Consider the following 50,567-nt stretch of genomic DNA (forward strand, 5'->3'; position numbering starts at 1 on the left):
AGATTCCTATAGTTTGGGGTCAGCCCAAGTTGTATCTCTTAACACTTTTTGATTATGTTGTCCGGTCTTTTTCATCTTTTTCATGACAATCTGTATTCACTAGCTCTAATGAAGCTTTATGAATGAAAGACATATTGGGTGAAGTACCATGGAGGATGGTGGAACAGACGCCTAAGAAAGTAGTCCCATGAGTAACTACTGTATGAAATCACCACTCACCAGAAAACTTTAAATGGTACACAAAAGGTGGCCACACATTTGCCTAGAAAGTAAAAAGGGATGTAACTATTGTACTGGTTGGTCCATTTTGATATTCCCTCCAAAAGAAGATGTAAGGTTTCATTTGCTGATGTAGAACAACAATCTATCAGAATCAAACGTTGCATCTCAACTTCAGTGCTGAGCTTTCAACCACCTGCGAGATGAACTGTCAAGACCGAAAGGCAGTAGGTACTGCACATCATTCAAGTCTCGGCCCAAACTTTGGGACCAATATTCTATTATAATGGAAAGTTTTCTAACATATTTTTTTCCAATGACCTTTTAAATAATGAGGCATGGGTATTCTCACATTTTTGTAGGAGAATGTTGCATAGATGGGATTAGCTACAATAGAAATTTGTGTGTTTTTGTGCTTATGAAGCCATTCTCATACAAGAATGGGATATTTGATACTTGGCTTCTCCCGTTAAGTGTTTTAGGTGGTACTTTCATTGAAGCACTTCTTAATAGCAGATTTTTTTTTTTTCAGATATATTTGATTTTGAAAAAAAAGTTTACCCAAAAAAAAAACCCCTTTTATTAGAATTTTAATAATTGAAAAAAAAAATGGGACCCATACGAGCCGGCTAATGGACCACCGGTCCAGCAGGTCCATCCTCTTCACCTTCTCTTCTCCCAAGCGGGAAATTTTTCCTTCCCTTCCCGTTCACGTTCACACTGTCACCCACGAAGTAGCAGAACTGTATGGAATGGAATGCTAGGTGGGCCCACTTCCCAACCCTTACAGTCTACTGCTCTGTGTTTTCTCCTGATTTCTCTCCCATACGTGATTTTCGAAAACTGCGTTTCTTTCTTTGCTCTTCTATCTATCGCGAAGTTCATTTCGCAGCGGCTTCACTGCTTCTACTATCTCTTCGTTTGTTTGTTTGATTCCATCTTTGTCTGTTTTCAGATATTCAAAGTCGAGGTTTTGAGAATACTAGATTTCACAGGCTTTGATGACGAGTAGCTAGCTGTTCAAGGGGGGTTTAAATTCATGGCTTCTGGGAGTTATAGAAACGGAACTGCAAAGGGGACAGTGAGGGTTGAGAAACCTCTCTCCCTTGAATTCCAACATTAAGTCTTCTTCGTTCAAGTCTAAGCCCGCTTCCGCGCCTTATTCCCATGCATCTGGAATTCGACGGAGCAACGGTTTCCATGGAGCAGTCAAGGATAATGCAGGAGGTTTGTTTTTCTAATGTGTTGTCTTGTTTAAATTGGATTAGACTCTCTTCTTCTTTGTAAGTTTCTTTTATTTTGGTTCTGGGTATTGCATTTGATCTAAATTTCAGTATAAGGGAAGTTATCCTGTACTTCTAGGATTGAGATCAAGTCGTGTATTTTCTGCTTAGATTTTCAAGGAATGTCGGTTTGTACAGCAGTTTTTTAAATGGGCAGGGGTTACGATTGACAGGAGTGGGGATGGAGAAGCCGGATTTATTTTCATTTCATACTAGGTTTTACTCGACAATTTAGGAATCAGTCTGTTGTCAAGAGTTAGCACCAAATGTTTTCCTCAAGTGGGATAATCTCCTGAGCATCAAGGCAAAACATGTTAGTTGGATGGTGGGTTTTCTGAAGAAGAGAAAATCTCCAACGTGGTGGATTTTTGCCTTTTTTTTTTTTTTTTTGGCGGGGGGGGGGTGTGGGGGTTCGATATGCTGTTGGCAGTGATTCACCTTCAGTTATAGATTCATGCCTTAGGTCTGACAAAGGAGTTAAAAAAAAATCCACTTACGGTTCTTAGACCAATAGGGAACCAACCTTCTTGTCATACAGAGGGATCTTCTACTTTGCTGGAAGAAACTAGGGGTGTGCAGTGTCCAATAGGAAAAACAAATTCATGGTTGTGTTTCCACCGTTTTGAAAAGATGTGTCAGACTGACTTCTTGATAAATATGTATTAGAGAAGCTGGTCAGACATGCTTTTGCTTTTGGGTATCAGGAAATTGCCAAGGCCAAGCACATCTGTACCATGCATACTTTTCCTTGATTTATATCGGTTGTTTGTAATCTTCCTAGAGAAATGGCTTGGGGCCAAGGAAATCTAGTCCTTCATACTGATTCTTATGTCTTGAATCTTGCGGCCATTAAGACTAACAAATGAATTATCCAAGAAAGAAACATAATTGAATGCAGGGTTTTAAAGACTACAGAAGAAAACTCAATATAAGCATTTATCTTTCCAGATTCTGATATAATGCCGTTTATGTGTAGTTTGATATAAATACTTTACCTATCGAATTACTCTGATCATTCTGGATTGCAGTTCATGGAAGGGTTCGAGTTGTTGTGAGAATGCGGCCCAGGAATGCGGAGGAGCAGGTGGCTGATGCAGATTTTGCTGATTGCGTAGAGTTGCAGCCGGAGGTTTGTCCTTTCTGCATGGCAGTATAAAAGTTTACCCACCCAAAATAAAAAAGATTCACTGTGATGCTTCATGGAAAGTTGCTTCTATCTTGCTAATATCTGTTTTGGATGTCCCAATTCAGCTCAAAAGGTTGAAACTTCGGAAAAACAACTGGGATTCTGACACCTATGAATTTGATGAAGTGCTCACTGAATTTGCGTCTCAAAAGCGTGTTTATGAAGTTGTGGCAAAACCAGTTGTTGAGGTGTGTGAGATTCAAAGTTGCTTCAAAGTTTGTACTATACATTGTTATAGATATTAATATATTGTGATTTTCATGTTGTACAAAAATTATAATGGGGATTCTTTATCTTCTGAAGTAAGTTGGAAAATATCTGCTTTTCTCCACAACTTTTGTGTGCTCTACATTGATTGTATGCTACTGTCATAATTCGTAGCTACAAAGGCATGTCCACTTTTGCTTTGGGCTGCCAATTGATAATTCATACCTTATCTAGGACTTCAACGATGGTTAACTTAGGATCGACTGTTTTGTTTTGGGAGGAAGGAGGGAGGAAGGAGGGAGAGGGATTGTTCTAGTGTCTGCATTCAAAATATGGGCCTTAAGGGTTACTATCCTCTTTGTAATGGCTATCGCCCCCTTGTTCTGTTCTACTATATAAGAAACTGTTGTTCTGCGTAATTACTTATTATTATGAATCTGTTTTATTCGCTTTTAATCTATGCAGCTGTGCTGACGTATTGTTTTTTTTCTATAGAGTGTTCTGGAAGGTTATAATGGGACAGTGATGGCTTATGGGCAAACTGGTACCGGGAAGACTTTCACCCTTGGACTGCTGGGAGACGAAGATACTGCTGCTCGTGGAATTATGGTGCGCTCTATGGAGGATATTCTGGCTGATATTTCTCCAGAGACCGACTCTGTATCAGTCTCCTACTTGCAGGTTATTATTCCTGTAGACTGGTGTATAACTGCACCGCCATCATTAGTTTAGGCCACTAGTGCATGCTTATTAGTTTTCAGCCTCTGTATTACAATGCTATTCTAACTTTATTGCTTTCACTAATTTGCAGCTTTACATGGAGACCATCCAAGATCTCCTTGATCCTGCAAATGACAACATTTCCATCATGGAAGACCCAAGAACTGGAGATGTTTCATTGCCAGGTGCAACTGTTGTGGAAATTAGAGACCAGAAGAGTTTTATACATCTGCTTCGACTGGGGGAAGCTCATCGGTTTGCTGCAAACACAAAGCTGAATACCGAATCTTCTCGCAGTCACGCTATTCTAATGGTAAATGTTGCACTTCATTAGCATTATTCACCCACTTAGTTGCTTCAGGGTTCTTTTCTGCTCATGTGGTCTTGTTGGTTGTTTCCATATCCTTTTAAAATTCGCTGAAGTAAAAATTGAATTTTCTTTCACATACAGGTACAGCTTAAGAGGTTGGTCAAGGAAAGAGATGCAGATCTTCCAAGTGATAATGACAGTGCCTCTGACTTGTGCAAGAGAGTGAAGCCACCCATTGTTCGTAAAGGCAAGCTAGTTCTGGTAGATCTTGCTGGTTCAGAGCGTATTGATAAATCAGGTATGTGATCACAGCTTCTGAGCTTCTGACTACTGACTTGTTTTCTCCAATCTACTGCGCATGCAAGATATTTACAGCTAAAAGGATCTACACTCCATGAAAGTGGGGAAAAGAACAAGGAAGTTGAAAAGTGCTAATGATATTAATGATCTCTTTTTGCAACTCAATTTTGCTGAATATAATTCCATCTATGTGTTCCCAAAACTATAAGTTATTACTTCAATCTGAACCTGCTTGAGGTGTGTAAGTTTCTACACAAGTTTGGTGAATATAATCTCATAACAGAATCATATAACATCTATACCCCCCCCCCCCCAAAAAAAAAAAGAAAAAAAAAAGAAGAGAAAGAAGGAAAGAAGAACAAAATAGAGGCATGATAATGGCTTCTTGAGTCATGTGTGAATCTAGTAGTAATTGAAGTTGCATCATCTGGTCTGGTTTCATGGATTGATCAATTAATGCATCATATTGGTAGCCTAGTACAGCTTGGATATTTTTCCCTATCGCCTTCGGTGAATGTTATATTAACTTGTGGGTCTTGTGGCAGCGCTTTTCAGTGTTCTTCAGTATGTTTACATTAACAACAACAAGAATAAGCCTTGTCCCACCAACTAAATGAGGCCAGCTACATGGATTTTGTTCAAGGTCATGCTAGATACAAGGACTAAGCTATGCATATCATTTCTTATAACTTCTCTTAAGGTTATTTTAGGTCTATCCCTAGCTCTTCTAATTCGTTCAATCTGCATTATATCACTTCTCCATACAAGGGGATTTATAGGCCTCCGCTGAACGTGGCCGTGCCACCTCAAATGACTTTCTCGTAGCTTATCATTTATTGGAGCCTACTCCCGTACCGACTCTAATATGATCAATTCTTCAATATGGTGTTTGATCCCTGTAATTTGTGCTAGATTCTTACATTGCTTAGGGAGACTCTTAGGCTCTATATGGTAATGATCTTTTTCCCACGTTTCTAGGTTGGGCACAAATTTTCTGTCTCTTGTATGGTAACACCGGATAAAAATGTTTCCGTAATAACAAGAATCACAATCCCTTTTTGGGTGTATGTTAAGTGACCTTTTTGCCCATATGACTTAAGTATACATTTTATACCACCACACTAAAAACTGTTTTTCCATTGTAGAGATACCAATTTCTGCAATGAGGTTCAAAAGTGTGCAATGTCTGGTTTGTTTGGGAAAAACCAAAAAACAAACCGGAAGACCCATACTCAATTTGACTTGTTTCTGTTCCAAAAGCTCTAAAAAACCCCAGAAACTTTTTTGTGAACATTACCATGCAGATCCTTATTGTACTCTTTTGTTGACAGGAAGCGAGGGGCATACTTTAGAGGAAGCTAAATCTATCAATCTCTCATTAACTGCATTAGGGAAGTGCATAAATGCGTTGGCAGAAAATAGTGCACATGTGCCAGTTCGAGACTCAAAGCTTACAAGACTGCTTCGAGATTCATTTGGGGGTGAGACATTTAGTATTTTATTTAATGATTTGATAAAGGAACACTTATTATAATATTATGTTACCAATATTTAAGCATGTGGATGTGGGTTGCATTCAAGTGAAACTGAGTGTTGATGTGCACTACTTTATGTGTTACTTGACATTCATTACCTTTACAGGTACAGCAAGAACTTCGTTGATTGTAACAATTGGGCCATCTCCACGCCATCGAGGAGAAACTACAAGTACCATAACATTTGGACAAAGGGTGGGGTTTGTATTCTGTTTGTTCTGTTTTCTTAATGGCAGCTAACCTCTAGTCTCCCTAATTGTCACTAGAGTTTATTAAGTTTAAACTAGAACTATCAGGATAGTCTCCGCAAGTTTTATTCTCGATGCATTATGAATTGCAAAGAAAAATTGTAGTCCTATTGTCTTCTAATCCAAACCACTTCTTGTGACAGCCATTGACAATCAGAGAATCTATGTTGCAAGAATGTCCTTTCGTTGAAAAAAATTGATCCAATTACCGATTTACTTTTATTCTCTATTTTCATATTTATTGAAGTTGGTCAGTATTTTTGTGCATGTAAGTACCATATTCACAACTTAAAAAAAATAAAAATCTTTGTAATACTTGTTAGCGTTGTTTTATGGGGAATTATTTTTTCAAGGAAGGAATTCTGGGAACATTGGGAACACTTGATATTACATGATTGGATGGTTTGTGATCATTTATGATTTGCTGAAAAAAATTCTCCTCCCTTATAGGCTATGAAAGTGGAGAATATGGTGAAAATAAAGGAAGAGTATGATTATAAAAGTTTGTCAAGACGATTGGAGATTCAGTTAGATAAACTCATTGCTGAACATGAAAGACAGCAAAAAGCTTTTGAGGATGAAGTTGAAAGGATAACTATGGAAGCTCAAAATCATATCACTGAGGTGGAAAGAAACTATGCTGATGCTTTGGAGGTTAGTTTTCCAAAAATCTATTGATCATGCAGAAAAATTAAATTTTTGTTATTGTTCAACCATTTTTATTACTTGCACATGCAATAAAAATTTGCCAGAGCAAACTTAGATTCATGGGTTTGGCATTTTGTGCTGAAGAAAATATTTTGATTTCACATGCTTTTTCTTTATGCTTTTATTCTTCTTCTTTTCATCTCCTTTGGCTTGTTTTAAGTGGACGTCCTCTTCTGTTTTTCAGAGCTTGAACAAATGTCATGCAAAAGGTTTTATGGACCCCTATTACAGAATATGAATGGCATATTTTTTTCTTTAATGCAGAAGGCTTACATGACAATTCCTGCAGTTGGATGACTAGGGATGGTTTGGAATGACCACTTGACAAACTTCAGATGATCTGATCCATAACCCTATCATGAATTGGCATACTTATCCATTTATTTTAGTTCTTCTCTTTGTAGTGCATACACCCTCTTTGTTTCCCTGCAGTCTTCAGTGCTTTGTTTTGCCATGTTGCCAACTCTGGTCAGGCTGAAACTTTACAGGTAGGCAGATGACTTTGTGTCAGCCTGTCTATAATATTTTAAAACTCACCCATGATCTAACGTACCACATCAGAACTTGATGCATTTCCATAAATTCCTTATGGGTGTGGGAGCCTATAGATCTTGTTCCTGAAATTAAGCAAGCTCCGTTCCCCACCCCAATCCCAACACCCGCCCCCCAGACAACAACAAAAATAAAATGAAGTAAAGAAACAAAAGCAAAAATGAAATAGTACCTGGTGGTCTGTTTTTCATTCTTGCAAGATGTCTGTGGTGTAGATTTCCTGTAATTAGTGTGTATTGTTTGCAACTGTACTGACATAAGGATTATCACAGATTTCAGATAGTGCACTAATTAACCGAGCAGTGCAACAGCAAAATATGAAATCTATCTTTCCAAAGCTACCCTCTTATATTGCTACTTTTCTAGTATAGATACTATTGACTGTTGTACATTTTGCTGGAAATAGTTTGTTTTGGTGTCCCGCTAATTTATTATTGTGACAATATTCAGCTCTGGTTTTAAATATCATTTGATGATGGATATGTCCTCTATTACTGTGGAATATTTGCATTAGCAGCAGATCATGCTTAGTAAGGCTGGTTCAACACTTAGCTACGGATGTAAATTTTGGTTTTGCATTTTCATTTTCTAGAAGGAGAGATTGAAGTATGAGGAGGACTATATGGAATCCATAAAGAAACTTGAGGAACGGTTGGTAATTGATCATGAAATACATGATAGTGAGAAGAGTAGAGTGGAACCTAAAGATGAATGCATTGACAAAACATGCAGCATTGAGGTTCGTATCTGCTTTCATTTAGTCTTTTGAAGATATCTTCTGGTTGTTCGATTTTGGTGTCATTAGTCCTGGAAACTGCCTCCCTCAGAACAGGGTTAAGGCTGTGAACATTTGACTCCCCCTCCCTCTTCTCTTCCACCCTGCTAAACGTGGGAGCCTTGTGCACTGGGTATTGCCTTTTTGGCTATTTCATTCGTGATGCTCTCTCACTCTCTCTCTCTTCCCTGTGCCATTCTTCATACAAATAGTGTGGCATAAGGATTCACTGCTTCTCAAATGTGCTTGTCAATCTTAATATTAGGAATTAAGAATGAATTCTTGTTCATCTGGTTAACCAATGCCAATTTTTGTTAGAAATTAATCTTGTAATCACTTTTCTGTATTCTTGTAAGTTTGTTTATGAATTGATGACAGATGCCTCATGGTGTTGGCATCTATGAAATATATCTTAAGTATATGTCTCATGGCGCCATGTCATGGCATCTAGGAGCCCGTAGTCATTGGAGGGGGAAAAAAATTAAGGTCAGACCAACAATGTGCATTAGCAACCAAGGTGCACCCTTTCAGCAAGGGCGCCTGGATGGTTAAGCTGCCTTGATAACTTTGAGAGAGAAACTTCCATCTCACAACAATATATATATATATATATATATATTTTCTTGTGAGAATTACCCTTGTTGGCTTGACTATTTTCTTCTACTATCACCGTGTAGAATTATTAATGTGGGATGACCCTCATTTTCCATTCTGGTTGGCAGGGTCCATTGGTGCCTGTTTCTGAGGAAGTCACTGAACTCAAACAGTTGCTGGAGAATCAAACTTATTTAAGAAAGGCTGCTGAAGAAGAAGTGGAACTTCTTAAAAGTCAACTAGCACAATGGAAGAGTTCTGAGGTATAATGAATCCATCTATGAATGAGTGATGTTCTTTTGATCATCTCAGTTTCTTTCAAGAGGTTTTTATTTGTGGGATTTATTGTATTTATGGTATCATAGGCATCTCAAAATGTTGAGATACTAAAGCTCCATAAGATGCTGGAAGATGAGGCAAGTCAGAGAGAGAAACTTGAAGAAGAAATCACAATGCTAAGAAGTCAGTTGTTACAATTGAGTTATGAAGCTGAGGAGGTATGCTACATGATCATTAGGTTTAATTCCTATTTACATGGAATTATGGAATATTTCAAGTATTGGCGCTTTGTACCTAAATGTTAGTGTCCTCTTCTAGGCAAGACAAAATCTTGATAGAGGTGGTCCTGGAAAAATCGTCATTGATTTGGATTCCCTCATGACTCATGTTCGGCATTCTCAATTCAAGGACTCAGGAAATGGACAAAAAGCCTCTATTGCAAAGATCTTTGAACAAGGTAATATAATGGACTACTAAAAGGATTACATAGTTCCTACCATCTACCTAGCATCCTTTATTTTCTGTCTCTAAGAAGTCATTTTGTCTTGCAGTTGGATTGCAAAAGATATTGTCTCTGCTTGAATCAGAAGATGCTGATGTGCGGATTCATGCGGTAAAAGTTGTGGCCAATCTGGCAGCTGAAGGTAGTGTTTTCTGTTACTTTATCCAGATTATGCTTTTTGTGTGTACGGAATTGGCAACTGTCTACTTTTGCGTTTAAATAAAATTTGATAGCTTGACATGCAACATAGGGGCTTTGAAAGGCTTTCAGACTTTCAATTTAGAAATTGGAGAACAAACTCTTTTCTCTTTCTTTGTTCGTCCTCTTGTGATAATCATTAGTGCTTTGAGACTAAACCCATAATTTAGTTAGAGGATTTGGTGAGAAGCAGTTTGCTTTAAATTCAGGAGGCTGAAACTAGGAATAATAGGATGAACCAAGTCAAGATCAATGCATCTGAGCATTTTTAGTTTTCTAAGTTGGTAATGAGGGACGGAATAGAGAAGAAAGAAGGTTAAAGAAGACAGGGGGACAAGGGGAAATCTGTGAAGAACTAGACTTGAAGAAGGGGAAGAGGGAGAAGAGCACTCATAAGAAGAAGAAGTGAAGAGGAGAGGGAGAGAAGGGGGGCTGCAAACGTACAAATCTAAAGCTTCAATTCATCTTTTCTTTTTTCTTTTATTTTTTTCCTATTATTTTTCTTCAATAGGCTGATTACAAGCATTTAAATAGTGAAAGAGGCATACTCCAATAAGAAAACAACTATACTAGGACTCTTAGCAATTTAAAACTATCTAAAAACTATTCCTAAGTATCCTACCCGAGTTTTATACTATATATATATAAAATTCCTGCGTAATTATCCCATAAAATAACCAAGAAGAAAGCCCTTACTGTAAACAACTTCAGTCTTGATTCCAAATAGCTGGCTGTGGGCCCACATGATCAACAAATAATTAGCTGGTAATTCTGGGAAATATTTTCCCCTCAAAATCAGTTATCTTCTTGGCAATTCTGTTTAAGGCCATGCTAGATACAAGGCCTAAGCTATGCAAATCTTTTCTCACCACTTCTTTTAAGGTTATCTTAGGTCTACCCCTAGCTCTTCTAGTTCCTTTAATCTGGATTATCTCACTTCTCCGTACAGGGGCATATTTATAGGTCTCCGTTGAACATGGTCGTGCCACCTCAAACGACTTTCCCGAAGCTTATCACTTATGGGAGCAACTCCCAAACCAACTCTAATATGATCATTCCTTATCTTATCCTTCTTATTTTTGCCACTCATCCATCTTAGCATCCTTATTTCTGCTACATTGAGTTTATTTATATGATTCTTTTTGACAGCCCAACACTCTGCACCGTACATCATGGCTGGTCGAATGATGGTCCTATAAAATTTTCCTTTAAGCTTTAATGGAATACGTCGATCACACTATACCCCAGATGCACTTCTCCTCTTCATCCACCTATTTTAATTCTTTGGGAAACATCATCCTGTATATCACCTCTTTTATTTATGATTGAAACTAGGTACCTAAAAGAATCACTCTGAGGAATCTTCTTATCGTCAAGTTTCAACCTCCATAATTGTGGTTAAGTGTCTCAAACGGGTTTCAATTGCTCTCTCTCATAATTTCATTGTATGGCTTATCAATTTAATGCCCCTATAGTTATTACAGTATTGAATATCTCCTTTATTTTTATAAATTGGAACCACAATGCTTCTCCTCCATTCACTTGGCATTTTTCCTGTGCTCATAATCTTATTAAACAATTTAGTCAACCAAACTAGCTTGTGGGTTCTTAAGCTTTTTCATACTTTTATTGGGATTTCATCAAGACCTTCTATCTTGCCTAGTTTCATCCTCCTTAGTGCTTCTTTTACTTCGGACATTGAAATTTTTTGCAAATATGTTTGAAAATTGGTGCCTTGGTGAATGGTGTAATCTTCCGAATCAGAGGTGCTCGAAACATGCTGGTTTAATAGACTAGAGAAATAGATTTATCATATTTTCTGAATGTCCTCATCACATACTAGTACTTTATCATATCCATTTTTAATGCATCTAACATGGTCAAGATCTCTACTCTTCCTATTTCTTATTTTAGCTATCTTATAAATAGATTTTCCCCCTTCCTTCCTGTGCAACTTATTGGCAATTAAATTCCTCAAAAATAGACAAAAAGATTCATGCGATTGGAACTCCATCTTAAGCTGTGCTGCATCAGTTGGATTATACAGTTTTAAGTTCAAATGGAGCTGTAGAATGATTATAAAAGATGAGATATAGATGGCAACTTTATTATGTGCCGACATGAGGAATGAACAGACTTTCTAGGTTTCTGAGAAGGAAAATTGATGTAAGTGCAGGAATGTAATGGCTATATCCCTAGACAGGGCATGGTTTTGAGAATCAATTGGTATTGTTGTAGTGTTGCTGGATCATCAAGACAGCTATCATTCCATTTGGCCTTTTTCTTGATGGATCTACTGACCTAAACCAATCCAGTTGGGTAACTAATGAAACAGGGTTTGATATCAATCCCTGACCCTCATCCAAACCTCTAATCAAGAGATGTTATTTCCTTTAATCAAGTGATGAGTAAGACCTCATATCTGTACTCCACTTGGAAAAACTTCTGTGCTAAATAGTAGTTGTGCATAGGTATTAGCATTAGTTGATGGTCTCTTGAATATAGTGAAACAATACTGTCAATAACTTGGTCACCTCAAACTTATGTGATTTGGAAAACTAAATAAATCTTGCTTAGTTGTTTGAGTTTTCGAAAAATGTTTAGGGCATTCTTTCAGATGTAATACATTTGGTTTACATATTTGGAACTTGGAAGTAGGATAAGTTCCATTTTTGTACATTGTTGTTTAGAATGAAACATCAGATCCTGAAAGCTCTGAAAGAATATACTTTAGGCCAGTTCAGAGTCATCTGTTAAAACTGATTTTTGACTGCATACGTTCTTTTTAGGTTCATCTTGTTGTTCTTGACTTCTGAACTGAACAGGTTGGATTTTTGAGTTCTGAGACAGTATATGGCTCCTTTTGCCCGGCTGTAGGTTCTTCCTTCATAAATTGATCTCTTTCCGGCTAACTTAGTAAAATCCAACAGTATATATTGAATATCTTTTTTCTTTTTTTCTTTTAAGTCATGATGATTGCTTATGATGGCATAAACATGACATGTACAGAAGCAAATCAGGAAAAGATTGTTGAAGCTGGTGGTCTAAAATCCTTGCTAATGCTTCTTAGAAGCCCGGAGGATGAGGTGATACGAAGAGTAGCTGCTGGTGCAATTGCCAACCTTGCAATGAGTGGTACATTTTAAATGTCCTTTTGCCGATGTTTTGCTTTATTAATCACTATAGTTTAGGATTCAGATTCACTAATACTTCCCTACTATTTACATTCATTGTTGTTCCAGAAACCAACCAAGAACTTATAATGGTTCAAGGTGGCATTAGCTTTTTGTCAATGACTGCAGCAAATGCTGAGGATCCACAAACTCTTCGAATGGTTGCTGGAGCCATTGCAAATCTCTGTGGAAATGGTAAACCGTCCAATATCTTCTTTTCTTTCATGACGATATTAGACCATTAATGGCCAAGTACATGTTAGAGAAGGGAGAAGAGATCAATGCTAAGAGCTTTTGGTGGTGTATTTAGAAGACATGCTAAACTCGTGTTATTACACAGAAATTTGGTAGACCATAAGAAAGCAATATAATAGACAATATGAAAGAATAGAAAAGGAACTTAATAGCAACTTCCAAGTTTTCTTTTTGTTGTTGGTCACTTGACTGTTAGCCCATGAAACTTACCATAGATTCCATGGATCCTAATAAATGAGCCAGGAATGTGTAGAAATTACGTTGAGGGGGAATAGAAAAATAAGCAACATATTGTAGTTGAAATATATGGAAGGAAAAAAAAACTGTTGATTGTAATATTTAATGTTTTTTATGGTGTTGACAAGGAAAGTTTTCTTTTTCTTGGATATGAATATAATAGAGAAAGACTGTCTTCATGACAAACATGGGATCTTTTTGGTTTTCCTGCATTCATAATTGGGAGCCTTTAACATTGAAGCATCTCTACTGACTGATGGTTTATTAGGTTAGCAAATGCATCTGAGATACCAAATGCTTTTTCCAAAGTGAGATTGAATCCCACATTAAAAGTTGCTTATAATCTATGGGAAAGTTATTTTGCCTACTCTTTTGCTACTTGTCTTATTTCTAAAAGTTAAATTTATCATGGGTAAAAGGAGGTTTTATAATAAGTTGAAAGTGACTTATCAAAAAGGGGTTTTATAATAAGTTGAAAGTGACTTGTCATTTTCAAAGTTCACATTTTTGGTGACAATGGCAACAAGATGCACCCTAGAGTCTCTTGCACCATAGTCTCTCTCTCCGAACGTTTGTCATTAAGTTCTTCTTCCACTTCTCTAGATAAGCTACAAGCAAAACTTAGAGGTGAAGGAGGTATTAAAGCGTTGCTTGGGATGGTGAGATGTCGGCATCCTGATGTTCTTGCCCAAGTTGCACGTGGAATTGCAAACTTTGCAAAATGTGAATCCAGAGCATCTACTCATGGTAAGCACCTCACAAAAAGATTGCCTGAAGCATGTGCTTTTTAGTTTCTTGATTTATCATTCTATCTGGGAAGCTGAACTATTAAATTATTTATAGCCTCTTTAATTTCTCTTTTTCATGCTTCAGTTCACATTTTATTAGTATTCAACGGGTGTGCGCTCCATATTGGAGAAACATGACTCTTGATTATGCAAGATGTTGTTGTACCTTTGAAATTGGATTGAAAAGGTGTTGAGGTTTATGGACTTACAATAACAATCTTATTCTTCACACAACAGGAACAAAAACTGGAAAATCTTTCCTGATTGATGATGGTGCACTTCCATGGATTATACAGAATGCAAATAACGAAGCTTCACCAATCAGGCGCCATCTTGAACTTGCACTTTGTCACTTGGCACAACATGGTTAGTAAGCTTAACTCTTCAGATGCAAAAACATGGAATTCTCCTCATATTGTTGGTTGAGAACTTTTGATTTTCACACTGCAGAAGTGAATGCAAAGGACTTGGTTAGTGGAGGTGCTCTGTGGGAGCTTGTCCGTATTTCAAGAGATTGTTCTCGAGAGGAGATAAGAAGTCTTGCACTCCGGACGCTAACTTCCAGTTCTACTTTCCAATCTGAGCTAAGGCGGTTACGGATAGACTGTTGAATTTTATTCTGGGAATAAGCAGGCCTACAAAGTCTTGTTAGAAGGGTGTGCTGGATTTGGCCGGAGAATCATAATACCTTGTTGAGTATGTTTGTCAATATGTTTTTACTTCTCTTTTATCCTCCTTCTGTAGGGGGTGGTGGGTGGTTTTCCACTCCAGTGATATCCTTCATTCAAGTGAGTCACCCAAGTGTAACCTTTTATTATAAACGTTGTAGAAAGTTCTCTGTACATGCAATGAAAAAGAAATAGTTTATTCATTTTGTCAGGATTTTATCTTGAATGGATTCCAGCCCTGAATCTTCCTGTAACCTTACTTGAGAACTTAATCTAATTAAAATGTAGGAAAAAGAATGTAAAAGGAAACTGATGTGAACCCTAGTGATCATGTATGTCAATCATTAGGCATTTCTTCTCAAAAGAGCCTTTTAGCTTTGCATGAGTTAGGATCTTCTACCCGTGAGGGTAAAGGTTGTACTACCCTCACACATAGGGGGATTCGGAGTTACTTTGCGTGGGAGATGCCAATACATGTAGCAATCATCAAGATTTAAAAGGAAAAAGTTACATATCAGAATGGGTGTTTGTGTTAAAACAGTGTCATAATGTAAGTTGTCGGAGTTAATTTGGATCCTTTACTGGTAGAAGCCTATGCTACCTCACATTTCTCCACCACAAATAGTGGTGGGCCTACCTACAAATGCTAATAAAATGAATTAGATGTGGGACCCTTAGTGTGTCTCATGTGGGGCCCACCACTATTATGTCGTGAAGAAGTGTATGGGGGAGCATAGACCTCTACCCTAACGGTTAGAGGATCCGGACTTTATCGAATCTGGCAGCTTATATCCTTACACTGTTTTAACACCATGTTTATTTTGATATGTAACTTTTTCCTTCAAGTCTGAACAATTTGCCACATGTATTGGCATCTCCCATGCGAAGTGACTCCGGATCACCTACACGTGAGGGTGTTACAATCCTCTACCCTCATGGTTGGACCAATAGTACATAACTTTTCAAATTTTCTTTTCATGATCCACATATTGCATTTACCATTTAAGATATGTGTTAAGACTGAATTTGGATGAATATTGGCGTATGTATTATTGAGAATTGGTGCATATAAATACATGAATGGCAGATTAACTTTTTACACAAGAAAAAATAAACTTACTAGAAGAGAGAATTACAATAAGTAATGAAGTCTACCTAGAATAGAAGATTACAATAAAATATTACAACGAGTAATCTACCTAAAATACAAAATATATACATATTTACTTATATTATAATAATTGACTTTTTCATATTGAAGATAGGCAGAATAATATCAGATAACACTCCCCTCAAGGTGGAGCATGAAGATTATGAATGCCCAGCTTTAAATGTAGATGTTAGAATGATGCATGACCAAACGACTTAGTAAATAAGACTACAAGTTACTTAGATGAGGCAATTTTAATTGGACATACTAATCTCTGTTTCAATTTTTCACGAACGACATGGTAATAAATCTCAATGTTTAGTGCGCTCATGAAGAATTGGGTTGGCAACAATGTGAAGTGCAGCCTGATTATCACAATTTTGAGGAATCTGCGATCATGAAAGAGAAACGTATGCCATGTCAGTTCAAAAGTAGTAATGGCCATAGCATGATACTCAGCTTCTGCAGAAGATTAGGAAATAGTGAATTGCTTCTTTTCTTCTCAGAGATAGAAATAGTATCTAGAAGGATGCAATAGCCAGTAGTGGATCGACAAGTCATAAGGCAACTAGTTCAATCAATAATCAAAAAATGCAGTCAATTAATTTGAGTGTATTCTAAGTAGGGATATGAATGCCTCGATAAGGGGAGCCCTTTAGATATTGAAGAAAGCGACGAGTAGCATCAAGGTGGGGGTTTTCAAGTTTAATGCATGAATTGATTTAAATTGTTGATTGAGTCCACAATGTTAGGCCTAGTCACAGTAAGGTAAATCAATCGACTAACAAGTCCAAATGGTTTAACCTTTAAAGAAGCTTAGCATCAAGTGGAGATCAGCTTCTCCAAGAAAATTTGAACTCACTTGAATTTTTTGACGCTGAATTAGCCAGCCTAGCTCTTCTATGCATTAATTAATTTATGTAGAAGTTCTGGGAATCATCCCTCTGCATACCTACTGCTAAGCCAAGATTATTTTGTACAGGAACTCTTTTTTTATTATTTATTTTTATTTTAGTTTATTTCAATGCTGAAGATTACATGGTGATAATTAGCCTCTTTTATGCATCACTACTGTCTTCTGCGTGAAACCCTAGGAGTATAGACAGTTCCATTTCGTAAGGAATAGACGCATAATTCTGCAATCTTTCTAGCAATTTAACTTAATTTTGAAACTGCAAGACTTTTGCAACCAATCTCTTGCTACAGTAATACCCATTTAGTTGTTTTATATGCATTATCTCATCACTGATTCACTCAGTTGAGTTTAAGTAGTTTATAGGAAGTTTGAATGTCTGGTTGATGATCTAAACAGTTTTAAAAGCTCGAAATTGCTTTGATACATTGGCTATGGCAGGCTACATCAAATGACTTTGAGCAAGAACAACTTCAGAGTGAATGTAATTCTTGTAATAATCTAGTTTAAAACTGTTCACAGTTCGAGTAAACTTAAGAGATTTATATTGTTTTCTGTTGAGTGGACCATAAATCTAATTGAAATAGCTGTTAGTATGTTTTGTCAGAATAATATTCTTTTTTTGAAAGGTTGGTGATGCCCGTCAACCAAAAAAACAAAGAAAAGTACAAATATATATTCCCTCCCACATCGAACATCTGGAATGGAATGGTTTTTGTTGTGCATCAGCTTCGGTTGGTGAATTTAGGATCTGGTTCCCCTCTTAATTGTTATTCCTAAAATGGTTTATATAGAAGTTGAAGGGATCAAAAGACAATGGAATTTGAGAATTAAATAAAGACACAATATCAATCATGGCATCCATAATCATGTTACAGAAACCTCACAATGGAGGAGAACTGCAGAGGTTGTATCATAAGGAACAAGAAGAAACATGGAATCAATAGAAGCATATATTCATCTAAAGAAAGAGAATAGAATAGGAGCATATATTAATAAATTAAAATTAATTAACTATTGTTTAAAATGATAAACCCTAATAAATTAAGCATGATCTAACTAGACAAGTGCCAACTACCACTTTTTTAGTACTCAAATATTTCTTTTCAATGATTCCATTCTATATAGGCCCAGATGCCAACTGTTTGGGAGAACATATCCGGCATCGTCAACTGATTCTAAGGAACACTGCAACATAAAAAGAGGGGGGAGCTTCTCGCTAATAGAAATATATGGCTTAACAGATAGGTTTTTTTTTTTTTTTTTCGCTTTCTAGTATTCATTGCTCTCATGTTGGATTGTTAGGGTTCTGAGTTTTGGAGCTTCTGTTCGTCCAAATTGGAAAGATGATAGAGAATAGGTAGTCTCATCAAAGTTATTCTAGCTATGTGGGATGGAGGAGGGATGGCTGGGGTTGATTAGAAGGAATCAATGCAGAGGAGACTTGTTTCAAGGAAGAAAGACTATAAAGTGGAAGGGCACTTTGACAGCATTCCTATCTAATATACTAAGTTGGGTCAGTGTTAACATTAATCATGATGGAGTCTAAAAGACTAACAGAGTTGTCGAGAACACAGTCATAATATGGCTACTTAATAATCAATTGAGTTAATTTTATGTTCTGTGTTTCAATATATGCACTTCCATACATATGTTATAACGAGGGATGGAAAGTACATTGGCACAATGATTTGTCCTGTTGGATAAGAAAAAAATTACAACTCGTATGTGTTTCAAGAAAGACCAAGACAATGATGATGAAAAGCTGTGCAACCAGTTAGGTTACATCCTTGTTGTAACTAATAGTTAGATTTTACCTTAAGAACTTCAGAACTAATATAGATCTAGAAAGTCCAGCATTTAGGTAACACAATTTATTTCTTTAGTTGGAGAGATTGTTTCAGGACAATGAGATAATCACCAAAACAAGATCAGATGCACTCATATACAGAAGTACTAGCAATTGTGAGTCAGTATTCTGTTAATTAAGGGAAGAAATAGAATTTCGTTCTCATCTTAATTAAGCTGGAATATAGTAATTTTGTTAAATTTATTGAGGATTCAAAGCAAAACTTGATTTCTTTCTTTGTCAATATCAGATAAAACGAGAGTTGAACTAGGGAGGAAAAGAGAAGGAGCTAAGACCAGTCCATGTGAGTAACAAAGATTACAACATCAAGGGCAGCAATCCAGGGCTAGTGAAAGGAGACCCTAAAATTATGCAGAAAAGAGTGAAAATAAAATAAAAAACAACAACTATACAAATTTACAATGCCCTTTGGAATTTAGCTTACCGTTGCAAGCAATGGTATAATACCCAACATAAACTTGAATGACATACATGTGTTTTCTATCATGTCTAGGAGTGAAAGAAGGCAAGAAGAGAAAGAGAATACTTAAGGATTATCCAAGAAAGAGAGAAGGGGGAAGAAGGAAGAGAGGATGTAATAAACTTTACGTAAAAACTATTCAGGAAAACAGGGATAGAGAAGTGAAAAAGAAGAAAAGGGACGGTTGCAGCATTGCAGCCTTCCACAGTTGCTTTAAGTTCAGTTCAAAGGACCTGAACTCGTTGGTTTCTGCAGTTTTTCCCATTCTGAGTCTGCCAGACAGTATATCATATACCTCGCTGGTTGATCTTCTTCTGCTCCACTGGCTTAGCTTTATTTTCACTTCTAAGCCAACGAGGGAAAGAGGGAAACTTTTAAAGCTCAACCTCTATCTGTCCTCGTTCTTGCCCATTTTTAATTCTAGGGTTTTCAACCTCGAAAAGGAACTTGTTCAGAACACTGCACGTGTAACCCAGAACCCAATGTTCATGTCTCCTCTCCCTCTCTCCTTCCATAAAGAACCCTAATAACTATCAAAAGCATAAGAAAGTAAGAAACCCTAAGCCCATACCCTGCATGTAAAGCTCCATGCCAAGTTCCCCACACTACTTAAATCTTCACTGAGAAGAACTCATCGTTCTCTCCAATAAATTTAATATAATACAACATAAACATAAATATTATCTTCTTCATGAATGGTTTGGATTTCAAAAACAAAGAATTAAGTATTTGGAGATGTATGGAAGTCATTGAGGGATTTCCAGATTGAAAAGGGTTTGAATTTCTGGAATGTGTAGCTTTGTAGAGACTGGTGGAGTCCTTGCCTTGATTTCCTACCAGTGCAAGTACAGTTTGGGTTCCTTTTTTTCCCTTTCTTTCTTGGGGGTTGGGGGAGAGAGTAGTTGAATCATGCAATGGAAGTGGAAGCACATAAATAAAAACTAATCTATGACAGAGAAAAAGCTAAAACATGCATGGAAAGACCTCCAAAACCATCGATTTCCTTCTGAAGAGCAAGAAGAATTATCAGACAAGTTACCAGAGCTGGAACAGGAGAAAGAGAAAACCCATCATTCGTTTTCCTTCGTTTGCTCCTCTCTTGTTATACCCTTTTGCTGCCGCTCTTCTTCTATGCTGTCTATCAGTTGGGAAAAATTAAAAACTAAAACTCACCAAGAATTCCTTCATTTGTACAGAGCTTCTTCAATTCAAAGGCAGATGAATCATCTGATCACTAAACCCCAAAAAAAAAACCAAAGATAAAAGGAAGGAAATGAAAATTCTAATCTCCAACAACCCAACTTCTCCTCAATCAGCTCCAATGCCTGAATGGGTTTGATCAATTCTTTTCTTGGTGAGAAGAAGAGGTAGAAGGAAAGATGAAACAAGTAGCTGGTGCTTCTCCTTCTCCTTCTTGTGTGTGTGTCAATAAGGAGGACGACCAGTAGCCCAGAAGGCCTCAGTTGGTAATTGACCAGAATTGAGAAGATTAGGTGGCAAGCCATGAAAAAGAGGTGTATTCTGGTCTTGCATCAACTGTTGCTGTTGTTGTTGATCTATCAGTCCTGATTCAAGGCCGCCGCTGGCCATAGGAAGCGGCGCCACCTCGTCATCTTCTAGCGGCAACCGCTCATAGGCGGCGTTGCAGAAGGATGCAGCCATAATTATGACTGGCCCAGATGCCAAAAGAGCTCCAACAACACTACCGCCAACCACCTGACCTTGCCCACCCGCCAGATATATAGTTAATCCGGTTGCCGCCGGTGGAGCTGGAGGTGGCAAGAATGACCCAGAAAGAGATAAGATTTCAAACCGTCCATGTAAGGTTACAACTGCACCGGGTGCCGCCGGTTGCCGGATTGTAACATTAGTTACAGTACCACTGCCACTTAAAATACAAACTCCTCTTTGCCGGCGCCGGGCAAATGTGGCGACGCTTTCACCAATATCACAACCATTTGCAATCTCCATCACATGTGCTCTTAGGGCATTTGCGCTATCTCTTGTTATGATGATTGGAGGCTTAGGTTTGTTCTTGGAACCAGCAGGTCTACCTCGAGGTCTTCTAGTGAATTCACCATCTCCACTTCCGGTACCAGATCCAAGACCCATTTCCTTTCCGTCGTTGCTGTCGTGTTCTTCATCGTTGTTTCCGTTGTTGTCTTCATGATTTTTCTTACCTTTCTTGAAGGCGCTGGTGCCGGTATGTTCGTCTTCGGAATTCAGATTTTGTTGGTGGTGTTGGAGTTGTTGCTGGAGGTGGAGATGTGGATGGTGTAGATGAAGACCTCTAGTATTGAAAGGAGGGGGAAGAGTAAGCCCATGTGCTGATGCAGTTACTGGATCCATTTTTCCTTCTTTCCTTCTCTATCTTCTTCTTCTTCTTCTTCTTAGATTGACACCCAGATGAGTAAAGAAGAAGACAAGTTCTGGGTTTCCTTCCTCTGTCTTGAATTTGGTCAATCAATTGCAGCAATCCTTCAGGAAAGAAAGGGAAAGTAAAAGAATTTGGTTAAAAGGAAGTGAATTTGTAGCTGAATCATCCATATTTGTTGTCTCTTTGAGCTAAGCTCTTGGTGGGTATGGTAGTTTTGGACATCTTTGTTGGTGTTGTTGAAGGTTTGGGAGATGGAGAGGGAGGAGATCAGTGTTTGATCTTCTTTTTTTTAGGTCATCGTTGGGTTAAGCTTAGGTCAATGGAAATGGATCCATTGATTGTTGGATTTGGGTAAAGACAGCGTGCATATAGGCGGTGGATGGGCCCACACCTTCTCTTCTCTCTCTCTCTCTCTCTTGTCTCCCCAGCTGACCATGTTCTCTTTCAATGTCTAACCCTATTATGAGTCCATCAAGTTGTTTTCTTCCTCCCTACTTCTCCTGGATATCCCTTCTGTTAGATAACAGATCGAAGAAACTCTTTTTCTTTCTCCCTGCGATTATTTTAAAGAAAAATTGGAAGCTACCCATTTCTCTTCTGTAGATTCTCTTTAAAGGGTCGTTTTAGATTTTACTTTTCATGATCATGAATAAGCAAATGTTACTTCAGTTTGGTAGATCACAGACGAAACAGTTGAAATTCTCTGATCTTGAACAACATTTCAACTCCTAACCAGCCCAGTTCCAGGAAACCTGCTTGGAAGAGGAACTACTAGAGCAGCTCTTCCAGTCTTTCTTTGTTTTTCGTTTCTGTTCCTATCTGTTATGTATCCCTCCCTCTGATTGTCTGAAGCTCGCTCACTCCTGCTTTTTAGGAGGAGGAAAGGAAACAGCAGCCGCATTCAATGACTAGAAAACACCACTGAAAAAACTTTTCTTTGCCATTTTCGTCACTTTCTCACCTTCTCAGATTAAGGGAAAATTTTGAAAGATACCGAAAAACCAAACGAGAGAGAGAGAGAGAGAGAGAGAGAGAGAGAGCGCCCGAGAATCGTGCCGGTCCCAAAGACAAGTTCTGAGTGTATGCAGCCTCATTGTAAGGGTCCGCTCCAAGTTCCAATGAGCTCCATCACGGCTGTCCTGCAAATTCTCTTTCATCCTCACGCGCAGATTTTTTTTTTTTTTTTTTTTTTTTTTGAAAAAAGTTTTCAAGTCTTATCTCCTATGACTTGGGGTGGAAGTTTTTTTTGTTCGATTTAGAAGATGTATTATAAAATCTTATCATTTTCAATCTTGAATTAAACACTTTGTTATGAAAATTCACTTAGACTTTGATACGTTTTGCTTAAACAAGACCCAATTGTCCAACTTTGAATATAGAATTCTTTAATAAATAAAAGGTCTTATGGGTAAGTTCTTATGATCAAAACTGATAGACAATAATCAATTTTATGTAGTTTTGATAAGATTGAATTAGTCTTCATATTGTATTTAGTTATATCCAATTTGACCAGATAAAAAAAATAGAGTTTTAAGAAGGTTTCAATGTTTCTTAAGGAACTCTTATTTGTCTGCTATATAGTTTGGATTGCTTTTATTTAGATTTTTCATGCATATATAAAAAAAAATACATAAAAAATACACATTCTATAATATTACCATTAGTTTTCAATTGTGACTCCAATTTTCATTTTCCTTTTTTGGGAACAAAATGGGGTTAAAGACCAGCCTCCATACTCACTTGAAGACTTTCTTCAAATATGGGAGAATATCCTGATAGAACATCCAAGAGCAGCTGAAGTCAATGGTGAACTTTGATATCCAATCAGTGGCTTTATTGACATCTCGTTCCACATGAATCAGACGAACGCATCCCACACCTTCTAGAATAGACGTAATTTAATCCACAAGGTGCATGTAATGTCCCTTATCAATGCAATCAGTGCTAAAAGTTCCGACGCTTTTAGAGAATCTGTCTTGAGATGCAGAGATAGTAAGCTTAAGTCGGTGGTTGTGTGCAAGATCTCTAGAATAACCACTAGCTTCGCTTCAAGCACTTGTCTTGACATAAAAATGAAAAGAATTCAATTGCAACGTAAAAACGTGAGTAAATTGGTCCTAAATACTCTTTGGAACCGAGTGGAAGAAGAGAGGAGATTGATTTTCGAAAGGGAATTTGATTGGATTTCAGGTTTGGTTTATCCGTGTGGTTGGTTGGTTGGACCGGATTGGTTTAATTAGGATTTCAAGTGAAATGATTCTGTTTGGTTGGATCTCCCCGTATGGACAACTGAAAAAAGATTTTAATCAAAATGATCGGAAAAGTAAGAATGCTCACGTGGATGATGCCAGTTGTGCTTGTCTGGACCCCACCTCGTTTGATTCAGACAAATAAGCTTTGGTTGTGAATTTCAGAAAAGCTGGTGCAGTGCATTGAGAAATTTGAGATCGAAAGGGGTTGTGCCGTATGCGCATTGCGCACTAACAAGTAACAAGTAACAATGTGAAAGTCAGAATGGTGGAGAAATCGAGGAAGAAAGCGCCGTCGCTTTCACATGAAGCGTACAGATTTCGTTACGGATTGCGACTTGCCAAGGCACATGACATGGACGATTCTGTTTACCGAAAACGACGGGGTTATAGTTATAATCTCAGGACCGTCCATGCTTAAACGCTAATATTCCACATTTGCCATCATTAACTTAATCTAACGGTTCAGATCCATCTCTCTTGTCTAATTCTAATAAGAGAGATATACTCTTGCAAGGTTAGTTGAGTAGTAAAGATCCATACTTCTCAGTGCAGAGGTCTTGGGTTTGATCATTATAGACGGTATTACAATTCCAGTATTAACAAAGCACCAGTAAAAAAAAAAAAAAAAAAAAAAAAAAAAGGAGATATACTTTTCAATCCAAGTCTCTCGTCAATACAAGTTTTGTAGAGTGATGAGGTACATATTTTTGAGTAAAGAGGTCATGGGTTTGACCCTTGCGACGACAAAGCTCCCTCTGAAGATGTAATCGAAGTACCCGGATGAACCTCTGAGACAAGATGACCCTTGCGGACTACAAAGCTCCCTTTAAAGATGTAATCGAGGTACCCGGATGAACCTCTGAGACAAGAGATATATACTCCTGCTAATGGTGGGTTAGTTGAGTGGTTAATTAAAAGTCTGAATTCCCATGAGGAGGTCTTGGGTTTGCATAACCTGATTTTTTTAGTGGAGAGGTTGTGCTTAGTAAAGAGGTTAATTATAGGTTTGATCTTTGCAAACGGATCGAGGTGCATATAAGCTGGTCCAGATGAACCTCAGGTCCTAAAATTAAAATTATAATTCGCAAAAGAGTGTTAATTTGGTATGGAGTTGATATTTAGTCTAGTATATATCAAAATTAATCTCATGTGATTATTTTTTCCTTTTTTTTTTTTTTTGGTAATCAATCTCATAGATTGCCATGTTGGTATCAAATGGCACAAATTAATATTTCATTTCATTATAATATCATATCTATTTAGTTTAGGATGGTTTTGATATTTCAATATGATATCAGTCCAAGATATATGCTTCATCATTTGTATCATTTTACTTGTATTGCAATATAATTTATTAAATAGTATAATTATGTGATATCAATATCGTCTTTAACATACTTATTCAGTATGGTATTCACGATTTCAAACTTGATGTACAATACACTATATATATGAATTGACACCCATAAGTAACACATGGGGATAAGATTTTTCAGTACTTCTCTTTACATGAATGATGAATGAGATACACGTTTTAGTTTCTTTTATTGTTAAATTAAAATATAAGAATTAATACGTGGACATCTTTCTAACAAGTAATTGCTGTCATTAAATTAATTCATATCTTCTATCTATCTCATGTCACCCAGCTGCTCCATTTACCACCTTTCATCACTACCACCCTTGCATCCATGCATGGTGGTTGCACCTTCTTCTTCTTTTATTACCACAACAATTGGGTATTCGAGAGAGAGAGAGAGAGAGAGAGAGAGAGAGAGAGAAGAGTGCTGCAACAGTGCAACAGAAGAGATATATAGGTGGTGGACGGTGACATGACTCCTCCACTCGTGTTAGCTGCTAATGAATCTGGTACAGGAGATGAAGCAGACTTGTGCAGATGGATTGAAGGCGAAATGTGAATGACGAGAGCCATGGAAAGCCAAGGCCAGACTCGATCATAGCACTCACCACACCATGGCGTGTACAGTAATGCGTGCTTTGTTAGAGGATATCTTGTTCCTCTGCTCTGTTTTCAATTAACATGTTTGTTTACAAGAAGAAATCCTCCAATTGGTCAAATCATTTCCAGGTCTTCAATCTAATCTAATCTAATCTAATTAATTAAAAACCAACCTCTTTAAACGCCTAGCTTTTTCAATGGTTAAGTATTGCATGGCAACAGAAAACCCATGACAATTCGTGGTCCACCAAAAAAAACAGTTGTGTTCACCGTTTGTTGGGTTCCACTCAAAATTAGAATGATAGAAATAAATCATAATCTCTTCAATAAGAATATCTCAACACAGAAATTCAGACACCCTAATTAATCTTATATGTGTTTCTCAAGTCATTGATATTCAAACTCTTGAATGAATTCATCATCCACGGATGTTGCTGTCTGCTCTCATCACACATGCTTAGAATCTCCTAGCTAGCCTGCCTGCTTCAGTACTGTTATATTATCAAAGAGAACTACTGTCATCTTCTTCCTAAATATTCATTTAAATATGCACGACTTAATTTGCAGGCCAGGTTCCTGATCAGCCATTTGACATAGAAATTGGAGCAGATAGGTTCTTGCCTTGAAGCATCAAAACCCAGAAAATTAAAAGCTTTAATTAGGTCATGGGTTAACGTTCCAACCTCTATCTTAGAATCCAAAATTTGTCCATCTAAATTAAACAACAGTTAATGAAAATTGACTCGTTTCTGGTGCTACTGTTGACATGGGAAGTTGCGTACCTCTTCAAGTAAAGGAACTGTATTCCTTTCAGAGAGAAAAGCTAGGGAGATCGATCCAATAGATGAAGGCTTCATAAATAATATCTTAATCCCCCCCCCCATTAACTTACTTAATCAATATCTCATTAAACAAATCAACCCATTACCATCTCCTTATAAACAATTATTTACTCTTGAATGATGAATCCAATTCTTGGACCACTTGAAAATTAAACAATTTATTAACAAGTACTAATCCATGTGACTGGCACTCATATGTGACCTCGAATCTGGAATAATTTTTCTTCATGTTTCCACTTTCTAAGAGGCCCTGGCTTTCCGCCCTAATGTTACTGTTCATCTGCTTTGGACCTCATCACCTAGCTTATCCTCCTGCAGGTTTGATCAGATTAAATTAAGTTAATTCAGAATTTTAACTTAAATTAATCCTGCTGCACCAGACATTTTCTATATTTTAGAACCTAAACAACCGACCGAGATGAGCTTTCCACGTGATTGATGGTGATCGATTTGGACTCTTATTCCTCATGCAAGCTTTCAAGCTTTCACATGTTTGCAGTAAAGTGATGAATTATGGAGGATGTGAACCCTTCATATATAAGATTCATTTTTAGTCAAACTAATTAAGATGCCGGGTTCCTTAATTCATGTTAGAACCACCCTTAATCCTCTCCAAGTCACACTAATTATACATTCAAATCATTCTCCCAGTAAGTTCATTAAATTGTTTCATATAATTCTAGATTTTTATATGAAAATTAAAAACTCAAATTTCTAGCTTAAAGTTTCATAGAGTAGAGAATTAAAAGAAAGAAAAGAAAATCATTTCCCACTTATTTGGAAGTTGCAGATTCGTATGCACCACTACTAGATTTCTGGATGAGAGAATTTTCATATTTTAGACTAGTTTAATTGACCATTCAGTAAATTTTCTTACTTTAAAAAAAAAATTAGAGATTTAATATTTTAAATTCTTTAAATTATGTACAAGTTCAATAGTACAGAACCCACCTGGAGATCCTTTTTAAAAAAAAATACAAATGCAACTGGTTTTCTTTAAGCTTGAAAAATTATTAATTTATCTACTTAATATGACTGAGAACTTAAATTAATTGTTTTTTTTATCTCAAAGAGCATAAATATTTTAACCAAACACAATCAACAAGAAGGAGAGGGCAATCAAGTATTACATGAAAGAATATGATTGCAACCAATATGTTTTAATGGTAAAGTAATGGTGAAAAGACATAAACTCAAGTTCCGAAAAAGAAAGCCTAGTTTGAACTGGATTTGGATAAGCTTACATAGGGATACAAAAACTATTAAATTCTCAAAAAGTCATGAAAAATTATCTAATAATACTTTAAAAATAAATATATTTGCACTTCGAGGTTTGAAGAAGAAAAATTGTTTTCCTAGATTCCTACTCTTTTTGTGTCATATTATTATCTAAATAATTTTTATTCATGTCTAAATCCAAATGGTGAAGCAAAAATGTTTGTTGTGATTAGGATTTTTATATCCTACTTTAAAGATAGATCTACACCAATTTATTTTGGTAGATAATCTAAATTATTTGATTTGGAAGATCTATGAGAGATCTTGGAGTTCATTATTGATCAATATGGGTGTACAAGTTCTCATTTTGACCTGATGAAACAACCCATTTATCCGATTAAAATCTATAAGTATGTATCCCGTATGTCCTCCTATAAGAGCATGTTAGATTTGAGATTTCTGCCTTGATGTTTTGATATAGAGTTTCAGCTGTGATGTCATTCTAGTAGAAATTCATTTTTATTTTTTGTTTTTTTTTTTTTTGTTTTTTTTTAATATAGTAGAAAGTTCTTGTGAATTTAGTTTACCAAATTGGTATATGAACCATATTAAATTTTTACGTTCTTTTATTTTATTTTTATTTTAATTCATAATTTTTTAGTAGGAACAAGGTTTTTCGTTCCTTCTTTTTCTCTTGTAAAATTAATGCGTAAACTTGAATCTCTTTCCTGTTTTTGGTTGATCGTCTCCTCCACCATTTACTGTTTTCGCACGCAACTCAGACATCCCTATCCAAAATTATTAATCAGAAAAAAGAAAAAAAGTATTAGAGTTGATGTGGAAGCAAGCTGAGAACTTACCATAGAGATGAGCTAGTGAAGTAAAGTCATGACAACATTAATCGGGATATTAGTCAAATTCTAAATCATAATAGTTAAAAATCAATGGCATCTTTTGTTAGTTCAGTTTAATTACTTTAATGAGTTACTTGACTGATCCTCTAGTTTATGATCAAACCTGAAAATTTCAAAAGAATCTCTAGCAAATGTAAGGTTACTTGTCAGAGACTAGTCAAATTATACGTAAGCTATCCTAAAATTTCAAATAAAAATTGCTCTGCTTCTACAAAATCACCGAATGACAATTGTATATTATCGGATTTGGACATATAATTTGTCACCTAGATTGATGATTAGACGATGACTATTTTACATTAGACTAACTACCAACCCCATTGGCAACTTAAGATACCATTTGGCATCATGGAGAGTTGAGTCTCTTCTACAAATAATTAGAAATTTGATTAAAGAAAACATAGATGTTGGTTTTGTAAAGTTTGATATAATCCGGCACAAAGGTGTAAACCAGTATAGTATCGATAATTTGGTATGGTATAGAAAATCTGTATTTAAAACCTAAATTGTCCAAATTTCGTATCTAACACTATATCTCGATATATATCAAATTGTATATTTTGATATGAAAATGGTATGTAAATGATATGATTATTATGCGAACGATACAAGAACAACAACAGAAAATGACATGTAAACCGTACGATACTGTTTCAACATGAAAATAGTGCAATTAGTTGAATTCGGTACATATCTGTGATATGACACATGAAACTGATATCAATCATATTTATCATGCATAATATATCATACCAAAACATATGCCGTTTTCTTAAACTATACATACAATATTATTTTCTGAAACAATCCAATATGATGTAATTTTTTTTTTGTAGTTCATTCCTCATTCAAAGCGAACTAAAGCGGAGGGTGAACATAACTCAACCAAACACTAAACATTCTTTCGGACTAAGATATCTGCCACTACATTGAATCTCAAACTTTTCCAAGAAGAACCAATATCATGGATGAGAAGCTCAAGAGATGTCGGTGGATGCCGATTTTTTTATGCATTTTTATATGACCGATATCGATTTCGATACACAATTTCAATACGAAATCGACACTCTTAATCATCAGACAGACAGAACCAAAAAATGGGAAAATGCCAGTTTTTATTTTCTTTTGTTTTTAATCTGTCTATGCCCTCTATGCCCCTCAAAAATTGTGGGCCCCACTTTTGTAGTCAACCAATCTGGGCCCACATAGATGTTGACGTTAGATCGTCTTAGTCCCATGGGATCTTTCAGAAGAGACAAATAGAAGACGTGAACTCAACTAATCTTATTAGAGAGTAGAGGGCAACCACCTTCCATTTTTTTTATTTTCGTGAAACAAAATTAATGAATTATCTAACTCAATAATGATAGAGAACACTTTCTACCAAAAAAAAAAAAAAAGAAGACATAGACAAGTCAAGTCAATCAAAACACCTTATGGTTTTAGATATCTGTACCATACCGGTTGTATCGCCCGATATAAAACCGATATTGGTACCTTTATTTAAGACCATGTTTTATTTATCCATAACTATCATTGCAAGGGCCCAAACCCAGTCCAATGAGCGTAGCCCATAATAGTTCAATATCACAAGTTTGGGCCGAGCCCAGGTGTTAAGCCTAACAAGAATATGGGTTGGGCCTTTATGCCCAAGCTAAGCCCATTAAAATGTGGGCTTGTAGAGACTTAAGCCCTTATAGATCCAAAGAAGAAAAGAGAAAAAAGCGACAACAGAGATTGAGGAAGAAATACAGTTTCGTCTTTTATCTTCAACTGCTTACGTTCTGTGCAGTTCAACATTCATGATCATTATCCATCTAACCAGACAAGCTATGGTGGATTCTTTCTCTCTCTCTCTCTCTCTCTCTCTCTCTTTCTCTCACACTAGAAAGAGTGGAATCCGATTACGATTCCATTGAAAGATGATTCGAGCCTGAAAAGGACAATAGAGAATTGTGTGCTTATTTCTGTGTGTGACCGGAATATTTGATTTGCTTATAATATGATAGGCCAGAAATAAAAGCTGAAGCCTGAATAAGTTTACCTTGTTAACATATTTATTTATGCTACCAAAAGAAAAAATATATATATATTCTTATTTATGTTTGAAATGATAACAGAAGTTACAAATGGTTGCCTCTCAAGTGATCGACCGAGGACCTCAGAGAGGTCAAGAATTAGAAGGCATCTGAATTTGCAAGTGGGTTTCATCAATCTGGGAGGAATTGGGTCTTCAACCTGCACACCCCATCATCATTGATCTAAATTCTTCAAAATCAACGCACCCGTCGCCATTTTTATCGACTCCTCTGATCATTAGAGAACATTCATGAAGACTGCACTTCTCATACCCCAAGCTCACGAACACACTCTGCAACTCTTTGGCTGATATGTACCCATTTCGATCAGAATCAAACATGAGAAAGGCATCTCTCAGGTCGTCTTCCTTGCCCATTGAACCAACTTCTCCTTCACCGCCGACAACGTCTAGGAACTCGTCTAAGTCGATGTAGCCATCACCATTACAATCCAGCTCTCTGATCATCCCTTCAGCTTCCCTGACTGCTGTCAACTTCTCATGGCCTAGGCACAGAAGCACTTCCCCAAGTTCTAAAGGAGATATCTTCCCATCTCCATTTGAATCTATGAGCTTGAATACTTGTTTCAGCTGGTTAGACGCTTCCATATTCGCAAAAGAGGAAGTAATCCAGTCGAAACTGGAAAACAGTCTTTTGGGTTTTCTTCCGTTGGATCTCTTTCCTCCATTCAAGGCTTTGAGTTGTCTAAGAAGGTTTCTAACCCATTTGGGTGGATGGCTTAAACAAAGCTTACAAGAAGAGAACATATTTGATAAAGGGGGAGAATGGAAGAGGTAAGCAGAGTTACAGACTTGCAGGGGAGGTGGTGATGGTTATAGCAGTGAGACTGGTAGGTGTGTAAATGATTGTTCTTCTTCTTTTTTTTTGGGTAAAAAATGATTGTTTCTGTATGACAAGAAGAGAATAAAATTATAGATGAAGAATAAGAAGAGGAATGGTGGAGATGCATGTGCTGTGGCTCTATTTGAGTATTTTTGTCATCTTATAATAATTCTAATGGGTATAAGGCCCTACACTATGATCAAGCTGTTCGCTTGATATAGGACCAATTAATGGACTCCCCTGATGTCCCAGTTCTCAACCTAGTAATATTTCGTCCCTGTGCAGGGTCTAAGAGTTGAAATTTCACCTCTTGGTTAGAGACAATTTTGAGTTAAGAGTGAAACACTATGGTTGTTTCATTGCCACCAGTGATCAAGGATTTGGGTCAAGAAACAGCTGCTCTTTGATTACACTGGAAAAACATTCCTGGTTTGGAGGCAGAGTTCATGTCTGAGTTTGAGCTACAGCCCCAGCTTTGGAGGTCATTTTTAAAGATGGAAATTTTTGGTAGTTTACTGGGACTCTGCAACTTGGGTTACAGGTGGGAACTTATTTATTGAGATAATTTCAAATTTACACTTTAAAAGGTTATGTTATCAGTAAGAAGAGGGAAGTTTGACTTGGTTTGGAAATGATATTAATTCCTGCTCAAGTGGCCAAAATCTGGATGCTAAGATTTGATTGTGTCCCAACTGACTTCTTCTTAAGGTAAAGATTCCATTCTTCATTAATAAACTATATTATAATTAGTTTACTTTGCTTTATAATCTTTTATATCTCATCTGTGATCTGGGTGATTGTTCTTTAGGATTCATTGTAGAATTGTAGTCTGGTACTGCTACCGTATCCGGATTGGATTTTTCAGACATATCTCATGTAGTGAAGTTTCAGGACCACCACTGATTAATGGATTTCGTTTGGCAGATTTGATCAGCAAACTGTGGTCTGATCTAAAAAAAAGGCCAAGATTTTCAGACAGTTGCATGGAAGGTGGTGGGAATCTCTAACTGTTGCTATATAAATATTTTATGTTCATTAAAGTAGAACATGTAAGAACAATCCTCTTAGTATAGGAAGTTTAGTAACCATGATCTATTTCTATAACACAATTAAGAACCTTAAGAGATTCTTGCTTAATAATATTAAGGGTAGATGAGCATTTAGGAGATAACCCATGATCTGTATTAAATTACTTGCTATCTTAATCAAATCATCCACATTAAGTTGATTGGGACCAAAGCACTTGCCTCTTCTAACCCAGGAAGGAATAAAGTAGCATTATCAAAATACATTATTGATAGAAGATTCAATCTGACGAGGACACATTCACATTCTGATTTATCATGATAAAGATGCTTTTTCATTAGAATTGACCTGAAAGGAAATATGGTTCCAGTTCAGAAATAGTTGGGTGACTTGGGTCAGGTTTATGAAGAACCAAGAGACTTGGTTAATGGTTTACAGAGTAGATAGTGACCCTAAGATTGGAAAGCGTGAAGCCAGAAAGGGCCATTTCCCATTTGCTTTACTTTTCCATCTGTCCATGATTGCTGAAGTTGCCATTTTGGACAAACGTTTTAGAGACAAAACAATTTATGCTTGTGATAAGCTTTAATGGTTGCGTGCACGGTTTCTCTTCTTGACGGGCTCTGGATATGAACTCCTTTTCATCGCTGCAGAGGCAATGGATAATGTTCATCTTCTGAGGTAGATTAAAGAAGTCAAACAAACAATCACAGAACACAATACAAGAAATTTAACTAGTTACATGCGAATTTTCAAACACCCCCCCCCCCCCCCCCCCCAAAAAAAAAAAAACTCTCTGATCAGAAGATGGGAAAAAGCATCTCAAAAGGTTTAGCATGATAAAAAAAAAAGGAGGGGGGGGGGTTTGATCTTTCTCCAGTAAAAGAGAAAAAATGATCACAAATTCTCTTCCACATTTTATTTTTTGATAAACACTCTTCGACATTGAGTGGAAAAGGATTCCATACTATTTTTTGGAGTCTCGAAATCTTCCATTAAAAGGCTAAAATAAAGTGTCTTATTCAGACCCACAAAAGCACCCAGTGGTAGTGCTAATGGCACACCGTGTGAGTGAAAAGAGGTGAAGGTAGCTCAAAAGCCATGATAGTTTGGAAGCTCCATTAGTGTGGGAGAGACTGGGAGCATCTCACTCCACCAGATGCTTTTTTCGCTCTCTCCAACCCTTGGTGGACTTCAAAAGATCTATCCATAACTGTTTAATCCAAGAGAAAAGAGAAGACACTCTCTCTCACACAGCACAGACCAAGGCTTGGGGGTGTGGGGTGAAGGTTTATTATTCAGGGGAAATGAATAGAACTTAATTACAGGGAAATGTTGAATTTGAAAACCCAACTCTTGGAAAGATCATAGCCTTGAGGGAAGAGAGAAGAGACAAAATGTGGTTAAACCCATCTGTATTTGCCTCTCTGGTTACAAAATCACAGTGAAATCTTTTTTTCATATACCAGTTTAAGGTACAGAGTAACAAAGAAGTCCAGTATTGGAGCTTTAATCAATTGAAAGGTTCTTTGTCAGTTATCCACCACACTTTTTCTACTTGTGCTATAATTCCGTAGGATCTAAAGGAAACATAAAAAGATCACATAAGACGTGTTGTCGGATACTTTGGATGAATGCCAGATTAGATCACTGTTGAGGTTCCCTTGGCCTCGAGTTGCATTGTTGCATAATTGCATTGCGTCACAAGCTATTGCTTCAGTGCTGACTAATAATTGCGCAGCATTCTGGTGAATTTCGACCATTCATTTTGATTTTTTTTTTCTACCACCGAAACCTTAAAAAAAAATGGGTGGTTCAAATTGAATATTAATCACCACTTTAAATCTGGACCATTTGCAGCATTAAAACGAAGATCTAGTTTGTTGGTATATTTGCAACATCATCGAACACTAAACATCCCCGATTCATTATAGAAATTTAATAAGAAACAAATAAAACACCATCCAGTCGTTCACTTGAACATGGCTGTAAGCTCAAAATTGCAGGAGAACCCAACTCCTCAATCTCCCTCAACTCCAACTCCAACTCCAGCCTTCGTTGAAAAAGGGCCTACCAACATCGAGCAAGAGATTACACAGGAGCTAGGGAAACAGGGGAGGCTCTGCTTCCCATTCGTAGCCATGAATTTCACCTCGTTTGCCAAGCAAGCAGTCACTGTGGCATTTCTTGGTCGGCTTTGTAATCTCCAACTAGCAGGAGCCACACTGGGTCTCCCCTTTGGCAATGTTACTAGATTCTCTGTTTCAAATGGAACCTATCTGTGTGTAGGCTTATGGAGCCAAAAACTATCACCTCCTCCACAAGACACTAGTCATGGCGACAATTCTTGTAACATTCAAGTATTCAACAAACCCTGTTGCTTTCTTATGGCTTAAAGTTGACAAGATACTAATCCACTCCGGCCAACCACCAGATTTTTCAATTGTTGGAAAGAAATATCTCTTGTATTTTCTGCCTGACTTGGTAATCCCTTCATTCCTTTGTCCTCTCAAGGCCTATTTAACCTCCCAAAGCATTAGAGTCTCTATAATGTTCAGCTCAGCGCTTGCATTAGCCCTTCCTCTCATCAGCATCTTGTCCTCAAGAGCAAAAGGTCTCGAGGGAGTTTCTATGGCTGTCTGGTTAACTGATCTACTCAGTCATTCTGCTGGGATTGTATGTGTTGGTGCTGGGAAGAAGGAAAAGGAACAAGTGGGTTGGTGGGATCAAAGATTGGGAGACTGGATACAGTTACTAAGGCTCTGTGATCCATGTTGCCTCACCTCCTGCCTTGCGTGGTAGTGCAATGAGATAATGGTTCTTCCATATGCAATACAGGCTGCCGCAGTGGTAGCATTGGCGTTCAATTTTGATTACTTGCTATTCTGTCCCTTTCATTAGCCACTCGTGTATCAAATGAGCTTTGGGGCAAACAGAGCAAGCCCCGCACACAAAACCTGCGTATGTATCCTTGGCAGTAAGCAGCCAGAGGCCCCTGGTGATCTCTATTTTTAGCCATGATAAAGGAATCCTGACAGGCATCAAGAAAGTGATGCTGGGAATTGGGCTTCTTGGCTGGCATGACTGTGTGCTTCTTTCTCTTGATGTTTTCAATCTGAGGATTTATCGGGTAAATGAGGCCAACAAGGTACAAACAGTAGATGCCCGCAGCAACACACTGCTTGAGGTTGACGATCCAATCTCTGGGGGATTTGTTGATAGCTCAACAGTACTGTAAATACAACCAAACCCTTACAGGACTCTGTGTCCCTGTAGAATCCATAAACATCAACTGATCACAATTGGCATAGCAATCCAGAGAGAGAACCTGTGTACAACACCTGTCTTCCATAATGATACACAAATTAAACCATCTTCAAGTTCAGAAGTCCTCGAAAGAATAAATTGGGGGTTGTTGTGGACATGTAGGTGAAAAATGCTGTGCAACCAGGGTTGAAGTTGTAAAAGTACCATGGCATGGGGGACCACAAATCCCTGGGACTCGAGAAGACACCGGTTTACCAAAAAAAAAAAGAGAAAGACACCTGAAATATGGGTTTCACTTTATCACATTCATTTTCTATATTCTCCTGTAATCAAAAAGTATTCTTCTGTTCCTCTGAAAGTATCATCACTAAAATACCCTAGGAAATATAGGGCTCACTTTAATGATAAATTCTAAGTTCACAAATAAAATTTCTATCTTTTTGGGGCCATAAGATTGAGATCAATGCATTTGTCCCCTGTATTTATTGGCAAGTTAACACATTAGCATATGCGGCCTGTCACATGAATATTCCCTCTGAAAAACATCTAAGAACTCTGAATGAAGGAGCCGCACTAACTCTACATTACAAAAAAGTTCAGTAGCCCTCAGCAATACAAGAAAATGGCTAAATACACTAGTAACTATGCTTCCTATGCTTCCTGAATGGTGAAAATATATAGAAAGGGACAAAATGGGAACTGGATTACAAAGACAAATTTAAAGGGGGGAATATCATACACCTCTCAATTTCTTGTTTGATCTTGCTCGCTCAAGAACATTTAAGCAAAATGGGGCCCACTGACAAGCTGAGCATATCGGCTAGTGCTACCTGAACTTCGTTTGAACCATGTTCACAACCCACCAAACCTGACAGTAGAGGAAAAAACTGAGCCAAGCTCTCCTCAAACAAGTCCTCCTCCAAACCACAAATAACCTGGAGAGTAGAAACAATAAGCGGTGCTCGTGCTGCCAACTCCCTTCTTTTGGCAGAACCATGAGGAATCGGCCAGTGAGCCCTTGGCTGACCATCAGCAGGCACTTTGTATGAGCTTCCAGAGCAAGCTGTATCAATGTAAAATTGAAGGATCTCCCTACAGAGATCGGTAACATGGGCATCCACCTCTACATCCTCGTACCCAGGCGGCTTGTCTAGTCTCAGATTCTGCAACAAACTGAGGCAAACTTGGTAGGATTCATTCTCAAGGCGCAACAATGGAGGATCCTGCATCTGAGTCATGGAGCCAAGTTCCTGCAACTTCAACCTCAGAGTACTGTCACTGTTTATTTCATGAGCATGGAATGCCATTGCATGTAATCCATCATACAAAACCTCAGTGTTCTTTGCTGAAAGTTGAGCCCTATACATGTTATATATTTCCATGACAGCCTGCAAAGATTTGGTGGATGAGTATAGATTCGAAGGAAGGCCCCTGCCAAGTTTCCATACACACATGTACAAAGAGGTTTGGAGAAGGGGTGTCAAAAGGAATACATGCAAGGGACACTGATTCAAGGAAAATGTTCTTAAGACAAAGTATCATAGGAAGTGAGGACCACAAATTGCCTAATAACTCAAGAAGAAATATAAAAGAATAGGCCTCACTTCACAAATACAATATCTAATTTTTTTCTAAAAAGAAGTCGTAACTGATGCACAAGGTTCTTGTGTTTAGCAGCAGGTTCTGGGGAGCAAAATGTATGCAGCCTTACCACTGTTTCCAGAGAGGCCATCTGCAGGCGTTGAACACGTGACCAAGCGTTCAGCAAGTTAGCATTTGACCAATGTGCCTAGCGTAATGTTATAAACACATTTTTATATTCTCCCGAATAAGGATTCATTTACTATAGAAAAGAGAATATCACTTCCTGAAATGATTATCATTGGCATTGTAATAAATTAAGGGGCGAGCCTTGGTGCAAAGATCGGTGGACCACAGTAGCAGCTTGAGGTTAAGGCATCGAAAAAGCCTCTCAGCAAAAATTGTCAGGTAAGGTTGCACAGAAAAATTACCCCCCAACCCCGGGACTCTGCTTGTGTGGAAGCCTTGGCACCAGGTTTACCCCTTTCATTGTAATAATACCAGGTTAAATGAGTTACCAAATTAACTTGTCATATTAATATGACATCTATACTAACATTTATTACCAAAAACAAAAATACATAAAATGGAATCCTTAACTTATGTCCTGAATTATAGATAAGCTGCTCCAACAGGCAATTTAAAGGAATAGAATCAGACTTGCAAATTTGTAACATTTCCTTTTCAGGGAATATGTAACACTAGGAGGTCATGAATTTTGCTGCATTTGTACCCCCTCTTGGCTTTGGCAGGTGAACCCACAAACATAGATAGATTTCAGAATAATTTTCTATATAAAGGTTAAAATTTTTCTAAAGGCACTAACAAAGCACATGGAATAAAATTAGGGATGGAAAGGCTGTTTCCCATCTTGAATGTGCAACCAGTAGTCTGAACTAAGTCCAATTATATTGATTGTAATCCATCAATGGAATTGGAATTGATGGAAAGAAAATTCAGGCTTAAGTGAGGGGTAGTTTCTCATTTTCTTCTTGCCCTAGTTATTTCTTATTCATTATATAGTGAATGAAGTGGGAGATCCAATGTTAGTGGAAAAGTCCCATGTTTACACAAACAAATTGATTTCCATTCTTTCTCCTCTTCTTCTTTTTTCTTCATTTTTATTTACAGAGGAGAAGCTTTAATTTGAACCTTCTGGGTTTCACACTGTCATAGAGTTGACTGGCTATACACACCAATCCCACGGTTCAGATCACACACTAAACTAAAAACTCTCAAAAAAGGAGGAAGGCAGCACGAACTTGCAAAGATATTTCATTAATCAAATTCCTTTTCAATATTACCTCCCTACTACTATATATAAAATACTCAAAAATAAACTATTATACTAAAAGGAAGGCCTAACACAATCCTTAACCTATTAGGTAACTTCAATTGACTAGCAAACCAAGATGGATTTAAAATAGGAGAGAATTTATGAAGTCCTAATCCAGGCTGACTAAAAACTTGCTAACAATTAATTGCAACTTAAATTGAAACACATAGAATCGGTTCACTTGGATTAAACCAAAACAACTTAAAAATAAAACAAGAAGCAACTTCTAAACTGAATCAGCAATCGAGCTATTTGAAGTGGGTCAGTCACAACACAAAATGACATATATGAACTAGTAATCCAGAAGTGAAGGTGAAATGTAGAATATAGACAAAAGAAATCACACACCTGGATCAACAGAAGCTGAACAGCAGCCCGGCATTTAGCATCAGAAATCACAAAATAAAGATTGTGTACTCTCAAGCTCTCCAATTCATCATCAGGCAGAACTGACTCAGCAGACTCCCCATAGTTTTGTGCCAAAGAATCTTCATCATTTCTAGCCACAATGCTCCCATCGATAATACGTGAAAAATCAGGAAGTGTAGCAATGGCTGCTTCTTTGAATGATAATACCACTTCTAGCCACTTCTCTTCAGAAAATAGATTCCCTGCATTAGTCATTAGGCGAACAAATGCAGCAATGCCAATGCCAGCAAGGCTTTGGTGAGGACGTTTGATGAAACTTATCAGCAACATCAGCACTTTTCTCAAGAGAGGATTGACAGTGATATAAAAATTAACAAACAGATCAACAACTAGTTGGAGGGCCAGTGTGCATGTTTCATAGACCCATGCATCTTGATCTAACTCATTTGTATCGCCCTCAGTTCCTGCCGTATGTGAGTCATCTCCAGAAGGATCAATAGCATGCCGAACATAGTCAAATATAGGGAAAAGAACCGAGTCAAATACCCTTTCCCACAACGGCAATGAGAAAAGATGACCATAGTTGCGCAGAGAATCAAAGAGCACTTTTAAGGCACTTTGTCGAACGTCAGGCCTTGGGTCAAAGCTAAGCTCTGACAATCCTGCACCATAAATGAGTTATAGTACTGCCAATCATTACATGGTTCCATTTACTAGTACGCATAAGAGGACAAACACAAAATGTCTAAAATTTGCTTTCGACAGCATCAAACACCAATGCAGATATATTTTCCTAACCTGCCAATAATGGGAACCAGAAATATAGATGATTGTCCTTATCAGCAAAGGCTACAATGTCATGTTTTCCATCTTTGACTACTTGACGTGATGGTGCCATCTTCTGAGACGATTCCAAGTCCTTATTCCTTGATGGGGAACCAAGATCTCCTTCTGCAAGTTTGGCAGCACAGAACTGAAGAAAAGCAATTGCATTGAGACTAATATCCTTGTTGAACCTAGTATTTGTAAATGCAATCAAGCAGTTCACACAGTCTGTAAATGTGGTGGTTTCTGTTTCCGTTATGTATGGGAAGTAGTCTCTCACAATCTTCTCAATTATCTCAAAAGCCAAGAGCACAATGTTCTTGTGGTCATCATAAGCTGCAGTTGTGAAAACCTGGAAAAACAAATAAAACAAAAGAACTCATAAACATACATGTATATACATTTCTACCAATGTATTGATAAAAACAAACAGAGTAAATAAGAAGACTCGTATAAATTAAAGAATATAAGTATGCAATATACGTACCAGGAAAATGTAAAAAAGTACTAAGTAATGAAGTGGAAAAGAACTCAAAATTTCATGATTGGGAATGAAATATGGGCCACAACAAATAACAGAAATTCCATAGTGTATGGTAAAAACTTAGGATAAGACTGGGTTGGATTAAAAAAAAGGAGAGCTGAGCAATGCCATGTAAACCAAACAAAAAAGATGTTTGGTAGAAATCAGTACCATGAACATGCTTTTCCATCCAGACTTGACATTATTGACACGAGATAAAACCATTTGTGAGATGCATCTGATAATCAGTTCTCTTATTTCAACAGCACAACTCTTGCGCATTACAATGACAAAAGGCTTCATGAATTCATTCTGGAAGTTATAATTAGCCAGTTCTTCTCTCTCTAAAAACTTCATCGCTAACTGGCGTAAGGAGTCCATCGCAAAAATTGCAATTGAAAGATTTTCAGAGCAGCCAATAGTCACAAAGAAATCCGAGAGAACATGCCAGATACATGACCATACAAGCCTGATACGATTCATGTTATAATGTCTGCAGGAAAGGAAACCCAAAGGAAGATTAAACAGTTACTTAATAACAGAGAGACGGATACCCATAAAAACTCCAATATATATATATATATATATATATGAAAGTATGTCCAAGCTTGAAAGCAAAATACAGTAGGGATGATTCGTACGCAATCTCAACAATCTTTGTAAGGCTGAAAACCCTGGGATCAGACGTAGATCGCAATTCTTCAATAGAAACTTTGCAGAGGGATTTAACGAAGTCGACAATTGCCTCACTATTCAATCTTTGACTTCTTGTGAATATGCGATTCATTTCAGAGCTTCCAACTTGCTCCAACATGTTTAGGTTGGACACTAAATTTTTCATCTGTTCAGTTGTAACTACCCCTGAACCACGGCCACCAAAACCGGCACTGTCGTATGAACCCCTTGTGGCAGCTGCAGCTGCAAATTGAATTCGTCCAGGTCCCTTTTTCTTCAGAACAGGAAGGATGGTTGACTTGGCTTGTTTTGATTTTTCAATTTCATTTTGAGGGATTGCAAAAAAAGTAGCATCTGGAGGAGCACCCTCCCCTAAGAGATGTAAATGCTCAAACCGTGAAACACATGTCAAAATGTGTTCCCAAGCTTCTTGTAAGTAATTTCCATCCTCATCAGCAATGATAAGAAGTACCTGTAGAATGCAAATGCATTGCCAAGTCACAGCATAGAATAAGTATTTACATCTGCACGAGGAAAATACCATCTGAAGCAAATTCAGTTAGACAAATGAAGACATCATACAATAGCAAGTTCTAAAAGACAAAAGGTTGCAGCACACAATGTCATTATATGAAAATCTAGTGCTCTTAAGTTTTCAACGCAAGTAGCTGACATTTTTGTTGCTTTGGAGACTTGTTATTTATTTGAGACATGATGCTTTCAAACCTTACGCAAATATTTGTTTATTTTACTTTAGTCTTTCGAAGAACAACTATTGCGAAAGTATAAATAAGCTCTACAAGTAGTTACATCAGAGTGTAGTTTTATTGCCTACCAGAAACAAATGCTTTCTCCATCAGTAAGCAACACAAAATAGAATTCTCCACCAGCAAGGTAGCACAATTAGAAACTAATTCCTTTTAAAAGACAAGATCACATCCACACTTAGCAAACCAGTATAAAACTAAGCACCAACCTTGATTGCATCAATGTTTTTCTGCTTGATATCAGCAGCTGAGTGGAGGGAAGTGAACTTTGCCAATGAAGTAACAAAGACATCCCTGTGGGTCTTCATTGACATCACTGCAGTAACATGGATTGCATAACGGAAGCCTTCAAGACACTGGGCAATTACTACTCCATCATCACTTTGGTCCAGTGGAACACTGAAAGCAGCTAGCATTGGAGCCCAACAGACCTCAATCATGAATCTCAAGATTACTATATCTGTTGCAGCATAATAGACTGATCTGCAAATTGATAAAAGGATATCTAAATGAAAAGGACAGTTTAGGAGTCTCGTATTTCCTTCATAAAATGAACCCATATATGCAACTGTGCTCTAACCAGGCAGAGAAAAAATTACAACCATGTCTACAAGACTAGATGACAACGAATATATGAGGCATTAAGGTATCTAGGGATTAACCACACCTTCCAAGGATTGTAAATTACAAGGCTATCTCAGGGATCTCACATGAAGCATTTGTGCGGCTAGAACATGGGAAAAGGTTGTCAAGCTTACTCAGATTTACGAGCTTTTTCCTTGAATTGCTCTTGCATGTGTCTCATGAGCTCATCACTGGTTTCAATATGCGTTTCCTCTTCTCTCTTACGAATAACAATATTCAAAATGCTATCCAAGCCTAGAATTTTGTTTGAATTCATAGCCTGCTTCTGTTGAGAGGCTAAGTCAACTTCTTCTTTCATTTTAATCTCATTCTTTGAAATCCGTTCAAACAAGGATCTCAAATACTCATCAGGAAGATCTTTTCCATCATCTATACCACGATTGTTCCTTATGAAATCATCAGCAGACATCTGCATTATCAGTAAATATAACAATTTTCAGTATTGCAGTTCCATAGTGGTGACATGATTTTTCTATCAAGAGGAGTGAAAGAAGTATAAAAAAAGGGAGAGAATCTAAAGAATTTTCACAAACCTCAAATATATTCCATTGAGATTAAGAGAACCCACCTTATTCTTGACCATAGCATTATGAGCATCAGTGTTGAGCATTATAACAGAGTATGCAAGGACATACGCAGTATCTGCACTAGTGAAAACCTTGGGATTACATTTGCAATAACGTTCAGCAAACTTTTCCATGATGCGATCAATTTTTTGAGCTTCACCTGGCAACCTAAAGCCTTGCAGGAAAGACCTGATTGCCTCATCAAATTCCATCCCTTGAAAATCAAAGGAATCCACATATGAATGCATTACTTTTAGTGGCAACTCTTCCCTCTCTCCTAGATAATCACCAATTAAAGTCTTGTTCAGGCCAGATGCATCTTTGAGGAAAGCTGCAATCTCCTCTGGTGAGCCACCTACCTTCTTTGCATTGACAAGGAACTCAATTCCTTTTTTAGGTTTTCGATTAAAAAGCGAAATTCCTTCCTGTCATGCATTTTTTATTAGATCCCACACGACACAATAATGATAGAGAATGAAGCAGAGAATTTAACATGAACATCCAAATTGATCATAACATTATCAACCTGAAGTTCAAGCTTGTAAGCACGGCGCTGTTCAATAGATGACACATCAGAAACTTCACTGGAAGTTTCAGAATGAGAATCCGATGCTTCAGCAAGCTCATGCTCTATCCCATTTTCCATAGGAAGAGTCCCCGTTTCAGAACTGTTTTCATTTGCTTCTATTTTCATAGGAGAATGAGGATCAGGAATACGCAACTGTTTGTTCATCCAATCTCCCATTGACCTCAAAATTGCCACTAAGCACTTCATAGCTTCAAGTTTCATGGTGGCATCCTGCGCTGAAAGTAAGTTAGTAGCAGTTCCAGGACTGACACCCTGAGCAGTTTTTAGAAGTCCATTGACCATCCTGTCATCATAAAAATTAAGAGGTAAAAGAATGAGACGAAAATATTCAGGACATTCAGGGGATGGTCAAGTTATGTGGCTGTAAGTTCTGTGGCCAAAAGAGAATTCATTGAATAAGGAAATAAAGCCTACCTCTCAAATACATTAGAAGAATTGACATCACAGTCATAGTTAATGAAAATATCTGCCAAAATCTGTGAATCAACACATAATTTATCCAGAAACCGAAGCACTATCATCTTCTGCTGAAAATTAGGCTGAACAACATTTTCTAAAACTCTGAGAACAATCATAGGAAAGAATACTCCAATCTCTGCCTTCAGTCCAGCTCGGAATCTTGATACCAGACTGATAAAAATGGAGCATGAAAGCTGGAAAACAATCATAAGAGTGGAAGCACTGTTTTTCAACAATGACAGACACAAATATTGCTTGATAGCACCCAAGAATCTGCATCGTATAAAGTAAAGTAGACAAGATATCAGAAAATAAGCCACACAGAATATTAATAAAAATACATACAACTTTGGGGAAATGAAAGAGGTTGCAAAATCCATAGCAAGCACAGGGTAATAATACCTTACTAGCAAGACACATGAAAGGAAATTTCAAAAGTGCATCTAGGACTGAAAGCACAAAAAGAGCAAACTCGGTGCCAAAGGTTAGTCTGGGGAGCAGTTTTCTTATGCAGTCTTACCCTAACAATTTTTGCTGGGAGGCTGTTTTGATCTTGGATTGAAAACATCTGCTATATAAATTCGTAAAGAAAAGTATGAACCAGATCCTAACTAATAGAGACAAGTGTGGACCATGTTAGAACTAGCAAGAGGAATTCAGACGCACCATATTTCTTCAAAAGTAATATGGGCTCCGAATTCAAATTCCAAGTCATATAAGACACATTGAATCAAGCAAGCAAGACAAGGAACATCAATAAAAACTATTTGTCTTACTCAAAGAGAAGCGTTTATAGCACATAAGGTATACAAAAACCCCAGAGAAAAACATAAGATGATATTGTCCAGCAAAGATCATGAAAAAGAGATACATGTATGAATAAAGAGACGAGGAAGTGCATGCTGTTCGTATTTACATCCCTTTCCTCTCATAGTCTCTCTATATTACCTCTCTCCACTGATTAAGTACTTGCTACCCACAATTGGCTTGGCATGTAAAACGCTATATAAGCATGCGGCATATAGCTATTTCTAGAAAAGTTCACTCATACATTAAGATTATGACAACAACAAGCCTTATCCCAACTAAATGGGATCGATCAGCTACATGGATCCTTGCCTTCCAATCAGCTTCTATTTGAGGCCATACTAGATACAAGACATAAGCCATGAATATCCTTCCTCACCACTTCTCCTAAGGTTATCTTATGTGTGCCCCTACCTCTTCTAGTTTCTTTGATCTAAGATTAAATCACTTTCCCAAACAGGGGCATTTAAAGGCATCCGTTGAACATGGCCGTGCGACCTCAATCGACTTTCTTGTAGCTTATCATTTATCAAAGCTACACTCATCCATCTTAATATCCTCATTTCTGCTACTTAGAGTTTATCTACATGATGCTTCTTAATAGCCATCACTCTGCACCATACATCATAGTACAACTTTGAGCTTCAAAGGAATACATTGATCTCACAAGACCCTGAATGTGCCTCTCCACTTCATCCAACCCATTTAAATTCTTTGGGAAATATCATCCTCTATATCCCCTTCTTTATTGATGATTGAGCCAACATACCTAAAATAATTGTTTTTTGGAATCTCCCTCCCATTAAGTTTCACCACCTCATCATCTGTCTGATCATGATCAAAGTTACACACTAGATATTCTATCTTCCTCCTACTTAGTTTAAAGCCTTTTGAATCCAAAATTGCTCGTCATGATTCTACCTGTCTCATCTATCAAAAATAATATCATTAGCGAAAAGCATATACAAGGGACCTCATCTTGAATGTGTTCATTCACACATTATGATTCTCTAGAACTTATTCCAACCCTAGGTTAAGAGCCAAGGATGCTAATACTCTAATTCAACATTTTATTCCACAATGATTAGGGGCAGGCCTTGGCACAATGGTCAATGGACCATAGTTGTAGCTTAAGGTCAAGGTGTTTAAACAACCTCCCACCAAAAACTGTTGAGGTAAGCTTGTGAAGGAAAAATGCCCCCTAGTTCCACTTGTGCAGAAGCCTTTGGCATCAACTCACCCTTTAGTGATTAGGGTTTCCTTCCCAAGACATAGAAATGAGACCCAAAAAACACGGTAATGTAGTATTATATTTGATTGATCAAAACAGTAGCCAAATAGAATCTTTCACAGGGAATATTCAGATTTAATAGACTTGAGATAAATAGAATTCATATATGAAGGTAGGCTGAAAACCGGAGTGGTAGTACAAAGGATATTAGCTAAACAACATGCACTAAATAGGTCTTCAAAATAAGGGCAGAAGTATGAAGAAGACATGGAAGGAACAATGTAAGAGTATTGAGAGAAAAATAAGAACAACAAAGTACACCCGGGCTTCACACCGCAAGGTGGATCGATTGGATTGAACACCAATCTTCCTTGATCAAACACAAGGATTCTTCAAAAAGGAAATAACTAACAAGCAATTTGATTTCAAAGTTGACTGTTGAGTTATGTCATCACCCTCTTACGTAAGTCTCTTTATATAGCATTTTAAAGAGACATAAACATTAATTGTAACATCCAACCACTAGCTAACACCTACCTATTAATAACTCAACTATTACCTAACTCTTCACAAAGGAAAAATCCTTTGACAATAAGTTCTTTTATTTTCAAAGCACATCCCCTTTTATTGACTTTTCAAGAACTAGACTTGGGCTTAGGTTTAGACCCTGGAGATCAAAATATGTGGGCTAACTTTAACCCACTAAAACAGTCCTAGCCCATAAAAGCCATTGGCTGATTTGATTGATAGCTTTAGGCCTTTGATGGGTCTGACCCAATGGGCTTCTTCTTTCTTGAATATGTCTTCAATTCTGCATCACACAATCAACTAAGAAAGTGTCTCTAGGCACACCCGAGTTGAAGAAACCTAAACTAATGAGTATTGAAATTTGGATCAGAATTAAATCACCTAACAGATTAATTGTTTGAAGTGCAATGTCGTTCCAGGAACTAGATTCAAGGCTCAATCATTATCCTAAGACACACCTTAAAGTATGCTCAAATGTCCATGAAATTTTGCCAATACAACATATAACCCTAAAGGGCCAAAGAACTCCAGCCCAAAGGGCAAAATTATTGCCGCAGTACCACCACCTAAGGTCCTATCTTCCGATAAATTACAAACACTAATCTCCTCTCACAAATCCCCAACCAACCACCAATAGTTGTGGACTCCCCTTGGTCATTTAACACCATCCAATTTGCATCAATTCCCTCCTCACTCATTGCACATAACCTTTTGTCTTCCATAGATTAGACCGATAAGTAGTGAACAGTCACAAATCAAGAGGGATATAAGAAGGTGAAGGTAAATGGTCAAAGGAAATATGCTCAAAAATACCGACTAGCACCTCTCATTGAGGATGTCAGGGTTTGATCCTCCCTGATGATATATGTAATTGTCCCCACCCCCTATTCCCAGTAAGTTAATATAAACCACCCCTTTTACCACCAAAAAACAATAAGTACACACTCAAATTTGCAGAGATTCCTCTTCGGATTAGATCATGCATCGGTGCAACAAGGAAGAAGCATATAAACCCGATGTGTTAGAGCATATGCAGATATTTAGAACATCTTGACACGTTCTAAACATGTGTGAAGACCAGTATTCCAAAGCTTATGACATGCCCACTAAGCCAGGATTTACGTACCCAACAAACCCCGTATTGATTAGCAATATGTAGATAGAAGGAAAATCACTAATAAACTGAAAACAACTGAGATGGCATAAGTTCGTACCAACTGGCAACACACGAATCTCAAAATACAAAATTTTTAGACTAGGTATTAACGAAAAGGTGAGAAAGGAAATCAGAGAGGTAACCCTCATTAACAAATCAATAAGAAGATAAAACAAAATATAATTGACAGTTGCATACCTGTCGCTGGTCCTGAAAACAGCTCCTGCATTCTCCAGGAGAATTTTCAGCAACTCCAAAGCCACAATCTTTCCACGCATCAAATGTGGATCATTCAAGGCCTCCTTGGGAGGCGTTTTCATAGAGAGCTTACAAAGTGCTCTAAAAACCAAGAATGCATCCCTTCTTAGCTTATTCCCAATCTGAACTTCCAAGTCATCATCTCTCTCAGTCTCTCCATCCGCCAATTCCCCCTTCCTCCCTTCCAAAGCAGTCTTATACATACTGATCTCCCAGTATTTGGCATCCAGCATGTCCTTGTCCGTGGAATCCAGTAAATCAGCCGGATTTGTTGTTTCACACGTTGCAGTCTCGAATGCGCCATCATGCCCACCCAATGCAGCCTTCCCAGTTGGAGTAGGATTCAAGACCACATCGATATCTTGCATGATCTTCGTAATGAACCCCTGGACAAACTGCGTCATGCTTCCATCAACGTCAGACTTCTCCAATGGCTCCATCAGCTCCGCGACCACAATTGGTTGAACAGGAACAGTCGACGAATCAGCCTCCATTCTCCGGAATACAATCACCAGCATCTGTATCAGAGATGCCTTGGCAGTCGTCTGGTTAACAACGTTCTTGCTCGTCAAGTAGATATCGTAACATGTTCTAACGATCTGTAACAAGCAATCCCCGTGGATCCGCAATGAGACAGAAGTAACGGCAGAAAGCAATGTCTTAAGTATCAAGAGCTCAATTGCATCATCCCCCAAATCATAGCACTTACAGACAGCTTCCACCACACGAGCGAGAAGCTTGGCGTCAGGGCCTCCGGAGGGGTCCGCCTCACCGCGAATGAAGCCATAAGCAATCAATTTCTGGATGCAATCGACAGCCGGATCAGCAATCTTAAGGAATCCAGATCCACAAGCGGCAATAAGAGGACTCAAAATCGATTCAGAATCCGCCAAAGAGAATTCACCAGGACCGCAATCTTGTAACGGTCCGGGCATTGAATCTTCATCGGAGGACGTCGAAGTCTTTTCAGGAGAACCTAATCTTTCGATTATAGATCTGCATTCATGAACGAGTTTGGTATGTTTTCTCCACGATCCATGCTTAATAATCTTCTCGAGAGCCGGAGTGATTACCAGACTCAAACGGGAATCGGCTTCCGAAGAAGCCATTCCCGATCAAAGCCTAACAAGGATTTAGATCTAACGAATAATTACTAGGGTTTTTCACTTCCGAAACAGCCACTGAGCTCTCCTGGTTCTTCAATGGTGACCGTTTAAGCAATTCACCAGAAACATGAATGCTCAGGTTTCTTTTTTCTCGCCTCTCCGACACGAGGGTGAAGAGGAAACAAAATGAAAATTTTCTCCATTTAATAACTTTTTTTTTTTTTTTTGGCAGACTGTCCCCTTTAATAATAATGTGCCCATAATTAATTACTCACACTTTCCTACTGAGAATTTCATTTCTCGTAAAGTGGAAGAACGTTCCAATTCCCAGAAACTCAGTGGGAAAACCTCAAACTCTCCATGACCGTCAAGTAAAACAATTCAGACCGTCGGATCAAATCTCATTTGAAATTTCAGATCTTCGTGGTCATGAGTGAAGCTTTTTCTGCATATGCCAACATGACAACATCTCTGGTTCTCTGATATTGATTTCTTTATTATGATTTTATCCTCTAATTTGACCATGTGGTTCATCAAAAGTTTGACTTTGCGGGCCCCACTTAGATGGTTTGTTAATGCGAGGGTGAAGATCACGGCAGTGCCCATCCAACGGCTGTTACTTAACCATGCAATTTATACGGCCACCCAATAATCAAATCTCGATGTACTTTAGAATGCTTCAATTGGAATCCTCCATAATTAACTTTCGATGTCTTTGAATGCTTTTTCTCTATTTGCTGTTGACCCCCCCAAAAAAAGGAAATTCCTCCACCGCCCTGCCACGTGTCAAGCAATTATGGAGTTCGGCCTCATAGTTCGAACCTCCTTGGGCCAGGGGTGATATCAGTTTCAAAAGAAAATTGATTATGGAGTTGGGTCACGATCCACCATGCTGTTAATGGGCTAAATCTGTACCCATGAGCTCTATGGGTCAGGTGGACAGCTTGACGTGGTACTGAACTTAAGGCTTGGACCTCCATTTATGGTTTTAGTTGGGCTTGGGCCCCAAGTTTTGGAGTACTTTATGTTAAATTCCAGGCCCATTATAATGGACTTAGGCTTAGGGCCTATTCTAGAGACTATTTAACTATATGGCATATCAACACAAGTAGGTCTGTTGGGCCTGTGAAAGCTTTAGCACAGCTCAGCCCAGCCCTTTTCACAACCAATCATCAAATAAGGAGTGTACCAGTAAGGAGCAAGGGAACATTTTCTGTATCCACTAGGGGTAAAAATGTT

General features: G+C 37.7%; 4 protein-coding genes and 1 pseudogene across 6 annotated transcripts; 2 read left to right on the plus strand and 3 right to left on the minus strand.

Moving 5' to 3' along the window:
• The first annotated feature begins 908 nt into the window (after positions 1-908).
• Positions 909-14,997, plus strand: ARK2 (armadillo repeat kinesin 2). 3 transcript variants are annotated; one of them, XM_089158358.1, is made up of 20 exons: positions 909-983; positions 1,175-1,446; positions 2,531-2,631; positions 2,754-2,876; positions 3,391-3,576; positions 3,707-3,928; positions 4,067-4,223; positions 5,557-5,706; positions 5,867-5,955; positions 6,459-6,662; positions 7,861-8,007; positions 8,766-8,900; positions 9,003-9,134; positions 9,235-9,373; positions 9,468-9,560; positions 12,626-12,751; positions 12,859-12,984; positions 13,885-14,028; positions 14,307-14,435; positions 14,520-14,997. In XM_089158358.1, the coding sequence occupies exons 3-20, from the start codon at positions 2,560-2,562 to the stop codon at positions 14,678-14,680; spliced, it is 2,535 nt and encodes an 844-aa protein (XP_089014484.1). In that variant the 5' UTR covers positions 909-983; positions 1,175-1,446; positions 2,531-2,559; the 3' UTR covers positions 14,681-14,997. The 3 variants fall into 3 exon arrangements, with proteins under 3 accessions (XP_089014484.1, XP_089014483.1, XP_089014485.1); XM_089158357.1 differs by lacking the exon at positions 909-983 and having other exon boundaries at positions 1,020-1,446; XM_089158359.1 differs by lacking the exons at positions 909-983; positions 7,861-8,007 and having other exon boundaries at positions 1,020-1,446.
• Positions 14,998-20,285: 5,288 nt separating this feature from the next.
• On the minus strand, positions 20,286-22,456 carry LOC149013718 (AT-hook motif nuclear-localized protein 18-like). Its single transcript, XM_089159738.1, has one exon. It carries the CDS (start codon positions 21,477-21,479, stop codon positions 20,556-20,558), a length of 924 nt encoding a protein of 307 aa, XP_089015864.1. The 5' UTR covers positions 21,480-22,456; the 3' UTR covers positions 20,286-20,555.
• An 8,068-nt stretch (positions 22,457-30,524) lies between these two features.
• On the minus strand, positions 30,525-31,903 carry LOC149013719 (uncharacterized). Its single transcript, XM_089159230.1, has one exon. The coding sequence runs from the start codon at positions 31,536-31,538 to the stop codon at positions 30,927-30,929; it is 612 nt and encodes a 203-aa protein (XP_089015356.1). The 5' UTR covers positions 31,539-31,903; the 3' UTR covers positions 30,525-30,926.
• A 2,611-nt stretch (positions 31,904-34,514) lies between these two features.
• LOC149013720 (protein DETOXIFICATION 56 pseudogene) lies at positions 34,515-36,264 on the plus strand (annotated as a pseudogene).
• On the minus strand, positions 36,248-49,518 carry EDA10 (SEC7-like guanine nucleotide exchange family protein). Its single transcript, XM_089157951.1, has 11 exons — positions 48,163-49,518; positions 44,198-44,515; positions 43,721-44,066; positions 43,197-43,619; positions 42,742-43,037; positions 42,193-42,466; positions 41,183-41,688; positions 40,713-41,034; positions 39,992-40,370; positions 39,173-39,855; positions 36,248-37,295 (listed from the first exon to the last, which is right to left on the minus strand). Exons 1-11 carry the CDS (start codon positions 49,329-49,331, stop codon positions 36,678-36,680), a joined length of 5,334 nt encoding a protein of 1,777 aa, XP_089014077.1. The 5' UTR covers positions 49,332-49,518; the 3' UTR covers positions 36,248-36,677.
• Positions 49,519-50,567: the final 1,049 nt, after the last annotated feature.

The sequence above is a fragment of the Hakea prostrata genome, chromosome 6, assembly GCF_041222555.1.
Source record: "Hakea prostrata isolate BN-2017 chromosome 6, UWA_Hpros_2, whole genome shotgun sequence".
Taxonomy (NCBI): domain Eukaryota; kingdom Viridiplantae; phylum Streptophyta; class Magnoliopsida; order Proteales; family Proteaceae; genus Hakea; species Hakea prostrata.

Bases quoted from the DNA above. Each gene is read 5' to 3' on its own strand.
- ARK2 (XM_089158358.1), top strand. From the start codon at position 2,560: ATGCGGCCCAGGAATGCGGAGGAGCAGGTGGCTGATGCAGATTTTGCT. The intron at 9,561-12,625 runs GTAGTGTTTTCT...TGACATGTACAG, and splicing joins GGCCAATCTGGCAGCTGAAG to AAGCAAATCAGGAAAAGATT. The intron at 14,029-14,306 runs GTAAGCACCTCA...TTCACACAACAG, and splicing joins ATCCAGAGCATCTACTCATG to GAACAAAAACTGGAAAATCT.
- LOC149013718 (XM_089159738.1), bottom strand. From the start codon at position 21,479: ATGGATCCAGTAACTGCATCAGCACATGGGCTTACTCTTCCCCCTCCT.
- LOC149013719 (XM_089159230.1), bottom strand. From the start codon at position 31,538: ATGTTCTCTTCTTGTAAGCTTTGTTTAAGCCATCCACCCAAATGGGTT.
- EDA10 (XM_089157951.1), bottom strand. From the start codon at position 49,331: ATGGCTTCTTCGGAAGCCGATTCCCGTTTGAGTCTGGTAATCACTCCG. The intron at 43,038-43,196 runs GTGGGTTCTCTT...CTGATAATGCAG, and splicing joins ATGCTATGGTCAAGAATAAG to ATGTCTGCTGATGATTTCAT. The intron at 41,035-41,182 runs GTACGAATCATC...CCTTTCCTGCAG, and splicing joins ACAAAGATTGTTGAGATTGC to ACATTATAACATGAATCGTA.